This window comes from Euphorbia lathyris, chromosome 5, assembly GCF_963576675.1.
Source record: "Euphorbia lathyris chromosome 5, ddEupLath1.1, whole genome shotgun sequence".
In the NCBI taxonomy this organism is placed as follows: Eukaryota; Viridiplantae; Streptophyta; class Magnoliopsida; order Malpighiales; family Euphorbiaceae; genus Euphorbia; species Euphorbia lathyris.
This window is the reverse complement of record NC_088914.1, coordinates 71,759,485-71,831,573: the sequence shown is the minus strand read 5'-3', so window position 1 is coordinate 71,831,573 and position 72,089 is coordinate 71,759,485. Positions and strand designations below refer to the sequence as shown.

General features: G+C 38.5%; 1 protein-coding gene and 1 long non-coding RNA gene across 2 annotated transcripts; both read left to right on the top strand.

Annotated features, from left to right (window-relative positions):
- Positions 1-24,489: 24,489 nt before the first annotated feature.
- On the top strand, positions 24,490-27,227 carry LOC136229152 (uncharacterized). Its single transcript, XR_010688998.1, has 3 exons — positions 24,490-24,613; positions 24,709-24,799; positions 27,014-27,227. It is a non-coding gene; the product is annotated as an uncharacterized lncRNA (long non-coding RNA).
- Positions 27,228-36,028: 8,801 nt separating this feature from the next.
- On the top strand, positions 36,029-37,194 carry LOC136228947 (zinc finger protein 7-like). Its single transcript, XM_066017448.1, has one exon. The coding sequence runs from the start codon at positions 36,509-36,511 to the stop codon at positions 37,079-37,081; it is 573 nt and encodes a 190-aa protein (XP_065873520.1). The 5' UTR covers positions 36,029-36,508; the 3' UTR covers positions 37,082-37,194.
- The last annotated feature ends 34,895 nt before the right edge of the window (positions 37,195-72,089 follow it).

Sequence of the window (72,089 nt, the reverse complement as noted above, 5' to 3'; positions counted from 1 at the left end):
TTCTGGCATAAGTTCATTAAGCAACTTCAATCCGCATATCATTGCTTCATACTCTGCAGCATTGTTAGTAGTTTTGAATGTTAACTTTGCTGCATAGTATAGGCGAATAACGTCCGGACCCTTGATGACGACTCCCAGTCCAGCTCCATCGGTGGATAACGCCCCATCTGTGAACATACTCCACTCTTCTTTTTGTGCTTTTGGACATTCGTCTTCATCCCACGTGAACTTATTCACGAAATCGGCAAGTACTTGACTTTTCAAAGCTGTTCTTCCTTCATAACGAATGTCGAACTCTCCCAAGCGAATTGACCATTCCATTAATCGCCCGGATGCGTCAGGTTTCTGCAATACCTTTCGCATTGGGATTCCAGTTCTCACAATGATAGTATGTGCCTGGAAGTATGGCTTCAACCTAGCCGCCGTGGTTATCACCGCGAGGGCCATTTTATCTAACCTCGAATATCGAAGCTCTGCATCCTTTAAGACTTTACTCACGTAGTACACCGGATATTTTTGCCCTTCTTCTTCCCGCACCATTACAGTGCATATCGCCGTGCTGGTGACGGATACATAAAGAAATAAATCTTCTCCATCCTCTGGCCTGCTCATTAAGGGCGGATAACATAGTAATCGCTTTATTCCCTCGAATGCCTCTTGACATTCCGGCGTCCACTCAAAGGACTTAGATTTTTTGATGGCATTGTAGAAAGGTAGACATCTTCTAGACGAGCATGATATGAACCGCCCTAATGCCACCAACCGCCCATTGAGTTGCTGTACTTCTCTTATGTTCCTTGGAGTCTTCATCTCCATCACTGCTTTAACCTTCTCAGGATTCGCCTCAACTCTTTTGCCACTAACAATGAAACCCAAGAACTTCCCTGCTCTCGCTCCAAACGTGCATTTCTCCGGGTTCAATTTGAGGCCATATTTGATCAGCACTTCCAGGATTTCTTTAATATCCTGCGGGTGGTCTTGCATCTTCTTGCTTTTAATGATCATGTCATCTACATAGATCGAGAAGTTCTCGCCTGATTTGTCTGAAAATATTTTGTTCATCATCCGTTGATAGGTTGCTCCCGCGTTTTTCAGTCCAAAGGGCATCACCTTGAAGCAATAAGTTGCCTGATGAGTTATGAATGACGTCTTGATCTCATCCGCCTTCTCCATTGGTATTTGGTGGTAACTGGATTTCACATCGGTGAATGATAAAGCTTCAAATCCCGCAGTCCCATCTACCAATATATCAATGTTAGGTAGCGGATACATATCCTTCGGACAAGCTTTATTTAAATCTTTGAAGTCTACGCACATTCTGTACGTTCCATTCGGCTTTTTGACTAGCACCACATTGGCTAGCCATTCCGGATAAGTGACCTCTCGAATTGCATCTGATTTTAGCAAATCCGCCACTGCTTTTTCAATCGCCTTCTGCCGCTCTGGAGCATGTCCTCTCTTTTTCTGTCGCACTAGGGTTGCACTTTTGTCCACATTCAAACGATGTGTTTCTATTTCTGGACTTATCCCCTTCAGCACTTCATCTGGAGCGGCGAATGCCGACTCGCATTGGATCAACACCTCGGTAATGGCTTTCTTCGTTTCCTCTGGAAGTCCTGCCGCTATCCTTACTTTCTTGTCATTTGAAATGGCGAATAGTTCTGTTTCTCCTAACGCTTCAGCCGGCAACTTCTCATCAACTTTATCTTCTTCATCTGGCTTTGTTTTAAGTGACAATGTATAAGCTTGTTGAGATATAAGTTGATCACCCTCAACAATGACTCGCCCTTGGTGTGTTGGCAAATGCAATGTCAAATGCTTCATTGAAATGAGCGACTCCGTTTCCGACAGGAACGGACGCCCCAGAATTATATTATAGGCCAATGGGAGATCAAAAATTGCGAATTCTAGATCACCTCTCCATTTTACATTCTTATCGCCCATTTCTGTCTCCAACACCACCTGTCCACTTGTTTGAGATGATTGACCTCCAAAACCAGTTACATCCATGAACGTATGTTCTACTCGCTCGTCGTTAATTCCCAACTGGTTGAATGCAGTTCGAGTAATAACATTGCAAGAACTGCCTGTATCAATAAGGACCCGCTTGACGTCCCATCCTTCAATGGCCACCGTAATCACCAACGCATCCGCATGCAGCTTCATGATTCGCGCAAATGAATAATTGAGGGCATCCCCCCTACTCGTGTTGCTTTTTCGCTGTTCACGGCGAGCCCTTTTCGTTGGAGGCTCATAGATCCCGCCTGCTATTACGTTAATCACTCCTTTTTTCTGCTTCTTTTCTGGTCTTGCTTCTATCTCACGTGGGAGTGTTGCTTTTTCATCAATCGTTTCTTTTCTAACGAATTGACTCAGTTTTCCTCTCTCAATCAGCTTTTCAATCTCCCTCTTCAATTCGTAGCAATCATTCGTGTCATGGCCGTTCAATCTGTGGAACCTGCAGTATTTGTTAGGATATCTCCCCAAACTGGTTCGACCTTTCGCCTCAGGAAACTGCACATCCTTCTTCAGGGGGTTTTTTTCAATCCAAAGTAACACCTCATGGCGAGTCGTGTTCAATGGTGTTTGATATCCCCCCTTTGAAAGGAGCGATCGCCTTTCCGAACAAAATTACCCTTAGATTGGGTTTGATTTTGATGGCGCCGATTGTCCGAAGTGGATCTAGCCGCATCTCTTTCTCGCCGGGTCTGAGCTCTATGTTCCCTGTTAACATCATCCACTTCCATGAATTCCTTTGCTATCTTCATGAGTTCTGCCACTGTGCGTGGCTTGTTGCGGATGATTTCCTCCCGCATGCTCCAATCTGTGGTTCCATCCGCCATTATGTTGCGAATGCTCACGATATCTGGGTTCTGCAACCGCACCAGAATATCATTGAATGCTACAACAAATTCCCTTAGGGAATTATAATTTCTCTGTTTGATCTCTTTCAGCTGCCTATCCGTCACATCTGCCGCTTTACAGCCCACGAACTTTGCACAGAAATCACGACTGTACTGAGTCCAGTTGTGAATGGATTCGGTTGGTAGAGATCGGAACCAATCGGATGCTGCTCCACCCAAAGTGGTCGAGAACAATCGACAAATTATGCTTTCGCTTGCTCCTGCAACATCCATTAACTCTCTATAGTTCCTGACATGCGCCTCAGGGTCAGAATTTGGATCCCCATAGTATTTAGGTATCGCCGGTGCTTTTATTCTATGATCTGGAATAAATTCCCGCAACGATGGGGCAAAAGGCGAATCACTCTGCACCACTGCTCTCGCCCTAGGGGCGTACCCCATTCGCTCCATCATGCTTCGCAGTTGATCTTTCAATTCAGTATTGGGTTCCCACCGAACTTCTTCCATCCGCTGCTGGTGAATTCTGGGTGATATCCACCTGCCATACTGTGTCGACACTTGTTCTCGCTGTGGGTCTAACCGCTGTCCAGTTATAGGATCAAAATTCCAAGTGTGCTCTCGTCCAGACACATTCGCTCCAGATGTCATCAACTCTGAATGTCTGTGGACAAAGGGCTCCGTTTGTTGTAGCGGAAAAATTCCTTGCATTCCTGACATCGGTTGGGATGTTTGCCAGGTCGGATGGACCGTCATATTAGGATCTTGGTGCGAGTAGTTGTCTGGATGGCTATGTGGTGTCATGCGACTACTCTGACCCACCCGATTCGTCTCTCGAGATGACTGCGGAAGCGTAGATACGGTAGGAATAGTCGATGGTTGTGTCGAAGTGACAACGGGTTCTTGTGGGGCAGCCGCTACAGCAGTATTGTGATCTGCGATTGCAGTTAATAAACTAATCATTCGATCTCCAGCCGCTTGGCTCATATTCGTAGCCAAGACCTGTCCTGCCATTTGCACAAACTCACTATTCGACATCTCCATCTCAGTTTGCACTTGGACCTCCAATAATGGACTCAACTGTCCTGAAGGATTCATCGAGCTGGGTATCACAGGCTGTGTACTCACAGGCTGCGAACTCACAGTCCGTGGACCTCTTGAGTTCATACTAGTTGATCTGGTTGTAACTCCGGTTGTTCGTGATGGCTCTGACATGTTCTTGGTGTACCTTTAACCAGATGTTGGTAAAAAGGTCCACGCTCACCGCACCAATGATAACTTGCCGGATTTGATTTGATGATCCTCGTCGTAGTTACCTGCAAAACAAAACCGGAGACAGGATCTCCGGGAAAACTCTCCGACGATCAAGTCAGTTTTATGTGGAATTCTAGTAGATTGATAATCGTATTGAGGAAAAATGTGAACTTACCCCTCCCTTGGCTTTCTTATTTCTTTTATAAGCCTTTCTGGGTAACCGCCGAGGGCGGTTACTCTTTCTGTTCCACGTCCTCCACGTAGTCACAAACGTGGTCCCGTTTCTCTGAGTGGGTGGTTTAGTGCCTTGTTGGGATTTCGGGGTGGTTAGCCCTTTCCCTTATTAGGAGCCCATTTAATCTTGAACCGTGGGCTTAAGTTTGGGATGGGCCCGTACTTATGATTCAGCTCAGTTGGTCTCACGAATCATCAATGTGTTTGAGGTAAGCATGAAATTGAAAATGAATTACAATTGAAGAACTTCTATACTAAACATATAGCTAATTCAATTGAACTGGAAGAACAAATCAAATACAAGGAATTGAAATGCAATTAAAATAAATTGGAATTCAACAACAAACTCGGAGCCACAATAGCTATCTCGGATTGATGTTGAATTTTGGTTTCGGTGCGAGGTCCTTGGAGAGCTGCAACCGGTCGGGCCCGTACGGTATGTGATCTTGGCAATGGCAAAACGTTGGTAGGCAAATGGGGCAGATTTAACCCTCAACTTCGGGAGGCTCGTTTGGATGCTTAAGAACACGGAATTGGACGAGTAAATAGGCTAACTTTAACTTCAGGAGGTCAGGAACAAACTTCTATAAGGGATCGAAGGCTAAAACAGATGCTAAGTAGACAAAATTGGGAGTTGAAAATAACTGGACGAATCTGGAAAATTCTGGAAACAGAATGTCTAAAAGGATTTGGGCTGGACAGACCGGCTTGTAAATAGAGTTTCTGGGCACGGAATTGGGCAAATAAATATACTAGATTGAACTTCAAGACGTCAGGAACAACTTTGTCGAAGGGATTGAAAGCAAAAAATGTATTTAAATAGACGCAATCAGGCTTTGAAAGTAATTGGACGAATCTGGAAAATCGATTTGAAAACAGAGCTCTAGCTAGGAATTGAGCAAATTAAAGACTTGGAATACTAAATTGAATTAGAAAAACTTGGAAAGAGGCTATTGGAACTTTAATTGGAGCTAAAGAAGAGCTAAAAGAGGAATCGAAGCTAAGAAAAAACGAAGAACGAAAGAAAGAACTTGAAGAACTAAGAACAAAGGGACTTAAGAACTAAGAACTAGAACTAAGAACTAGAGAGCATTGGAAGGGACCTTAGGAAGGGGTTTTGTTGTGTTGGATTGAGTGTGTTTTTTTTTATGAAGGGGAGGGGGTCTATTTATAGTATTTTGGAGTGGCATTTTGGTAATTATTCAGTGGCATTTTGGTAATTATTCACCAACTACCCCTTGAAATTCTCTCCCACTAACTTGCCACATCACCAACTAACTTAACTTCTTCAACTCCCACTAACTGCTGTTGACTGCTTCCAACTGCTGCCGGAAGAGAGGATACGTCCCGCGTAATGTCGGTTACGCCCTGCGTATCAGGGCTTCTAAAGCTTGCGCGTTCTGTTGATGACGTTTACGCGTGGCGTATGGAAGGGTACGTCCCGTGTAAACGAGTCTCTGAAGTGGAACGTCTTCGGATGCGCGGTATACGCCCTACGTATGAAAATGCACGCCCCGCGTAAACGTGCTCCTGATCCTGAAACGCCTTTGGATGTGTGGAGTACGCCCCGCGTATGAAGATGTACGCCTCGCGTATTTGGGATGAATTTACGAATGTATTTATTATTTTTATTTTATCATTCTTATTTTCTAGATACAATGAAAACTATATCCTAAAATTGACAAACAAGCATTATATATATATAAAATAAAATTTATTCATTTTGGGCCAACAATTGCCCCCCTCTTTTGTGCATAAATGAATTAACAAAAATAAAATTTATGCATAAAAGAAGTTTTATTAAATATCTTTTTCTCTTTTTTTTTATATATATTATCAAGATAATAGAGAGAGAATCCTGCAGGATTTTTAGAATTTGAATTGCCTAGGAACTCTCTCCATCTTAATCAATCTACAACTCTTCTTCCTCTTTTGTTATTTTTGTTTCTACCATTTTCTTTCCCCAAAGCTCAAGAAGCATTCGGAATCAAGCTCTCAATCTTTTCAAACATGGGTATGCAAGCTATTTTCCTTCTATATTTTCTTTCTCTGTTTCTTTTGCTTTTGTAATTGTAGAATTATATTCATTGAAAAGCTGATAAATTGAATTGAAATTTAATGTGAGAATTTTTAGAACTACCATGTGTGAATGGGATTGTATTGCTGAAATTTCGTGTCTGTCTGTCTCAGCTGCGTGTTCCTATTCTGACACCATTCGCGCTGATTCTCGCTTAGGCATAACACTTGGCTTGCAGGAGGTAATTTTCAATGAACTTTGCAATTTTCTGATCATGTGTTTGAAGGTAGCATCGATAGGCTTTAATTGATCGTGTTTATACTTTAATTTCAGGATAGTGCCTTTACTATTAGCCATGTTGCTGCGAATAATTCCCCTTTGCCCCCATATCCCATGAGCAGTTCTACAGAATTGGCCCTCCATAGAAAAACTTATCAATTCCCTGCAAGTAAGAAAGGGCTGATATTTCCTCGCTGTTACATTGGATGGAATGACCTTGTAGATCGCCTAGAGCCGAGATATGCGAGTGTTTGGAACCAAGTTGGCATTAGGGATTTTATTCGTCTGACCCGTCATGAAATTACTCCTTGTGCGAATGTACTGGAGGGGGTGCTGAATTATTGGTCGCCGGTGTGTAATTCGTTGATCCTTCCGCTGGGTCCCATGTCTATCACCTTACGTGATGTAGTGGCTTTGATAGGGTTGCCTATTATCAGAGAGGAGGTCTCGAGTTGTGTTGAGACGAATGCGTTTCCTGAAGTGAAGGCTATCTTATCCAAAGAGGCCGGGACGTATGTCCAAATGATCAAAAGGAAATTGGACAAGAGGGAATTGGATGATGAGGATCATGTGCATTTTCTGTGGATGATGCTTAGCAATTATATCTTTGAGCCGTTAGGCCTCAGGCCTACTGCAGAAATATTGATCATTGCTAAGGCTCTGGCTTCGAGCCGTCGTTTAGCTCTTGGCACCATGTTGTTGGCCTCAACATTCCATCGCCTGGCTCTCACTGTTGAGGATAGGCCATTCATAAAACCTAGAGGTGGTTTGTGGCTGTTGCAGCTGTGGCTTTTTATCTATTTTCCTCATTTGGCCACCGCATCATCGATGGAGACTTCGGGGCGTCTTGGCGTGGACCTTTGCTACAGCTCTTCGAGTTTGGCTGTCAGTGTAGTTGTGAGATTTCTTCGTACTTTGGTGCCATCTACTCATAACACGCTGTTTCTTTTTTGGGAAAAGAATAACCCGTGTCTACCATCTTGGGCTCGCTCTTATTTGTCTGCTGCCCCCCATGAAGGTGCTGAATGGTGGATGACGGTATGTGCGACACGTTGGTTACACCATGGGGTGAACCGAAACAGAATCTCTCGCTCATCAAACCCTGGCTTGACCTTGTATGCACCATGTCTTTGGGCACGTCAGTTAGGCTTTTTCCAATCTATCCCAGGGCAACTCCCATTTCCTACCCCTTCTCAGCGGTGTGGGGCTAGTGATGAAGATATAGCGGCTGCGGTTCTGGATGCGGGATACGATCAGGGACCACTTCTGCTTGGATCGGATCAACCTTCGTTTGATCTTGGTGGGAAACCATTTTCCAACATTGTATCCCACCTGTTGGTAAGTTCTTTTGTTTTATTTAGATATATATATATATATATATATATATATTTTTTTTTTTTATTTATATATCTTTGTTTTTATTTTTTTATTTTTTTATTTTTTTTTTAGATTCAAGCGGTAGCTCAGGGTAAGACAACAATCCGACTCTCCTAGCCCCGAATGTGCTTGACATTAACGACAAGGGAAAAGGAAAAGCACTCATGATGGATGAGGGAGAGAGGGCGGCTGCTGCAGCAGGGCCTTCTGTGAGACAAAGGGAAGAAGAAGAGGACTCCGACGAAGGCCTATACTTCGATTTTGAGGATGAGACACTGGATCAACTGGGGGCACGTTGGAACTTGACGTCTTCGCTTGGCACCTTGTCCCTTGATGAGGACTCGACTGAGGTAGCTATGACTCCATTACAACTTCCAGCACGAACCCATCTTCCTTCTGCGTCTTCCCTGAACCGATTGGTTCTTGCACCATTGTCTCAGGTTTGTGTGATCTTGCTAATCTGTTATCTATGAGCTTTGCTTGAGATGAATTGTTTAGATTGATTGATTGAATTGCTGAAATATGGCAGGAATCAGCTCTTGTGCGTCCTTTGTTGGTCCCTGTCAGTCTTAAAGCTGATAATCCTTTTGCCGGCTTGGATTTTTCATTTTTGAAAGGACCGTCTACTATTGCAGCTGATTCATCCATGCCTAGTGATGACTCGTTGAGTGACGCTCGTGCCAATCTTAGTAAGCTCGTCGCTTCTCCTCTTGACTCCTAGACTCCCACCCGTATTGAAAGGGCAATGACTGATTTTGATCTCATGATGGGTGCGTGTGCTCATCCTTTCAAGACTGAGCCATTGAAATCCGCCAAGAACCATGTGTTATTTTGTTATCAGTCCTACGTTACTGAGAAAAACGTGGCAGCGGGCCTTGCAGCTCGGGTTAGATCAAACATGGCGGAGCTCGAGTCCTATAGCAAGAAATTTAATGCTTTGGTTGATGCTGAAGAAGTGGATAGGCAGCGGTTAGCCAAGATTGCAGCTGTAGAGGAGCGCCTTTTGGTCTTAGAGAAGGAGGTGGCTGAAGCTCGAGCGTCTAAAGCGGAAATGGTTAGAGCCAATTCCGGGTTTAGAGCTTGTTTCCCGCGGATGGAGGAAGAGCTGGGCCGTGAGAAAGATCGATTGGCCAAGCATTATGACGAGATGTTAGAATGGCACCGACAGAGCGAGCAACACAAAGAGGCTGCTTCCAAACTTTGTGAATCTTGGGCGAAATACCCAAAGCCTGATTTTTGTTTGTTTTCGTGAGGTACGTTCATGGGTTGCTTGTGCTTTCCCTTTTGTTTTGTGTTTGCGACTATGTATGCTCATTCTTTCATTCGTTTATGTATGTAGCACAAATGGACATTATTTTACGAGCTGATTGCCGCTTGAATATTTGCTAGTTTATCTATTTTCTTGTTTGTGTCGAGAAGAATGGTACGCCCCGCGTAGGTCCAGATACACCCCGCGTGTAGGAGCCTTTGATCCTGGGGCGTCTCATTGATGATGACTACGCGTGGCGTAACTTACGTTACGCCGCGTGTAGTTGAGCCTCTGGAGTATAACTTTCATGCGTTCTTGGTTTACGCCCCGCGTAGGTCCAGCTACGCTCCGCGTATTGGAGCCTCTGACCCTGAAGCGTCTTATTGATGATGACTACGCGGGGCGTTTCTGGTGTTACGCCGCGCGTAGTTGAGCTTCTGGAGTATGACTTTCACGCGTGCTTGGTTTACGCCCCGCGTAGGTCCAGTTACGCTCCGCGTATTGGAGCCTTTGACCCTGAAGCGTCTTATCGATGATGACTACGCGGGGCGTTTCTGGTGTTACGCCGCGCGTATTTGTGCTTCTTCTACATCTCGCGGGCTGGTTGCTCCGTGCGGTGCAAGACGCTTTCGTTGGTTCCTATGCTAATTACGTCCCACATACTTTGAAAATATTTCTTCAAATATTTGCCGTTGATGTATCTCCTATGTGGTTCTCCGCCCAAGCTCTTCAACCAATATGCGTTCCCAGAAAGCACCTTGTGGATTTGAAATGGTCCTTCCCAGTTGGGTGACCATTTCCCAAGCTCACGGTCTTTCGTCCCGATTGGTAGGATTAGTTTCCATACTAGCTCGCCCTCCTTGAAGCTTTTCTTCTTTACTCTCTTGTTGTACACGTCCTCTACCTTTTTCTTTTGGACCATCATACAATCGAGCGCTTTCTACCTTTCGTAGTCCAAATCTTCTAGTTCCATGGTCATGGCTTGCACATAATTGTCCGGCTCCAAGTCATTCTGACGCATTACTCGTACTGAAGGCACGATGACTTCTAAGGGTATCACTGCATCATGACCAAACGTTAGGAAAAATGGACTCACTCCAGTTGCTCGTGTCTTAGACGTTCGCATAGCCCAAAGTGTTTCTGAGAGAACTTTATGCCACTCCCTAGGATTGTCTTCTAGCATCTTCTCCAAGATTTGGATCAGGATCTTGTTGGACGCCTCAGCTTGACCATTCGCTTGTGCATAAAATGGAGTGGAATGAATCAACTTAATCCCGTATTCTTCCACGAACTCATTCATATCTTCACCTGTGAACATGGTTCCTTGATCCGTGGTAATGGATTCTGGAATTCCGAATCTATGAATTAAGTTCTCTTTGATGAACTGGATTACTTGTGCTTGGCCGACTTGCTTCATTGGTGCTGCTTCTACCCACTTGGAAAAGTAATCGGTGGCAACTATGATGAAACAATGGCCTTTTGATGAGGCTGGAAATATTTTCCCAATTAGATCGATAGCCCATCCTCTAAAAGGCCATGGTTTCACAACTGAGTGTAATTCTTCTGAGGGCACCCGTTGGACTTGGCCATACAATTGGCACTTCTTGCAACCCTTCGCATATGTGATGCAATCTCGTAGGATCGTGGGCCAGAAATACCCATGACGATTAATAAGCCACCGCATTCTCCTTCCCGACTGATGAGCTCCGCATATGCCTTCATGGACTTGCTTCATGACCTCCATTGCTTTTGGGAAGCCGAGGCATTTAAGTAGCATTCCGTCGTAGCTCTTACGGTACAAATCACCTGCCATCAACATGTAATTTCGAGATTGAATGCTTAGTGAATATTTTACTTTTTTGGATGGGTCATTGAGGTACTCGATGAATGGTTTCCTCCAATCCTGAGCTAAGTTGATATCGATGTCGAATGATTCGAACTGGACACCTCTATCCACCACGGAGGGATGACCCTGTCTTCTGATGATGACGACTTTGTATGCTGTCTCTTTAGAGATTTTCATTCCAGAAGCGATTTGGGCTAACTCGCCAGCCTCCCAATTGTCATTTCTTGGAATATGCTCCAAACTGACCTCGTCAAACATTTCCAGAAGTTGGATTGCAAATGCGAAATAAGGTAACAGAGATAAACTTGAGCATTTGTATTCTCCTGTTAGGTGCCGGATGACCAATTGTGAATCTTCGAAAATCTTGACTTCTTTTGCTCCTAGGTCGATTAGGATTTCCAAACCAATGATTAGAGCTTCATACTCAGCTTGATTGTTCGTGCATTCGAAGTCTAAGTTTACAGCTAATATCATCTTAGTCCCGGATGGGGCTGTGATGATTACTCCTGCTCCGTTGGAGCTGTCTGTGCTTGAACCATCGAACTTTAACTGCCAAGGCTCCTTATGTGTCAGATAGATTGGAAGTTCTGCCTCTTCGGGATATTGGAAACTGGTCGGGTGATCAGCTACAAAATCTGCGATTGCTTTTCCCTTTACTGAGGACTGCGGGAGATATGTCAAGGTGAACTCGGCCAATGCTAGTGACCATTTCCCTATTCTTCCCGAGAGGATGGGCTGGTTTAGCATGTACTTGATCAAGTCTGTGCTGGCGATCACGTAAACTCTTGCTTTGAGCAAGTAATGCCTCAACTTCGTGCAAGCGAAATAGAGGGCTAAGCACGTTTTCTCAACTGGACTATATCTTGTCTCTGCTGATAACAATGTTCGGCTTAGGTAGTAGATGGCTTGTTCATGGCGGTTTGCATTATCTTGGGCGAGTAGACACCCAATCGACTCGTCGGTTGCTGATATATAGAGCTTGAGTGGGGTGCCCTCTCTTGGTGGCATCAAGACAGGTGGATTACTCAAGTAAGTTTTTATTTCCTCGAACGCCGCTTGATGCTTGTCATCCCACTTGAAACTTTCTTCGTCTTTGAGCCTCAACAGATTTGAGAATGCTCTGGATTTCCCAGCCAAGTTGGATATGAATCGTCTCAAATAGTTTACTTGGCCCAAAAATCGTTGTAACTCTTTTTTATTCTTCAGAGGTTGTGCTTCTTTGATTGCTTTTGCCTTATGGTCGTCGATCTCGATCCCTCTTTGATGGACCAAGAATCCGAGGAAGTTTCCCGCTTTGACTCCGAAGGCGCACTTTAGAGGATTGAGCTTCAAGTTATACTTCCGCATTCGTTCGAAGCTTTTCCTCAAATGACCGACATGTTCTGCTTCTCGCTTGGATTTGATAACGATGTCGTCCACGTATACTTCCATAGAGGTGCCGAGTAAATCGTGAAAAATGGCATTCATTGCTCTTTGGTATGTGGCACCGGCATTCTTTAAACCGAATGGCATGACGACCCATTCGAACGTGCCGATTGACCCTAGGCATCGAAATGCCGTTTTTGCAATGTCTTCTTCGGCAATGGGGATTTGGTTATATCCCGCATAGCAATCACACAGAGATATTAATTCATTCTTAGACACAACATCTACTAACATGTCGGCTATAGGCATTACATAGATGTCTTTTAGCGTGGCCAAATTTAGATCGCGGAAATCTACGCATACGCGTAGTTTACCGTTCTTTTTCACTACAGGCACGACGTTAGATAGCCATACAGCGTACTTTGCTGGTCTGATGAATTTAGCTTTGAAAAGTTTTTCTATCTCCTCCTTCACCTTGCCTTCCACTTCTTTACTCATTCTCCTTGTTGGTTGCTTGAAGGGTTTGAATTCCGGTTTGATTGGCAATCTATGTTCCACAACGTCTTTGCTCAACCCGGGCATTTCATCATAATTCCAAGCGAAACAGTCTTTGAACTCCTGAAGCAAACTGATAATGGCCTCTTTCAACGTTGGGCGTAGTAGGTTACTGACAAATGTAACCCGAGGTTCCTCTTCGGTTCCTAGATTTACTTCGTCCAAAGGATCGACTGCCATGGAACCTTCATCTTCTAACTTTGGGTTTGCCCTCTTCAGATCTTGTAGTTGGATTTCTTCTCCTTGAGGATTCAGTTCTGTTATTCCTTCGGGGGTTTCGACTTCTGAGACCCTCATGTCGTTTTCTTGGTACAGTTTCTCCACTAGTTGTTGTGCATTCAGTTTTGATATAGCGGCTGAAGCTACCGCTTCTTTTCTCGATGTTGTCTTAATCATGGAATTTCTTCAATTACTGGTTCGTTATGGAATGGCCTTCGATGAGGCATAATTGCCGTTGGTTTCAGGATATTCTTAATCTCTTCGCCACATGATTGTTCCTTGTGGTTGGCCCCAATTCGGATTGGGCCAACAGATTCCTCGTAGAGTCTGGCTTCGACCACATCGGAGTAAGTTTCGAACGGCTTCTCGTTTGCCCGAACAATTTCCACATCGTCTCCCTTCTAAAATAGAAGGAGTTGATGTAATGATGAGGGGATGCACGAGTTGGAATGAATCCAATCTCTCCCCAAAAGCGCCTGATAGCTTGCAGTTGAATTTACTATGAAGAAAGCAGCCATGGCGGTGTGAGAACCAATAGTGAGCTCCAAAGGTAGGACACCGTAAGTCTTCGCAATTTCTCCTGTGAAAGCTGAAACCGACACTTCTGATGAGATTATGTCTTCCTCCGATTTTCCTAAGGCTAGGACCATCTTCATAGGCATGATGTTAACGGCCGATCCATTGTCGATGAGCACTCTGGAGATCAGTTTGCCATCTACATGAGCCTTGACGTATAGAGGTTTAATATGGCGAGTCATCCTTGGAGTGGGCTTGTCAAAGTAAACCCTCTTCATGCCCTCTTCACCTGATGCCTTCGGTACTGTGTCTTCTTGCTTTTTGTGCTCGAGTTTGGGGACTTCTTTCTTGGTGTCTTCACCTCTAAAATCCGAAGGTAAGATTAAAGAGGTAGCGGCACAATCTATTCGTATGATGAAATCTCCAACCCGGATCTAGAGGTTTTTCTCTTGGTTTTTTCCTCCTCCTTTCGCGTCATTAGAGTTAACGCTGGATGATTCCTTTCGATCATTCCTCTTTTCTGCCTCTCTTTTCCTTAATTTTCTTTTCGCATTTTTGGAGAGAGGTCTTGGGAACTTCTTGTGGCTATTCAATTGCCATTGATTGACGGGCGACATGCTTGAAGGTGTCACGAAACGTGGTCGTCGTTGTTGCACGTCTCTTTTCTTTGTATTTTGCGATTGCCTTGAGCTTTCCTCCAACTTAGATGGCGTCGCTTTTGGTACCCATATCTGTCGGGTTTTTAGGTCGCAACGTTGCTTTCCTTTGCCCCCCCACACTAGTGAAGTGGAATTGATCATGTTGGCTATTGGGAATGGGTCCTCATCAATCAGCATGCTTTCCTTCTTTTCCGGGAATTGGAGTATCCCGCGGTTAATCCTATCCTGCACGGAGTTTCTAAAACCAAAACAAGCTTGAGTGTTATGGCTCCAGTTGTCGTGATACTTACAGTAATCTCGTCCGCGTATTTCATCTTTGGATGGGATCACATGTCTAGGAGGCAATGTGATGAACTGCTCTTTTAGCAAGTAATCGAAGATCTCTTCCGTCTTTGAGACGTCGAAAGTATATTGGGTGGTTGGAACCCTTTTGACTACCTCTGGGGTTTTGGGATTTTTTAACAACACGGGACATGTTCGAGATCCGGTGTTTGTTAAATCGGCGATGGCTACCTCATGTGTTTGTACATCCCCTTGATAGCTTCCCATCGAGTTCTTCTTGCGTCGATGATCTTTTCTCATTAGTTCCTCATACTCCAAAACTTTGGCCACCATCTCATAGTAATCATGAATATCAATCCCCTGAAATTTCTTCCGGTTCTCGAATTCTAGTCCGCGTTGGGCAATCTTTACGCATTCGACCTCGGGGATATTGATTCGACATCGATGTCGCATCTTTTTGAATCGGTTGATAAAATTTTCAACCGGTTCCCCATGTCGCTGTGTCATTCGGGACAGTTCCGCCATGCAAACTTCGAGCTCCGTCCGGTAGAATTGGTTGTGGAAAAGCCTTTCCATTTGCTCCCATACGTGAATGGACCCTGATGGCAGAGTGGCATACCAAGAGAACGCTGGTCCCGTTAGTGATCCTGGGAATAGTCGCAAGCGCAACATGTCAAAGTTTGTATCCATGCTCAAACCACTGTACTGAAAGGTGAAGCGTGCCACATGTTCTACGGTGGATTGCCCTTCCTCTCCTGAAAATAAAGTGAAATCAGGGACTCTAAAATTGTGAGGTAAGGGATAGAGTTGGTCATACTGCCGTGGGTACGGTTTTTGGAATTCGAGCCGGTACACCTCCCTCACGGCTAGCCCATAAATCTCTTGGACGATGTTCTTTATGCGTTGGGCCTCCCCTACGTTATTGGTGGGTTCCACGCGTGTATGCATCGTCCGTTGTGGGTGAAAGTTGCTTCCTCTCCCATTGCCCCCCCGAGTTACGAGTATAGCTCTCCTCGTAATGTTCGGCATGGTTACTAAGCCCGGTATGAGATCTAAACTGTTGTTGAGGTGGTGGGACTTGGACGTGTTCTGGGCTGATCCTATCGCCGCGCTCATTGAACCTGAGGTTTTCTTCCCGGATTGGTGGAGGGGTATATCTTTCACTGGCACCTGAGATCGGCGTTCCTTTTCCATTTCTTGCCGGTCCTTGGGATCTTGACTTTTGTGAGAAAAGCTCGGCACATTTCTCTGGGATTTTGCCGATTTCTCCGGTTAAATCGACAATCCTCTCCTCGAGGGCCGGAACCTTATTGGAATCATTTATCGCCTCGCTGTTAGCTTTGAACATGGCCTCATTGCTAGCTTGCATTGCGCTATATATAGCTTCATTATTCTCTCTCATGGTTTGTGAAAACCCATGTAGAAATTGGTTGATTTGCTTCTCCATATTTGCTATAAATGGTGCCAAGTCGAATATGGGCGGGCCTTGAGGTGGTTGTTAGTTTGTATCGCGACTATGGCTCACAGTCTCGGCCACAAAGCCTTCGGGCATTCTGGGCTCATTGTTACGGTCTTGGTTCTGATTTTGACTCTCTTCGGAGTCCGATGGAATTGGATCTTTCCTGGTGTTCTTCCTAGGCGGCATCCTTCGTGAGTACTTATAGGTAAAAATGATGAAATCAAGTTAGTAATCTAGTATTGAAAAAGAAAGAACAAGAAAATAAATAAATACTTATTAATGGAATAAAAACAAAGCATGAAAAACAAGTGGTTTAAAACTGAATGAAAAATAAATATGATATGAAAAAGGGTTATGGAAGAAAATAGGCACAAAAACGAGTTCTAAAATTTTTGGTGAAGCCTAAAGAAAAGGTCCCACTGGGCGTGCCAAAAATTGTTAGCGTTAGCTAATAAATTTTGGTAAGGTAAAGTGGGGCGAGAAAAAAAAAATGAGTCGTGTTTATATGCAAAAGGGTATTGAAATTTTTGGCAAAGCTTAAATAAATGTCCCACTGGGCGTGCCAAAAATTGTTAGTAATATTTTGCGAATATGCTAATTTTCAACCTTGTCACGTGTGGTTAGGGTGCGGGCGTGCCAGAGAAGATTACCTCTCAATTAAAATGGTTAAGTTTATGGAATTTGCGCGCCAAAACTTGAATTCTAAACGAAACGATTGGCAAGGGACGCAAGGATTGAAAAAGTCCCTATTGGGTCTCTCGCGCCGTTATAGAAACTTTGCGAGATAAATTGTTTTTATTTAAGCTAAGCGTATAGATTGAAGACGGGAAAAGTAAAGAAATTGAAGGTGCGAAATTAACACGAGATTTGGTGAAAAATCGGTATTTTATTGATGTAAATCAAGGTTTGAATACATGTGTTTGAGGTAAGCATGAAATTGAAAATGAATTACAATTGAAGAACTTCTATACTAAACATATAGCTAATTCAATTGAACTGGAAGAACAAATCAAATACAAGGAATTGAAATGCAATTAAAATAAATTGGAATTCAACAACAAACTCGGAGCTACAATAGCTATCTCGGATTGATGTTGAATTTTGGTGTCGGTGCGAGGTCCTTGGAGAGCTGCAACCGGTCGGGCCCGTACGGTATGTGATCTTGGCAATGGCAAAACGTTGGTAGGCAAATGGGGCAGATTTAACCCTCACTTCGGGAGGCTCGTTTGGATGCTTAAGAATACGGAATTGGACGAGTAAATAGGCTAAATTTAACTTCAGGAGGTCAGGAACAAACTTATATAAGGGATCGAAGGCTAAAACGGATGCTAAGTAGACAAAATTGGGAGTTGAAAATAACTGGACGAATCTGGAAAATTCTGGAAACAGAATGTCTAAAAGGATTTGGGCTGGACAGATCGGCTTGTAAATAGAGATTCTGGGAACGGAATTGGGCAAATAAATATACTAGATTGAACTTCAAGACGTCAGGAACAACTTTGTCGAAGGGATTGAAAGCAAAAAATGTATTTAAATAGACGCAATCAGGCTTTGAAAGTAATTGGACGAATCTGGAAAATCGATTTGAAAACAGAGCTCTAGCTAGGAATTGAGCAAATTAAAGACTTGGAATACTAAATTGAATTAGAAAAACTTGGAAAGAGGCTATTGGAACTTTAATTGGAGCTAAAGAAGAGCTAAAAGAGGAATCGAAGCTAAGAAAAAACGAAGAACGAAAGAAAGAACTTGAAGAACTAAGAACAAATGGACTTAAGAACTAAGAACTAGAGAGCATTGGAAGGGACCTTAGGAAGGGGTTTTGTTGTGTTGGATTGAGTTTGTTTTTTTTATGAAGGGGAGGGGGTATATTTATAGTCTTTTGGAGTGGCATTTTGGTAATTATTCAGTGGCATTTTGGTAATTATTCACCAACTACCCCTTGAAATTCTCTCCCACTAACTTGCCACATCACCAACTAACTTAACTTCTTCAACTCCCACTAACTGCTGTTGACTGCTTCCAACTGCTGCCAGAAGAGAGGATACGCCCCGCGTAATGTCGGTTACGCCCTGCGTATCAGGGCTTCTAAAGCTTGCGCGTTCTGTTGATGACGTTTACGCGTGGCGTATGGAAGGGTACGTCCCGCGTAAATGAGTCTCTGAAGTGGAACGTCTTCGGATGCGCGGTATACGCCCTACGTATGGAAATGCACGCCCCGCGTAAACGTGCTCCTGATCCTGAAACGCCTTTGGATATGTGGAGTACGCCCCGCGTATGAAGATGTACGCCTCGCGTATTTGGGATGAATTTACGAATGTATTTATTATTTTTATTTTATCATTCTTATTTTCTAGATACAATGAAAACTATATCCTAAAATTGACAAACAAGCATTATATATATATAAAATAAAATTTATTCATTTTGGGCCAACAATGTTTTTTAAAATAGAAAGCCTAAACAGTGTGTTATGTAGAAATGTGGGACTAAGCAAGTGTTTATAATTTAGGGGTCAAAGTTCAAATTTCATTTTTGTTAAAATTTAACATTTTTTTTAAAGTAAAGGTGCTTGAAGTTTGATTGGACCAAACCGACATTGGTTAATTGGTTCACAGTTCAACTGGCCGGGTTGGACAGTTCTCACTAGTCGAAGTTGTGATCGATTCCAGTGGAACCGGATTGAACCGATCGGTCTGGTTAGATTCTTTTTTTTATGAAAGAATAATTAGATTAATCAAACCAAAGATTCGGCAAGCTCATGTGCAACACGGTTACCCTTCCTGTGTACAATTGAGAATGAGATAGAACCAAAAATCGAACTCCAAGCCATAACATCCTGATATAAGAAAAATAGCCGTGATTGTGGGAGAATTCCTGAATCCAGAGCTTCCACGACCGTTTTCGCATCCGACTCAACAATAATATTGTTGAAACCACAGTCCCTCGCAAGGTATACTCCTTCGAGTATGGCTTGTAGTTCAGCCTCTTCCACAGTACTGCAGCTTTGGATCGGGATGCCAGCCGACGCCATGACCAACCCCTCGGAATTACGTGCCACCAAGCCCACCCTACACACTTGGCCTTAACCCCCATATTTGGCGTCGCTATTGATTTTAACCACATCAGTTGAGGGGAAGAACCAGGCTTTTGTAGAGTCACGACCTAGCAGAACAGAAGTGACCGGAGAGGAAGGTTGATTCGTGGGCATTCGATAATCCGCCAGCAAGTCCCGCGCTTGACGATATAGTTCGTCGTCTGGGATCTATATTGCTTCATGCACCAATTTATTTCTCCTATACCATAATTTCCAACAGAGGACAACCCATAATCGTAAATCCGCCTCCGCTAGGATCTCACTGCAGAAGTTCAGCCAGGTCTGTATGTCTGGTGCATCAATTTTGTCCACCCGTTTCACCAGGCCTGCCGATTTCCAAAAGCTGCGAGCCCACCTGCAATGTAAAAAACATGACACATAGATTCATTAGTTGAGAAGCACATCGGGCATGCTTGTGAAACCTGTATCCTGCGATTTGCGAGGTTCATGAAGCACGATAAGATGCTTTTGGATAGTCTTCACATGAAGTGCAGAATTTTCAGCGGCACTTTCCACTTCCATATCTTTTTCTGTACCGATGAATTATCCGATGACTGCTCGGGGATATCCGTTATTCTCCTGCGCTGTGCTTCAGCAATGTGATAGGCGCTCTTAATAGTGAATTTTCCATTCTTCGTTGCTCCCTAGTACTGTTCGACAGCCGGCTGGCAGAAGCTAATTCTTATCCTGCGAATTTCCGCAGTTTCATCCGGGGTAAAACACAGGTTCAACAATTCTTCATCCCACTGTTTCGTTTCTGGGTTGATAAGCTCCTGTATCATAATCAGTTTTGGGCTAACAAGGCTAACAAGTGGTCGTTTAGCATTAGTTGTCGGTAACCAGAAGTCGTTCCAGATGTGAACCGATGCCCCATTACCAATTCGCCACATCAGCCCTTCCCGAATGATATCTTTGGCCTTAACTACACCTCTCTAGAAATAGCTCGGGTTCGGTCGGTTTACCTCATCCAGGATGTCAGAACCAGCGAGGTATTTGGCTTGAAGAACCCGTGAGCACAAGAAGTTAGGACGTGTCATGATCCGCCAGCATTGTTTAGCTATCAGTGCCAGATTGAAGGACCGAATCCATCTGAAGCCTAAATTGCCTCTCTCCTTCGTATGACAGACAGCTTCCCATATCAGCTAGTGTATAGCCCTCTTCCCTTCTTTTCCACCCCACGAAAACTTGCTAATTAATTATTAAATTTTAGTGCATAAGGTCTTGGGTAGGAGGAAACACGACATGATGTACTGTGATATAGCCTGAACAACTGCTTTGATTAGCACCTCCCTTCCCCCAGTTGACAGAAATTTCTCCTTCCATCCCTGCACCCTTCTTATCACCCGGTCCTTGATATTTGAAAAAATCTCTTTTTTTGATGTACCGATAAGAGTGGGTAGCCCGAGGTACTTTGGGAAAGCTCCTGTTTCACCAACCCTGAGGGAGTTGCATATAGCTGTTCGTTTTTCACTAGGGACCCCTACGCTAAAAAATACCTCCGACTTCGTATAATTTACCATCTGTCCTGATGCATTCTCATAATTCTGGAGCAGCACTTTCACCTTAACAATTTCAGTCTTATTTGCACGCCCAAAAATCAGTGAATCATTTGCGAAAAAATAGATGGGAGATGCAGGGGCCACTTCTGCTAGCCTTAATTCCGTGAAGAGAACCGATTTCCACCTCTTTTCTGATATTAGCTGACAGTGCCTCAGCACAAATTAGGAAGAGATATGGGGATATCGGGTCACCCTGCTGTAGACCCCTCTATGGAAATAGAAGACCCTGCGGCTGTCCGTTTATAAAAAACGACATAGAGACTGATGAGATGCACATCATAATGAGATTCACAAAATGGTTCAGAAATTTCATTCTCTGCATAGCTAATCTCAGGAACTCTCATTCAATTCTGTCATATGCTTTGCTGATGTCGATTTTGAGAGTGAAATTACCTTTGATACCCTTCATTCTTGTTTCAATGCTGTGAAAAATCTCAAAAGCAATAATAGCATTATCAGTTATAAGCCTTCCAAGGACAAAGGCCGACTGAGTATCATGAATTAGATCGGGCAGGACTGTTTTCATCCTATTTGCAAGGACCTTTGAGACCAATTTATACAGCACGTTACACATGGCAATTGGTCTAAGGTCCTTCATCTTTCCAGGATTCTTACTTTTAGGGATCAAAGCACTAAAAGTGTGGTTCAGATTCTCAGGCATAATACTAGAATTAAGAATATTAAGCAAATAACTAACAATGTCAGTCCCAAGGATATCCCAGTATTTTTGGTAAATTAAAGAGGTCATACCGTCCGGCTCGGGGGCCTTTGTAGGGTTGATCTGAGTAAGGGCATCATAAATCTCCTCTTTGTTGTACTCCCCTAATAATTGCGCTGCCTGTTCTTCTGACAAAGAGGAATCAATTGCCTCAACAAACTCTCTTCCTCCCTCACCTCCCGAGCTTGTGAATAGTTCAGTGAAATACTCAATGACTACCTGTGATATATCAGCTGCACCATTAACCCATATTCCCGCTGAGTTCTTAAGCCTGCGCAAAGAATTGTTCCATTTTCGTGCATTGCAATGCGCGTGGAAGTAGGCAGTATTTCTATCGCCCTGATTCAGCCAATCAAGCCAAGCGCGTTGCTTCCACATCGTCTCTTCCACGAGAAGTATCTCATTGATCTGACGGGCTATTAGACTTTCTTCCTCCTTTGCTGTTGGGTCGACTTTGGCCTGAAGCAGCTTCAGTTTTGAGTTAAGCTCCCTAAGGCGAGCTGTAGGTTACTGAAGGTTTCCTTGTTCCACTGCTGTAGATCCTTCGCTGTATCCCTTAATTGGTCAGGCACAGACGCTTCAGCGGCGTTTCTAAGCCAGGCCGATGTTATCGCTTTCTTACAGTCGGTGTGTTGAGTCCAAAACTCCTCAAACCAGAACACACGTTTCTTGTTTCGTGTTTCTGTCACCATGTTTGAGAAAATTAATAGTAACGGATTATGGTCAGAAGAAATTCGTGGTAAGTACTTTACCTCGTGGATTGGGAATGCCTGAGACCAGTCAAGAGTCGCGCAGAACCTGTCAAGACGTTCCTAAATGGCCGCCATCCCTTCCCTTTTGTTATACTATATGAACCCCAGACCCTCCGACCCTAAATCCAGTAAATTACACTCCTGTAACACACGTGCGAAATGGTTCCATATCTTTCTCCTCTTTGCTTCTACCTCCCTGCTTTCCCGAGGACCACAGAATTTCATTAAAGTCTCCAAAACAAAGTAACGGATGTTGGTCCAGGCGACTCAGGTAATTTATCAAGTCCCATGTTAGAAATTTCCTTTGTTCTTTAGGCCACCCATATATCCCAGCCCCTCTCCATGTAATCATTGAATCCTGGACTACAGTAAAATAGACACAGTGTCTAGAATATCTATTAATACTTAAATCCAGTTCTTTTCTCCAGCCCAAAATTAATCCTCCACTTTTACCAACAACATCAATAACAAACCAATTGTATATGTTCAGGGCTTGACTCAGATAGTTTGCATTGCTTTTCTTTATCCGAGTCTCCATCAGGAAAAGAACGTCTGAGCTTTGTTCCCTCAAAATCTGCTTGAAGGTTCGGAATGTCCAAGGATTACCCATTCCTTGAACATTCCAACTTAGGAGCTTCATAATTCTGGGTGGGGCCCTTGTCTGGCCACCACCCATATCGTCTCAAGGGTTGTCATACATTGCTTCTTCATTTCCCCCACCTCATGCATTTCTACATCATCCATGTTCCTCTTTTTAGCTTTCACTGATTCCATCTTCCCCTCGTTGTTCTTCCCTTTGCATTGGCTACTCTCGCCTTTCTACTTACGGTCCCATCGGATGTGTACTCTTTTTTGAGGTTTCTCCCCCTGTACTTGGTTTGGATTAAGGGTATTACCTTCCTTGCTCGGTATCTGACTGCTGTGTGTCTCCTGTGCCGTGGCCGGGGGCTCTGTTTCTGTTTCGCCCACCTGTTCTGCGCCCTCAGCAGTGTTGTCAACTATCAGTTGCCGCTTTGTTCTGGAGTTTACCTCCCTACAAACTGACCCCTGACTTGTAGAGACGGCGGTATTCGTTGCTTGGGATCACGTAACACTACGGTGGCCTACACGGTGGCCTGTGGATGCTTGTAGTTTCACTGGAGAAGCTTTTAGGATTGGACTGTGGGGCCATTCTGTGACCTGTATATCTTCTGGCATGACCTTACAGGCCTCATAATTATGACCCAGGATCCCGCACCAGTAACAATAGTTAGATAGTTTCTCATACCGAAAGAAAATCCATCCAGGTTCTCCTAAGTTGTTTCGTACTCTTATTTTGCGCAGCAGTGGTTTAGTGACATCAATATTGACCCGGATCCGGGCGTATTTTTCAATTGCTCGCACTTCTTCTTCCCCACATTGTACCACTGAACCAATTCTGGCTCCAATCGCTTGTAACATAGCCATGTTTCTTTGGATCAAAGGGAGATCATATATCCTTACCCAGAACGGACAAGTATTTAATGGGATTTCAGAAGGTTTTGCGTGACCACTTACCTTAGCTAGCAGCACCATATTTCTTTCAAACACCCATGGCCCGTCCCGTAGAACCCTATCCCGTTCCCTTTTACTCTGAAATTCACAGACAAAACGACCATCCTCTCCTTCCTCAATCGTGAATCTGTTCATCCTCCACTGTCCGCTCAAGGCCGAGAATAAGAAACGGACGTTGAGAGGCTTCTGTGTTAGGATTCTGCCTATGATACACCAGCGTTCCGGTTCTTCTGCAGCGTCGACATTCTCAATGATGACTTCCTCTTCCTTATTAATTTTAGGAGGTTATTCGTCGAAGCTCAGTTGCCGATTCCGGCAGCATATGACCCAGAAACGGCGAAAAGGACGGATCGACCTAGAAGGGCTAGGAGGACAGCGACGGTGGTCCACAAGGGCCGATCCTCAGATTTTGTTTTCTGTCTGGTTAGATTCTTAAAGCCATGATGAAAATTCAATTTAATGTCCTCATAAAAAAACGATCATTATTAATAAAGAGAGTATAAAGTTTTCCAAAATAAAAGAACAAAATTTTAAGGAAACTTTTCTTTTCAACAAAAAAAAAGAAGAGGAAACTTGTATGAGAATTGGAAACGGCGTCGTAGATTGACGATGTAAAAGGCTAACCATTAATTTCATTCGCATGAACCCTGGCTTTCTCGTAGCTCTCTGTCATAAACAAAAATGGCTTGGCGCTATAGGCCATATCACTCCTCTCCACGGCGATACCATACCAATTCGAACGTCTGTCCTCCCCTTCGAGCCCCTCGTGACGCTCTCTTTACTAGGTTAGTACTTCAAACTCTTGGACTCACGCATGTATAATGTGCATAGGCTCTTTAACGTAGTTGTTCTAATTTTGACTCTCTAATTATTGGAACAGGACTATGGTTTGATCTCTAGATTCTGCGCAACCGTAACCAGTAATGCTGCTGCACAGGGTGATGGTCGCCTCACGCCTCACTTCTTATAATGTGAGAACAATTAGATTAATAGTGTGTTTGTATGGCTTAGAACAATTAGAATTTAAACTCTTTATCCTACTTGAATCTTCAAAATCAATGAGCTTGCGTATTTAAGAACGTTTTTCCTTTGATAATTTTGGAGTTTCATTTATTTAAATATCTTTAACCATCGTCCATCGAAATATTACAACTTCATGAGACTTTTCTTTTTGGTTGTTCCTTGTTTAGTTGTTCTTTTGTGCTTTTGTGTTACTCTGATGCTTGTGTGTGTGTGTAAATTATGCTGCTGCTGCTGCTGCTGCATGTTCTTGGCAGGCTGTGATCTCTGTTCTAGATTGGATTTTCTTGGATTTGAGTGCCTTACATTTCACTAACCATGTCATATTTAGTTAAGAAATTGACCTTAGGAGATTGGGGCATAAACAAACCAAAGGGATTGAAACATTTTATTGAAGTATTTGTCAAAATCTTTCTAATTTCTATTCCATAGTCCTTTTGGAATCTTGACGAAGAAAGGCTGTTCATGTGGTGAATCATGGTTTGCAGTCAATGTTTAATAGATGCCATAGCTTATTTTGGTGCTATCTTCAGTATGTGAGCCCCTTAAAAAGAGGTGAAATTATAAAGAATGATTCTTCCAGGAATAAAGTTCTTCCAGGAATGATTTAGAACTAGAATGTTTAAAAAAAAAAGTTATAGAGCAACTGAGGTTTACAATTGAAAGGAAAAAAAAATTGGTAATTACTAGCAAACAAAGTAGGAAAAGGGACAAATGTATTCAATTTTAGAAGAGTAAGTTAACGAGAATATCAGTTACCAACTGAGATTGGATTGGTATGTATATTTGTTTCACAGTATCATCACAACTGCAAAGCAATTGTGAACTCCTCCAATTTGAAAGAGAGATTATTGCCCCCGTATAAATTGTAGTAGATGCATCTCAAGCTATGAAGCACTGATACTTGTAAGAGGTTGACATACGCGTATCGGATACTCCAGGGATATGGATACGTGGGGATACGTACGTGATATGGAAAAACAAGTATGCCATTTTTTATTTTTTATTTTTTATTTTAATTATGGGGATACATGGGATACTTCGGGGATATGTTTCAGAGTTAATTAGGTAAAACTCAAGATTTTTTGTAAATAACTTTACAAAAATAAGGACTAATATATATATATAAAAATTAAATATAAATCCCTAATATAAATAATTAACTAAACCAGCCCAGACCTGCCTTTTCATTGCCAAAAAATAAATAAAAAACTACTCCCTCCGTTTTTTATTATATGACGTTTTGGACTTTTGAATTTGTTCATTTTTATATGTCGTTTTGTATTACCAATGCACTTTTTACAATACTTTCTCTAATTTGCCCCTATTTATTGTAAGAGAGAGATATAATTATTAATGCAAATTATCTTAATTAAGTCATAAAAATTAATAAGAGAGAGAAATTTTGCATAGAAAGTAGAGATCCAGGAGAAAAGTATTAAGGGTACATTAGTCATTTTAATAGTCTCATTAATATTGCATTGGTCTTGATGAAAAACCTTAAACGACATATAAAAAAGAATGGAGGGAGTAAAAGCTAATCCGTATTAAATATTTGTAGATGAAGATCATGAAAATGATTATAATGACTTACCCGTGCCCGTATGCGTACCCGTATCGGTGCCTCATAGATCTCGAGAGATTGCTTAACCTCTCACTAAGCAACTAACATAAATGTGCTTAAGTTGTAATCTTCAGGAACACTTATATCACATATTAAAGAAACTACTGGATGAATTTGAAACTGAGCATGAACAAAATCATAAGTTTAACCACAACAAAAATGGAAAAACGAACTATTATCCTACTGAATTAATTCTGGACTTCTGGTTAATCAAGCTGAGAGAGGTCCTGAAGGAGCTACAATTTTCAGCACATCTGACAGATGTTTTCTTTTCTTGTGTAATTTTATGAAGTTCACTGGTTTCCTTGTGCGAGTAAACGTTTGTGAATGCTTGGAAATGAGCTGTTAAGAATTGAGAAAGATATAGCTTGGAAATAAGATATAGCTTATTTCTGTGGATGTTTCATTCATTTACAATTCGTCACCTAATGGGTTATGATATTTACTAGAAAAATTCTTTTGTTCATGTGTTAGGAATTGAAAGAGAGAGAGCTTATTTCTGTTAGGAAATTTCATTTTGTTGATTTTATTTGTTCTGTAGGTACTCGAAATAACCATTGGATTGGTGCACTAAGCAATATGCTTTATCAAGTTTGAAGTAGATCAGTGTGGATTGCTTTGATGATGGAGGCACGTAAGTTGCAAATTATATTTTTGTTGCATTTGTACTTCTCCTTTTGATAGAGATCATATTAAGTGATTTCAAGTAGGTTCAGTATTTTGTACTATCATTTTTAGGAATTGGCTTGTCTGAATTTTGTTTTTTGGCCAGAAATCATGAGTTCTTTGTTCTATTATGTTATGCCAAAAAGTACAAATTGACCTTGAACATTTAGTTGATAGAGGAACTGACCCAATTTAGCTTTTTTGGCCAATCCGTCAATTGAGACCAACTTTTAAGTTAATTTTCACCCCAAATCAAAGTAATTTACAAGTGTCGAGTTGGATGAATCAACTTGATAGGCGCAAAAATTCAGGTCAGTGCATTCTATCACACAACCTCACATGCTTTGGGGAGTCAAGGACCAACAACTGCTGAAATCTCATGACCTTATGTTCTTGAGACAAGATGATAAGAGAAAGCAAGTACGGAAATATATTAAGATGATATAAAGACAAATTAAAAAGAACTCAAAAAAGAAGAAAAAATCTATGGATTTACCTAGAGCTTATGGTTTAACTTGCATTAAATGCATATCTTTACTTAGAAAACAAACACAGATAGTATAAATAGCCCATATACTTAAGGTCAATACTCCCTGTTGATGCATTAATCTTCAAACTTTGCATTTTTTTCATATGGTTTTGCTCTCCTATGCTCAAATATATTTCAAAAGTGGAGGCTAGTTCAAGAACGTCTCTTATGACAGCTAAACAATCTTTTTATAGGGTAAAAACCATTTACTTAAATAACAAGTCTAAGAGATAGCATGTTACGCCACTTGTGCGAAAAGACAACACAAAATGATAAATAAGACACTTGTGTCTTATGCAATATAGACTGAAGGTTGAATTTGCTTCAGAGAACCATGTCTTATCCTAGTTTGCTTGAAATCATTGCTTTGAAATAGATAGTCGTTTTCAACAGATAATAAAATAAGCAAATGAGCAATAGATGGTTGTAAATCAAGCAAAATAAACTCAAATCAACAAAGTGATGTGATAGGTTTATAATGTATTCATGTAATACGATACCACTAAAATATTTTTTCGAGCGTCAATTTGGGTGACCCAACGTTTGGTCAAGCTTAGGACAAAAATTGCAAGTTGAGTGTACTAAATTTAACTTTTTAGTAGAAATAGATTTTCCAACTACCCATATCAGGATGAGTTGCACCAAGTTAGAACTTTTTTTTTTTTTTTTAACTCAGTACGACTTGTCTGAAGCTGAATAGTTCAAGAATCCAGATGGCCTAAATAGTTAATTTGAATCATTTGTACAGGAAAAATTTGAATCCAATTTGTAATTATTCTTTCTATATCCTTTGAAGCTTGTTATTATCCATGAGAAAATTAGCGAGTGACACTGTTTATAAAGAAATATAAGGTATGCCTTTCTTTCTTTGTAGAACTTCTCTTGTTGCCGAGCTAAACCTCCTGAATGGGTTGGGTGGTGAATCTATGAATGTGGCATAGCATATCATAAGAATTTCAATTGCTTTCTGAAATTTATATTTTAGTATCTTCATGGTGTAGGAAAACCTCAACCTGGAATGGATGGTCCTTAGAGTATTAGTTATCTTAGGTTAAATGACCTTGTCCTATATCTGCGCAGGTTTATGAGGTTAAATCTCTCTTTTGAAACTTAAATCTTCAATCCTTGTGTATTTGCTCAAACATTCTTCAAAGATGGAGGCTAGGATGAGACCCTCTTTTATGGCTGCTAAAACATCTTTGTTATAGGGTAAAAATGGTGCCCTTGAACAGCAAGTCTGATATGTGATGTGGCCATCTCACTTGCACTAGTCTAGGAGGGTAACATGAAATGATAGATAAGATAAAAGTATGTCTTATGCAATGTAGACTTGGACATGAGTTTGCTTCATAATGACAACCACGTCTTATCCTAATTTGCTTCAAATCACTTTTTTTTTTCTAATAGATCATCATCAGTCTTAACCTACGACAGGATAAGCAATAGATGGTTTAAAATCAAGCAAAAATAAACTCAAAAGAACACAGCAAAAGGCTTAAATTACATTCATAAAATGCAACTACCACTTGAGTATTTTACAAATGTCGTATTGGATGAGTCAATTGAGGGTCATTTTGTACAGCTAGAATTACGAAAAGGATATTGAACTCGAATTGACTACATGAGTAGGCTTTTACTAATTCTTTTAGGATAGCCTTTGACCTATCCAATTTGGGATGAGTCACGCCAACTAAAATAAATGGAAGCAGTTGTTGATGTTTTTTTTTGGTAGACAAAAAGTTTAGGTGTGAAGTCCATCCATTCATAAGGCCAGGACAACACAGATCTTGATAAGGATTAGTTTATAGATTATCTATCAATAGATGCTAAATTTTAATGAAATGAAGACTGGAATCTCAAACCTATCAAGTAAAGGTACGATACGAGTGCCTTACCACTTGGACCCACTCTTATTGGTAGGAAAATGTTGTTCATATTCATATGGACATAAATCCGTCTAATCCTTTCTAAGAGAACCAAGTGAGTATTCGAGGTGTTCCAGAGGATTAGGGAGGATACGAGGTGTTTGGGTTGCATCAGCTAAGCGTTGAGGAGCAAAGCGCGTGGGGAAAGGCCATTTCAGGGGGCCAGGTAGCCTATCAAGGTTGGGATCGGCGACCCGAGCCCATTAAAATCTGGGCAGTAGCGACTGAGGTCCCTTTGGGCGTGAAAACGCCCAACAATCTATCCGCCAATTGCTCTTCCTTTGAGCAGAGACCTCAGTCTGGGTTGGGCGTGAAAACGCCCAGTAATCTACCCGCAAATTGCTCTTCCTTTGAGCAGAGATCTTCAAACCTGGCGAGCCCCACCTCCTTTAATGATTCTAATTTTACAAATTTGCCATTTCAATTATTTACTATTATGCCCTGTGCTTTTCCTTATTCCTTTTGTGCCCCTTAAGTTATGTTTTAGTTGTTTAATGTTAAGGTTTTTATGTAATTTTTTTCCTATGATTTCTAAGGGCATTTAAACCCTTTTATGATTTGTAGTGAAATCTTTTCATTAATAAAAAATCTAAAACTTCTATAAAAAATCTAAAAACTTCAATGGAAGCTAGTGTTCATCTCTTTTGTCATTTAGAGATTTTCGAGATTCCTAAACTTGTAAATTTTTTCCTTTGATTTTTTAATAGTCAAAATCAACACTTTTTTTCTCAATCCCTTTCTGCATCACAAGGGGTGGCAATTTCAAGTTTCGTGTCAAAATTGTGTTATGTATATATGATATAAATTCCAGAAAAAAGATAATCGTATCAATCTTATCTTATCGGGTTTTTGTGTCAAAAATTGCCACCCTACCCGTGCCTTTCTCTTATATATATATTTGGGGAAATTCATCCTATGTAGATAGTTCAAGAGCCTATATGTCCTTAAAAGCTAAAAAATGCATCTATTTATCGAGATGATATAAATCCAATGTTGATTATGTACTTCTAGTCATTATTGTTGGGATTTTTGAGAAGAATACAGAAGAAAAGAAGAAAATGGTGCTAACAATTTTATTGGATATGTCTGTGTTCTGCACAATTGAAAGATACAGACCTATGGCCCTTTTATAGGCTATAATGCAACCATAAAGGAGATTTTAAAGCAAACAATAAAATCTCCACCAATTATTTCACTACCAAATAAAGACTTGGTAAAACTAGACCTAGTCAAATAACAAACTTTGAATCACAAGATCATAATCTCAACATTCCCTCCTGATTCAAAGTTTTTTTTTTTTTTTTTGAAATATGATGTACTTTCCATCATCATCTTCTAATTGGAGCACTTCTCTCCACTAATGGCTTCTCGGTGCACTTCTCACCGTAAATGTCTTCTCGGTGCACTTCTCACCGACCTTCATTTATTAATTGGAGCACTTCTCGCCAACATCAAGATACTAATTCTTCATCAACATGTCAAATTGACATTTTCTTCTGTGACTTTTTCTTTTGCATTTGAAACGCTGAGGCTTCTCCTTGTGTCAACCTTCTTTTTCTTCTTGATCATGTTTCTCACAATCACCATGCCGAGTAATTTTCAATTTTCAAGAAAATTCCCTCAATCATTCCATGGTTGAGTTCTGCTTCAAATACTCACAGATCCCTTAAAGATCACTGAGGCTCTGATACCAATTGTTGGGATTTTTGAGAAGAATACAGAAGAAAAGAAGAAAATGGTGCTAACAATTTTATTGGATATGTCTGTTTTCTGCACAATTGAAAGATACAGACCTATGGCCCTCTTATAGGCTTATAATGCAACTATAAAGGAGATTTTAAAGCAAACAATAAAATCTCCACCAATTATTTCACTAACAAATAAAGACTTGGTAAAACTAGACCTAGTCAAATAACAAACTTTGAATCACAAGATCATAATTTCAACAATTATATCCTGTGTAAATAATTTATTAGTCATTGAATTTATGCATGTCATCGAGTTAATGCCTTCATCCATAATTCTACTAGTCTAAGGTTAAGTTTTGTGAAAAATGATAAGTTTAACCTTTTATCACAAGTTTTTTTTTTTTTAAGAAGAAATCTAATTGTTTCATTCATAGGAAAAATAGTACATCTCGAAATAAGTAATTAAAAAATTACAATCCAGAAGTACATCAGAAAAGTTTTCAATATCATAAATCGTGATAGAGCAACAGTAGATATTGCTTGAAACTGTTTTTGGCACAACAACGAGAAACATTTTAACCAGAATCGATTTCATAGTCTTTTTCCCTAGAAAATGATTTTATGATGTTCAATGAGCTAGATCTATATAATGATAGACAAAACTCTTTTGTTTTTCCACGAAGGAAAATATGATTATACCTATATAGATACAACTATCCATATAGGAGACATACCACCTATAAAGAAGAAATTACCAAATATATCATAGTAGATAAATAAATCAAATGATTAGGTTACAAATAAAATAAATTATTAGTTAATTGTATTTTCTTTAATCGATTATTAATCAGTGAATTAGAAATTTAATATTATTTTTCATACTTGCATTAATATAATAGTAAAAAAAATTCTATAATATCTAATTAAATAACATAAATTTAAATTAATTAATGATAGAAAAGTAAACTTATCATTTTGCATAAAATTTAACCGTTAACATACAAAATTATGGATGAAAGACTAAGCAGTTGATTTTAACAAAACTTAAGGACCCTATAATCTATTTATGAAAATAGAAGGATCAAATATGTACAAATTTGGAGATAAATAAATTATTTACCCTTATATTTATATCCTTCGTGGATGTTTAGTACTTTCGGAAAAAGGACACTGTTGAACTGTTTATAGAAAAAAAAAACAAGGTTCTTCTGTGAAGGAAAAGAACGGTTTATAGAAAAAAATTGCATGCCTTATGAACTATTTTAGTTGAGCCTGAGTGAGGTTGAACTTGATTGCTTTCTGGATATAGTGAGAAAATGTTCATTAAATCCAAAAGAGGCAAAACATGGGTGTAAACTATATAAGCCAATGTGCAGAAAGGCTTTGTGTTTTTTTAGCACATGGTGATGTTAATATTATGAGAGGCACTTTGTCCCACATAACTGGAACTCTGATAACTTTTTGTCTCCATCTCTGACCCATAATGCAATAAAATAAAATGTGGTTTTCTCTGGCCGAATCATTTTATGTATCATAGGTAGGCAGTTATGGTTTCTAGCATGTCATTATTGGAATGTGGAAGCTACTTTTGATTGTATACCTAATTTGGTGGTGGTTATCAACTTCCAGGAATGCCAGGTTGGTTCTGATGTTTTACTACATTATTTTATTCAATATAACTTGTAAGATACTCGTGGAGAAAGATTAGGCACTAGTGAAATTTTGATATGACTGTCTGGTGTTATCTACTAGTTTTGGAGGACCCATAGTTATTAAAGGCACAAATCACACTAGGGGTCTAGGGTCTAGGGGGTAATTCCTTATTCAATATAAGGCAAGTGCCCTTTGTCAAAGGGCACTCAGCAATCAGACATTTCTAAAATGGAATAATAGTTATCAAATCATATCCAATTATCCATAATCTTAATTATAAATTCTAAATTAACTATTAACTCTTCCATAATCCTAACTCATAATAATAAATTCTAAATGTAAAACTAAAGTTTTACCAAATTCTACTTCTCATCAAGACTAACGTCTCCATAGATCACTAGTCAAAGTCATCACCACCACTATCATTTCCAACATCAAGATATTGCTTTAGATTTCTCCTTTTACCTAGGCCTAGCAGTTGAAGTAGTGATATTCAGGGACGGATACAGAGGGGGTTTGGAGGGCTTGAGCACCCACTAGTCACCAGAAAACGCTAAAAATTCTATGAAAATTGTGTACGGGTTTTTAATTTTTTTTTTACGTAAAAACACCAAAAATATCAATTTAACACCTATAAATCACGAGAGGCCGTGAATCCTGGATCTGTCACTGGAGGTATTCATGATACTTTTTCTACCCTAACATGATAAATACTTTCTTCAGCTGTAGATAATATAGATAGAGAAAGGTTGATATTGAAATTGCGCCTAGGCGTGCCTCCAACAATGCTCACAAAAGGCATGCGCCTCATTAACAGAGCCTGCTTTTTGGCTTTTCAAGCGACATGCCTGGAGCCTAGCGCCTTTTGAGGAGCTTGAGGCGTGCTTTTGATAACTATAGGAAGTCCTGTAGAATCACCTGGGAAGTGAAATGGGTAGAAAGTAGGGTAAATTGTTGTAGGAAGGATTCCCATAATTGTGTATTGATTGGGGCTAAACTCCTGTGCACCCACTTGTAAACTATAGCTTTCACAAAGTTAGCTAAAAGTATATATTGGAGGATTTCTAGATGTGGTACCAGATCCATGGCTAAAGTTATGTCGGGTCTTTGTCTTGATGACGGATATCATGTGCAACTCTCAATATTCTCTCCTCCAACAATCAGTTGAACTGAAGCATCCCTGAAGGATGAATGAGATATGAGAATGATCACAATGAATATTATGTTGAAACACCATAAAATTGGGAGCCACGTAACTCAAACTTACTGCTTTATAGCCAAACTTTTTGAAAGGGATAAGCACTAGTAATATGATAGGATAGGTTTGCATCATCTTTAGCTCATTCATTACCTAGTTGACAAGCATATCTCATCTTCCTTCTTTTTCTCCTTGTTGCATCCTGTTTCATCTTTGTCAACAACTGCTTCAATCTTCAATCTTGATTCCATGATGATAAGATTATGTCTGCTTTGGCTCAAGTTCCATTCTTTGAGAATCTCACGACTTTAGTACGAGTCTATTATGTATTGGAAGTCCATCTTACTAACTAATATAGTGCAGTCTCTCTCTCTTCATTTCTGACGTAGGATGCTTTACTCTCAGGATGGGGTCGTCACACTAGTATAGTCGCGGACACGCCTAAAAAACATTGTTTTGGGGTAAACATGGACCGGAAGTCTAAAGTTTGGCCAGGTAGGAGATGACAGCAAAGAAAAGGTAAGAGGTACAGTTTCTTCACAAATTGAATTATTGACAATGCTTATTGTCTAACTAGACAAAGGTTACTGATCATTCAACATTATTATTTAAATGTTATTGGTTAGTCTTTAGTTTATTTCACTAGTGTTGATGTTAGAAATATCTGACTCAGCATTCCAACACCACAATTATTTTATCTCAAGGAACCTTTAGGCATGAAAGCTGCGTTCGTTACACGCTCTCAAGTATATCTTCCGCACCTGAACTTATTAAAAAGAACTTCTATTGACTCTTCGAATTTTTAAGTGTCCCGATAGTCTCCTTAATTTGCTTAAAATGTATCCTCAGTTGCAAAAAAATTAAATTGCATGTGAAAATATATTGCGCGCGTCTTGGAAAAATCAAGTGAATTGACATATAAGCGACATGTTGGACTTAGACTAACATGCACAAAAAAAAGGGAGCTAATTAATTTTTTATTGCGAAACCTAATATCTCCTGTTACTTGAGTAGAATTGCTCCAACTGTAACAACTTTTCCTCTCTGTGTAACTGATTTTTAAAACAAAGGCAAAAGTGAAAAATGTTAAAACATAATTAACAAAGTTAGGCTTTTTACAGTGAAAAATAAATAAATTAACCCCATGTTAGTGCAAGTCCGATGTGTCGCTTATGTGAATTTGTTTGATTTTTTAAGGCTCGTGCATCATACCTTTAACATGTAATTTACTTCTTTGCAACTGAGAGATTAATTGGTTGAGATGACTATCGGAACATTTTAAAAGGAAGGTATCAGAACATTTTAAGCAAGTTAAGAAAGCTATCGATACATTTTGAAAATTAGGAGCCCGATAAAGTTTTTTTTCTTTTTCTTTTGTGGACAAGTTGAGGTGAGGATGATGTGTTATATATATATATAGATAATTATTAGAACATCAAAGATTCTGAGAATAAACATAAGTGGTTCTGAATGCTCTTCCACTGTAGATATACATTGCCCACTACATGGAGACACCCACATAGATCAGATCCTTTTTTATAATTTTAGTATCAAAACCCAATTAGAAATGGACATCCCACCACTCTTCTTTCTTCATTATCACCATCATCATGGACCCCTCAATCCCTAATATAGTCTTTTTCTTATAATTTAACTTAACCAATCACTTACCTTTTGGATAATGCTGCTATAAAAGTAAATGTAAATGCTCCCCTCCTTATCCCCCTTTTCTTATTTTGGGTACAAGTTAGAAGTTGACTGTTCTCAACTCAAGTTCAACTCACCCATGAAGATAATGAGTAAAAAACATACCTTTATTACTAGTTCCAGTTATGTCTGTCACTTTTCCTTTGAATCTCTACTTACTTAATGGACTTTGATAGGACAAATTTTCTATCTAAATTATTCTGTTACAAGCCAAGTTTAACCTGTACGGCATGGGTCCTCAGTACTTTCCTGATAACCCAGAAGACTTCCATTTGACCATGTGATACATATATATAAAATCACATGAAATTTTCATAAGGGTTAAAAAAAAGAATTGTTTTTAATTAACTAAACCTTAGAATTAGAAGATAAAGACTCGTCGGTGGACAACTAGATGCAATCAGGATTTGACTACTGATAACATTATAAACAACTTAGCTTCTGTTTTAATAGGATCTCTTTTGTAGTATTATAAGAGATTAATAAAAAAGTTGAAAGCGAGCTCTAAACATCTCTTTTTGTGGGATCACCAATTAAATAATAATACTTTTTTTTAATAATGTCCTCTTCCACTTATTTCTCCATTAAATTCTCTAATATATCCCATGTTTTATATAACCACAAGGCTCTCCTCCCTTTACTCTCTACATAACAAAACCTTGAGCTTACCATGTTTTTCCAGAGTGACCATAAAGAAGATGCTGAATCAAAATTTACTCATAACGAAGATAAACAAGATGATAACATGAAGGAATGGTTGAGTTTAGGCGGCCGGAGCCGAAACGAGGTTGTGACAGCTACAGAATGTGATCCTGAATCATCTTCATCTTCAAAACCTGCTGCTGCTGCTCCTCCTGCAGGAAACAAGGTGTTTTCGTGTAATTTCTGCATGAGAAAATTTTATAGCTCACAGGCATTAGGAGGGCATCAGAATGCACACAAAAGAGAAAGAGGAGCTGTTAAAAGATTTCAGTCTCATCATAGAATGATGATGGCAAATACAGCACTAGCCTTTCCTTTCAATCCCGTCCCAGTTCGATCACTTGGTGTTCAAGCTCATTCTCTTGTGCACAAGCCTAGCAGTGACCGGTCTAGTTTAGTTGCTCGGTTTGAGGGTTCGGGGTATGGTTTCACACCATTTATGCTCGATGAATCAGTGGATTTGGCCTGGCCTGGAAGTTTTCGTGTCGTTAAAGAACAAACTCCAGAATTGAATAAACTGGACTTAGACCTTAGGTTGTGATTATGCTCATTTGTTTATTTTGCTCTTCCTAATCTTGTATGTATGTATATGTATGAATGTGTAACATGAAATAAAATACTAATTGTAAGTTAGGTTTATGCATATACTAATAACTGTTCTTAACTAACATAAGTTTGACTTTAGTAAGAATTTTGTCAAATGATAAATTTGATACATAGAAATGGTTTCTGTTGGAAATTCCCAGAAAATAATAGAAAAAGAGAAATGAAACACATAATTGATAGAGTTTTATTTCCAATTTAGCAGTTGGTGACTGGTGAGTATGTCAATCAGATAAGATAGTAGAGCCCATGGAGACAGACATGGATGGTTGATGGGCCTACTTGTTCCATAGAGGAAAAAATAATACTTTGTTGGAATATGATGAGAAAATTAGGCTGAAAACATGATGAGACCTACTGAACTTAATTTAAAAAATTGATTGCCCTTCTTAAGGATGTTTGATTAATCTCTTTGAATTTAAAGATGTTTAATTAGCTTATTAAACTTCTTTAATGTGAAATGATTAACTCTTTATTACTATATGATATTGCACGGAATAAAAGGAAATGAGGGACATGTGTACCAATCGGAAGCTTTAGCATAGAGCACAACTAACCGGACACGTGGACTAATAAGCATTCCGGACTCCAAGGATGCGTTCCTAATCCCAATAACACGATGTATCTTACAAAAAAAAATGTGAAAAAGGGAATGGTGTATGAGCCAATCAACCACTTAGACATGAAAAGGTATTCTATCACAAGTATGCTTGTGAATGTCTATAAATAGCTCATTAGCAAACATCATAAGGTGCACAATTATTCTCTAAATACATTATGCTTTCAAGTTATCTTCAAGTACATCATTGACTTAAGCATCAGAGAGGGGATAACTGATTCCGACCCTTCCCTGACTGTTTGTTTATTGTATCTAGGTCCGTTCAAGGCCTTCTGCAGATTGAGAGACATTAAGTGGTGTGGTGAACATGAAAGAACTTCGTACAAATGGCTTACCTAAATAACTTTGTGGTTCAGCCATTTTTTCAGCCAGTTTTTGATGTTCCTAGTACTTTGACTGCACCTAATTGTGACATAGTATATGCTGGTAATAATATGTTGGAGCCTCTGCATATCTCACCAGCTTTGGATCAAAAAATTGATGCATGTTTGGGATATTCGGATCATGAACAACATCGACTTATGGATGGTCAAACAAAGCAATTGATATACAATATAGCTCTGTTTAAGAGTCTATGAATATCCTAAGGGCAGAACATGCGATGCAGATGGAGGTGATGAGGGCGGAGCTTAAAGAAGCAAGAAAGGCGAATAAGTATGTTGATAGACATGGTTTAACAGCTTGTTCTACAGGGCATCACATCTTTCAAACCTATCCAAGGAAAAGAGGTTCCTCAAAGGAATCTCATCTTGGGGTTATTAGAGGAAGATCGAAAGAGAAGAATATTAGTCCATCATACCGAAGACATTATCATTCACCTACACCTCCTAAACAAGTTCCAAAGCTTGAAGGATACAGATCCTTAAAGGAGTAGAGGTGCTCGTCATGATTCCACTGAATTAACAGCTCGAAGGCTGAAAACATTCTTAGACCTTATAAGGAGAGCATGTGATTTCATCAAATGGACTGGTCACCGATTAAATTCATTATTAAAGGATCGGTTTGGACTAATCCATCATCCGAATGAGTCTAAAAGTCACATGTGCTGGGATGAGCATACGAGATCCAAAGAACAAACTGATAAAAAATTATGCTCCTTTTAACGCTACTAGAAAGGAAATTTTATATTGGGTGGAGTCAAACATATAGCACATTCAGTACCCACCGAAGCTAAAAGCATTAGATCAAAGGCACAATGGTCTATATTGTGAGTTTCACAAGTGTGAAGGTCATGATACCGAAGACTGCAGACAGTTGGCAGTTGAGATCAACAAAATGGCTAAGGCTAGGAAGCTAGACAAATTTCTTAAGAATGCAATTAAATAAAGGGAGCCTAAAGATAAACATCAGTTGGAGCATGCCCCTGGAGGCATAATCAATGTAATTGCAGGTAGACCGAAGGAAGATCGGTCAGTAAAAAAAGTGAGTATTTAAAGATAAAAAATGAATAACCGAGTCTAGATATGAGTTTCCTTTTGGAAATTTCTCTCGTGAGGCACACAATGATGCCTTAGTAATTGAGATTTTTTTGGAAGAGTATAAGGCCCGAAGGGTTTTATTGATATATGAAGTTCAGTCAATATCATAACTCGAAAGTGTTTTGAAGCATTGCGCCTCAGTCTAGAGAAGTTATCTCCTACTTTGTCACTTCTTGTGGGGATTTCTGGTCATTTAGTACCTTTATTGGGTAGCACAAAAGTGAAGGTAGCAATTAGCGATGGTCCCGTCAAATGGAACACAATGGTCGAATTCTTGGTTATTGATTCGGTTTTACCTTATAATGTGATTATTGGTAGATCGCTCTTGTTAGAGTCTGCATGAGCTATCTCCATCCATTATCTAGCATGGAAAATTCCAACTTAGAGGGGCATAGCGGTTGCACAGAATAATCAAATTATTGCTCAAGAAACCTTTATAGCTTCTTTGTTTATGAAACCATTGCAAGATAATATGGAGGAGGAGAAAGAAAGAGTGGAACCAATAGGTGCTATAGAAACAGTTTAGCTTATCGAAGGAAAATCTGTCCACATCTCTGCAGAAATTTTAGAGCAACTTAAGGCAACCGTGGTGGAAACTTTGAAGGCTAATATTGACGCTTTTGTTTGGTGCCTTGAAGATATAACATGGGTTCTCCAGATCTTATGATGCACTCTTTAAATATTAATTCGGATGCTACTCCGGTCATCTATATAAAAAAAGAAACCATGGGATGGAAAAGCAAAAAATTATTCAAGCAGAGATAAAAAAAAAGCTAAAAGATTGTGGTCACATAAATGAGGTCTACGATCCATAATGGATATCCAATGTTGTTCTAGTGAAAGAAGTTAACCGCAAATGGCGTTTGTGTGTTGATTTTATAGATTTGAATAAGGTTTGCCCAAAGGATTCGTATCCATTGCCTTGCATATGTTGGATGATTCAATGACATGTTATGCAATTAATTCACTTCTTAATGCAGCAGATGGATATCATTAAATCCATATGGATCCGGAGGATTTACTATGGACATGTTTTCTAAGAGACGAAGGTACTTATGGTTACCACATATTGTCGTTCAGTTTGAAAAATTACAGGGACTACATACCAAAGACTGACAAACAAAATATTCAAAGATGTAATTGGTGAAAAGGTGGAAATATATGTTATGATATGATTGTCAAAAGCCAAACTGTTGAGGATCATGCATCTGATTTAGCTATGGTCTTCGCTACTTGAAGGAGCACAATTTCAAGTTGAATCCCAAAAAAATGTACATTCAGCATATTTTCCGCTAAGTTTTTAGGCTTTATGATCTCTCACTGAGGTATTGAAGCCAATCTAGACAAAATTCAAGCTATCATTGACATGGAGCCACCGAAAAAGCTAAATGATGTACGTAAATTAAATGGGAAAATAAATGCATTAGGGCGTTTTATTTTCTGTTCGGCCAAGCGATGCATGTCGTTCTAGAAAAGCCTTAAAGGAGCTAAAAATTTCAACTGGATGGTTGAATGCCAGACATCATGACCAGTTAAAAAATTTCCTTGCTTCACCTCTATTGCTGAAGAGAACTTTGCCTGGTGAAACTTTATACTTATATATAAGTGTAGCCGAAGATTATGTAGGAATGATTTTGATTCGGGAGGAGGGTGCAGTTTATTATGTAACCAGATTCTTATGAGACACTAGAGTAAGGTATCCAAAGCTCAAAAAGCTAGCATTTGGAGTGGTGATTAGCAGTGCAGAAACTTCGGCATTACTTTCAGAGCCATTCCATTTTGGTTCGGACTGACATGCCTTTGAGGAAAATTTCACGAAGTCTTGAAAGTTCAAAGAGATTGGAAGAATATGCATTGAAATTGATAGAGTTTGACATCCGGTTTGAGCCACGAAGAGCTTTTAAGGCGCATGCGCTTTTTTGATAGAAGTGAGAGAGGAAGCCGATGAGTCCTCAAAAGCTTCCGAAACATGGGAGATCTTTGTCGATGGAAGCTCAAATAAGGATGAAGTTGGGATTCAGGTCTTTATGCAGGGTCCTTATGGGCTTAAGCTCAGGTATGTGGCTATTTTAGAATTTTTAGTATCTAACAATGACCATAATGTGACAATGACCAAATTTAAAGGGTTAATATACATTTATGCTCTTGTATTTGTCTATTTTGTCACATATTCCTATATATCAAATAAACAGTCAAATATGTTCTTGTAATTGTTAACGATAGATAAATATACTACTATTTGAACGGTAAGCTTATTGGCATAATTCTGTTAGTCTAGTCATCACACCAATAAAAGTATATTTGTCTGTTTTAATAATTACGATGACATATTTGATTGTTTATTTGATATATATAGGGTGATAGGTGAGGTGGAGACAATTTTTGGTATTATTTGAAAAATATAAACACATTTGACTGTTTATTTATACTGAGCCATATGTGAAACAATGAAATTCAGAAAGCTAGCTTAAATAAGTTTAAAAATCAATTATAACTTTAAATAAGAAATTAATAATATATATTCACGAGGGTCAATCGATTTTCTTTTGCAACAAATTAAAAAGGAGCCCCCATATATTTAACCATTTGTTTATATTGGGGTTATGCCGACAAACTCAGCATCATTAAGCATCATTATCATGCGCCTTGACAAAAAAACACCAATGAATTTGAAGATAATTTATTCTGTTTACTCCATTTCAAATTCAATTTCAAAATATGTTGAATTTCGAAATCAAATAAGTGCAGTTCTGTAAGGAAAAAGTATAAAAATAAACAGTACGGTTTGACTAATTTGTAAAAATTGTTTGTAGTTAAAAACATTTTAAATTAAGATTTGTGGTCTGCGCAGTTTATAAATTTAGACATTCCCGATATTATAGGGAGACTTTATTTCAAAAGTGAATGATTTGAAGCAATGAAAAAAAAAAACGACTTTTGCAAATTAATTTGTATATAAAGTCTGATTTTATAAATTAACTAAGTCACATAAATATATATTTTTTTTGAGTTAAGTCACATAAATATTTTTTTCACATAAAAATTGACCCATATATTATTTAATTACATATTCCACAAGTTTCAAGACACATGTTTATAAACTTTTAACTATTTATAAAAAATATAAACTTTTAAACCACAAAATTGTTTTTGTAAATTGACCATATTGTTTGTTTTTGTATTTTTTTTTATCAGTTGAATCGAATGACGGACACATAATTTAATTATTGGAGGCGCTCCATATTTTCATGAACAAACTCCTATCATGTTTCAACCTTTTATCAGTTGGATCGAATAAAACTTTCTACAGTGGTTCAAAACTAAATTGGTCATGAACTATTCAGATCATGCAATATCAACAGTGATGTTGTTGTGACATTATTTAAAAAGTCTCGTACCAGTTTGTAAGGATGTTTATAAGTCAATTTAATAGTTATTAGATGAAAAAACCAATCCAATCAATTAATGGATTCATGGATTGGTTCCAACCCATGAATACTCTATATAGTTGGATTGAATTGGTTATCAACAACCAATCCATTAATTAATTTCACATAAATCTATACCTATTATTATTTTAATTAAATTCAATAATTAAGTTTATTTTATTCAAATCAATCCAAATAAAATACAAATTTTTTAACATACCAAATTTTAATAATTCACTAATTAAATATCAATGGGTTGACCTAACCCATTTAAGAAAATGGTTGATCTAACCCATTTAATAAATGGATTGAGACGGTCTATTTATAAATGGGTTGAATAGGGTCAACCCTTTTATAAATGGATTGACTGTTTAACCTAATTAACTAACTATAAATAAAAATTAGAAAAAAATATATAAATACTAGAATTTTAGAAAATACTGAAATTCCAGAAATCTAGAATTCAAGATTATGGAATTTTAAATTCTAGAAAATACTGGAATTTCAGAAATTTGAAATTTCAAAAAATAATGGAATTCCATAAAATACTAGAATTTCATAAATATGGAATTCCATAAAACACTGAAATTCTAGAAATCTGGAATTTTAGAAATTTGAAATTCTAGAAAATACTGGAATTCCAGAAAATAATTGAATTCTAAAAATCTGTAATTTCATAAATCTAGAATTCCAAAAAATAATTGAATTTTAAAAATATGAAATTCCATAAATCTAGAATTCCAAAATATATTGGATTCCATAAAATACTGGAATTACATAAATATGGAATTCGTGGAAATACTAGAATTTTAGAAGTCTTGAATTCTAGAAGATACTGGAATTTCAGAAATCTATAATTCCGTAAAATACTGAAATTTTAGAAACCCGAACTTCTAGAAAATACTGGAATTCTAATTCTAGAATTCCAAAAATCTGAAATTTTAGAAAATAATTGGATTCCAGATTCTAGAATTACAGAAATATAAAATTTTAGAAAATACCAGAATTCCAGAAATTTATTGAAGAAGGTAGATAATTGACTCACGAATCGACCATGTGGAAAATTTTGGGTGAAGGCGTAAAATAGGATATATATGTGAAGGTTTTGGTCCTTTAAGGTTTGATGATTGTAAAAATTAGGAAGTTTAACTGATCTAGTTCTATGTTTAACAAATATTAGGTTTTTTTTTTTTTAATGGATTGGTTAATTAACTAGTTAAATAATTAGTATAATACCCATTTGGCTCCCTAAACTAAGATGTTAAAATCAATTAAGATCTTAAACTATCAAAATCATCAATCATGTTCATGAACTAACCAAAAATCAACAATTGAGTCCCCATTATTTTATTTATACATTTTTCGGAATTAGCAAGAGCGAAAAAAAATTATTTTATACATGGATCAATAGATCTATGTGGTTGCAACAAAAGAAAGGACTCTGATCCGAATATTCAAAAGAGCCTAAATGATGAAGATCGGATTGCAGTTGCTCTTTTGCGGATTTGGATTTCCAAGAAGTATATGTTTCATTGTTTTTATTTTGTGTTTTTTTTATACATTTTATGGTTTTTTCTTGCTCTTTGTAGTTTTTTTTCATCCCTATATGGATTTTGTAAGGTTTTATTCCTTGTGATTTTTTTTATTGTATTTGAACTTTTTTTCATCTAATGAATATACTTGAAGCATTTTTATCGGAGAAAAAACTTAATTCATAAATTTTATATATACAATCAATAATGATAATATAATTATAAACCATTAAAATATGAAATTGCTTACATGTAATCCCAAATTTCAGTTTAAATTAGAAATATAACAAAAAGAAATTAAAACATATGATTAATATATTTTTCAATATATAAATAATCAATTAAATTAAACCTCAGTTTTATTTTCTACAAAACACAACCAAAAAGAGATTGATGACACTTCAAATTCCACACATTTAAAGAAGGTTTAGTAATGATTTGGAAAGATATAAGAAATTAAACCATTTAAGCGTTAGTTTTCTCTGTGTTTTTCTCTAACGTAAAATGGAACTGCACGTTCCATATTGTCTATTTGTTTTTATTTTTCAAAAATGTTTTCTTCCTTTTAATTTTAAACCGGAAATAAAAAAAAAATGTTTGGTAAAATCCTGAAATTTTAAACAGAAGATAAAAAAAATATTTGATAAAATTCTGAAACAACGGCTTTTAACAAAAAAAAATAACTAATATCTAATATCTACGAACAACAATAAACAGTAGATAACATTAAAATAAAATGCACAAAATAATTCAATTTCTACAACAAAAATCACAAACCAATCCTAACACAGTAACCTTAGACATAAAACTTAAAATTCCTCTATTGCCCATGGTTTAATTTTCTTTCTTCATAATAGGCCCTCTCTATACTTTATGAGAGTTAGAATATAAAAATTTTAGTGTGTTTTTTCAGAATAAAAAGTAACCTTCGGTTCTCATTAAAAAAAAAAAAAAAACCTTCGGCAGTAGTGAATTTCTTAAATGTCAAGTACATAAAAATTAAAGCGGTTTGGTTTCAAAAAAAAAATAAAAAAATAAAGCGGTTTTAGTATTAAATGAAAATCTATTTTTTTTTAAAACCCAATAAAATAAGTATATAAAGTAGAATAAAAATTTGAAATGATAAAAAAAATTTATATAATATTAAATTATATATGTGGTGTACAACTTTTACCCTAAATCACACTTTGATGTACAACCAAAATTTTGTCACACTAAACCGTACGAACTTCAAGCGATCTCTCACTAAAGTGTACATCCGGTTTTTATGACCGGTCAACGCTGGTCAAAGTTGCCACATCATCATTTTTCATTATAACATTTAAAAAAGTGGGACCCACTCTTTACAGAATTACTAAAATAGCCTTATCACTTATAAAATTACTAAATTACACTCATCTTCTTCCTTCAACTCCTCTCTCTCTACCATTTCTCTCACACTCCTCTCTCTTTCTCTACCATTTCTCTCTCACTCCTCTTTTTCTCTCTCACTCCTAAAAGTCTCTCTACATCTATAACTATTAATTTTTCTCTCTAACTTTCTTTCTTTCTATATCTAATTTTCTCTCACTAAAAACATTATTTTAGTAAAGTTGGGCCACTCCAATACCTCAATTTTAACCTAAACTTGAAAAAAATTATAAAATTGACATGGAGTAAATGACAGACTTTTGCAACTCAAGTGATTCTCCATAGAGCTGTAAATGACAAATCAGAAGAATCAGGAATCAATTCCACCATCAACCTTTGCCTAGCCTCAGAATACCACCCAACAATGGAATTCATATGTGGAAAAAACAAATCTTTCCACAATTCAGGAGTGAAATCAATCCTCGAGAAGAATGGATCAACAATAAACATCTTAAGCACATGAAGAACTGAATTATGGACATTGTTACGCAATTTCCAGAGATATGAAAGGTTAAGATGTGCCCAAGCAGGGAGGTAGAAATTAGGGACTCCAGCTATTCTCTGATCAGAATTCAACATTGCACATACTTGCAGCATTTTCTCCGCATGGTCTAGCCGGGCTAGTTTTGTTTCGGTGTTGGAAGTGTTCATAGCTTCTTCTAGGGCTTCGATTCCCCAATCTAAATTCGCTAATACTGCTTGATCAGAATACCTAATGTTGATGTTTTTGTCACGGCTCCCATCTCCAGCTGCTAATCTCTCAGCACAATGTTCTTTGTGCTGTGTTCTTTGCTCTTTATTGATCAACCGATCTTGCACAAAACTATCCACAGTTGTGAACAAGAATCTCATAATTTCCTTTTGCTCCATCATGAACAATACTCTCAATTTTAACGCTAATTTTCGTTAAACATAATTTTTTTCAAGTTTATGTTAAAATTGAGGTATTGGTGTAGCCCAGTTTTACTAAAATAATGTTTTTGGTGAGAGAAAATTAGATATAGAAAGAAAGAAAGAGTTAGAGAGAGAAATTAATAGTTGTAGATTTAGAGAGAATTTTAGGAGTGAGAGAGAAATGGTAGAGAGAGAGAGAGAGGAGTGAGAGAGAAATGATATGGAGAGAGAAGAGTTGAAAGAAGAAGATGAGGGTAATTTAGTAATTTTATATGGGATAAGGCTATTTTAGTAATTCTGTAAAGAGTGGGTCCCACTTTTTTAAATGTTATAATGAAAAATGATGATGTGACAACTTTGACCAGCGTTGACCGGTCATAAAAATCGGATGTACACTTTAGTGGGAGGTCGCTTGAAGTTCGTACGGTTTAGTGTGACAAAATTTTGGTTGTACACCAAAGTGTGATTTAGGGTAAATGTTGTACACCACGTATATAATTTACCCATTTTATATATGATTTATGTTTTTTAAAGCAAAACCACATGGTTTTGCTTCAAGGCTTTTAAATTTGGACAACATAGATATATATTGTTTTATTAAAAATATATGGGCTTCTCTTTTTTTTTAACATGGGCTTCTCTATTCTAAAATTAAATATATTTGAAGCCCACTAATTGTTATTCAACCCAATATCTTTGGGTTTTTAATAATTAAAACTACTTCAGTATTTTATTGTCCCCAATTTCAATTTCCTTATTGACCCACTTCAATAATTCCAAATTTTAAATGAGGAATTTACGCAGCTGGAACGTGGAGGTTATAGAAAATCTAGCTAATGCTAAGCTAATGTGATTCACATGAAAGAAGAGAAAACCATTCTAGCTTTCTTTCCAAAAACCTAAAAGAGCTTACTCGTAGGACAGGTAAGAATAACCTAAAATGGATTAATATTGGTGCGATCTGATCCATTATTAGAGATCGGTCCTGAACCTGATGGATCATTCCTTTTTCTAGTTCTACTGCTGATATATGAAATTTTTGATTTCAATAGATTGATTCTTAGAAAATCATGAATCAGACCATTTGTGCTTACTTCAACAAAAGAAGCGCGAGCCTCCTCGATAGAAGAACTTTTTTGTCTTGGTCCCAATTCAACACTAAACAAGTACGAACTAATTGAATACTTGTGTCAGAAATTCCCCCAATTGGTTTACTATTTCCATAAAGAATATAATTGACAACTCGAAGTTTCAGATATCCATTTCCTGCAATAGATCTTGGGGGAAAAGTGTTTTTAAATTGATACCGTTCGCTATCTCATATATGTCGAACCAAAACAAAATATTTTTTTTTGGTAGGTGTGATTTGTTGAATATAGATCCAATTTTTCACTTTTTTTTATTCCTTAGAATTTGTTTTTACCGTTTCTGGTGGTATCAAGATACCACTATGTCGGGATATCTTATCTGTCTCTCCTGGAAAATGGATATCTCTAGAAAAGATTTTAAGTTCTATTTTTTTTTCTCTCCACCCGGACCAATCCGCCCCCTCGACTTCTTGTATTTAAAGCGAATTCAGGGTAAAAGCCAGTGTTCATACCGTAAAAATATACAGTAGTAATATCGTGAAAATTGACAAAGTTCAGCTACCAAATATAATCATCTAACCAATAATATAATCATCTAACCGCTGAACTCTATTGGCAAAACAGTGTCCAAATATCAAATCTTAATGCATGTAATTATATTTAATAGATAAATTAACCTGAAAGATTCAAAATTTAAGGAGGATTCATCTAAACACAAAAACAACATCTTAATTCCAAAAATCTAAGCACACAAATTATTTGAAAAATAGCATGAAATCAAAATTAAAATACTATTTTTAAATATTCTTAAAACTCTACAACTTAGGTGTTGTTTGATAAAACTGAAAATTAAGTACTGAAAAAATAAGTACTGAATTTTAAGTGCTGAATATTGTAAGTGCTGAAAATATTGAATGATTTAATTTTTATTAAAATATTAGTTGATAATGTTTAACTTAAACTGATAAGTTAAATATTTTGACTTATCAAAATAAGTGATTTTTCACTTAATTAACTAATTTAAGTGGTGGAGAAACAACCGTTATCAAACGCACTTAATTTAAATAAGTGCTTATCATTTTAATTTAAACAATTAAGTGGTTTATCAAACAAGGGCTTAGAGAAGGCTATCTGTTTTCTATGTTGATTATCAATATTAGTACAAGAAATATTAATTTTCTTAGATAAGGATTGGATTCAAAAGAAGAAATATATTTAGCACGAAACACAAACTTCATCATGCTACTATGCCAAGTGCTTGTTCGAAGTCTAGTTGAAACAGCCAAAGTGTCACGGGCGAGAGATTTGGCTCTAGGCAAATCTCAGCCTGTGGCCTGCGCTTTGGCCTTCCACAGTTCTGCCGCAAGTTTTTCCATTTGTCTTTTCCACGCCAACGCCAACGCCAACACCTAGGCCCAGGCCACAAGCTGAGAATTGCCTACAGCCAATTGACTTTGTCTACGGTCAAATCTCCGCCCGTAACACAAAGTACTGATACGAATACAGTTCTAGTTAGCAATGATGGGGTAAATTGTGGAATATCTTGCCCATTAGGAAATTTACGTCAGCTATCTCTATTAAGTGTTTTTTTTTTGTTGTTATTGTTGTTATTGGTTGTAATTGTAAATAACATGATAATGATGTGACACATATTAAGCTTCTCATTTTCTAATAATTCATTTAATTTCATCATCAACTTGTATGTAACATACAAATTGTCAGCATAGAGAATATGAATTCGATGAAACTCAACCAAAACCAAATAACATATAAACAATATAATACATCACTGAAAGTATCGAAAAAGTGATGGAAATTGACGTAAATTTGGGTAAAATTGACTGAAATTTAATAAAATTTATTGAAACAAAGGAAATGGAAAATCGAGGAGTGCAAGAGCAATTTGATATAATTAAATGAATAAAAAAGTGTAGAAAAATAACAACAGTGAACAAACTGAAACCGTTTGAAATTATCCTGAAATACAAATTTTAGTGTTTCATAAAATTATATTTCAACACATTTAAATGCATTTTTACATTAAATTCATCCAATTTAGCCTCATGTGAAATTGGACAAAACAATAAAAATAATGAAAAAATGTAAAACATGAACAAAAAAGTGTAAAAAAGAGCAACAATAGTGAAAAAATGAAAATGAATTAAATTATTTTGAAATATTAGCTCCAACTTTTCATAAAGCTACATCAAAAAAATTTTAAATGCAGTTTCATATAAATTTCATCCAATTTAATTTCATGTGATTTTTTTTTTTTTTTAAAATTGACTGGACTTGGATTAAATTGACTGAAACAAACAAAAAAGAAAAAAAAAGCAACGTATGAGACAGTTGATTTAATCAAAAGAAGAAAAAATGAAAATAAAATTGATTAAAATTATTCTGAAATATTAACTTCAAAGTTTTATAAAATTATATTGAAACATATTTAAATACAATTGCATACTAATTTCACCCACTTTAATTAATTGTCTAAAATTGGGTGAAAATTTATAAAAATTGAATAAATTGGCTGAATTCCCTAGAATTATTAGTGATTAAGCAATGTAATAAACATAATAATTTGTTTTTATTAATTTCATAAAAGAACACACTTTTGAAAATAGTGTAAATATATCCTAGAAATCCATTTCAAAAAGTGGGTTATTGGTAACTTCCTCCAAAAACATTTAATGAAAAAACAAAATAAATTTTAGGATTGATGATAATATAATTAAAATTATTTTAATGATAAAATATAAAAAATCACATACTAATTATAAAATTACTGTGCAGCATGATGTTTTTTTCATGTTATTTCCTAAAAATAATAAAAAAAAGAGGTAGGCTGGTATATATGTTAGTGATCCAACATATATTACACAAATTGCCAAAACACCATATGCAGCCTCTATGAGGCCTTTTCTTCCCACAGTCCAGCCCATATGTCTTTCAATTTCTATTTATTTTTCTCTTTAGAAATGGGCTTAATACATCAAGAGGACCCAAAACTTGTCAGAAAAAACTTGATCGGGCTCCTGAACTTATATAGTATTTATAAGAGGAAATTACATATAAAATCAAATTTGAAATTTTTATTAGACTTTTCTCAAGTATACAGTTTTTTTTTTTTGAGTTTGAAAAAAATAAAAAACTACCACTTTTCAGGTTTGAAAACGTGGTAAGCCACAATTTAAAAAAAAAACATATGCTAAAACCATTTTTATTATTCAACTACTTGACATTTTAAGAAATTCTTTATAAATATAAGATAATTGTAAATAGTTGGATTAATAATGATTAATATGTAACTTACCCTATTTATAAAGTGTCATTATTAACTCTCTAAATTTATAAAAATACTATAAAAGTGTAAAAAGTAGAAAGTTAATTTATTTTAAAGATTTAGAATCATAAATTAGACTTTTATTTTTTAAGTTTTGAATTTTTTTTACCAATTTAAATAAATTGAAATGCATATAATTTATGAGACAAATAAATTACCGTAGCAACTTCAAGAACTAATAGTTTACTTTAAATAAATTCAAATAGTAATTAGATTATTTTAAATAAGTTTAGAGGCTAATAGGACATTCTGTGAATTCACGAGGAAATCAAACTTTTTGGAACTCTAAATAACGTAAATGGTGGAGTAATTTCTATCAATAAACTAAATATGGTAATTAAGGTGCACTTTTATGTTGCTTTTGGCTTTTATTTTGCATTAATTCCTTATATGCATGCATTGTATTTGACTTTATGAATTATATAAGGAAAAAAACACCATAGGCCCTTGATTTTTTATTTTGGCTGTCGTCAGCTCGTGTCTTGAGATGTTTGTTCAAGTCCTATAACAAGTGATTCATCCTTCCTGATCGCAGCATAAAATTCCTCGTTGTACTACGCTCTGGCATATTGGAAACCATTTGGAAAGTCAAGGGACCTTGAAATCTGCCCCCGCCCAAGGAAAAGAAAGAGGCACCGTAGATCGTGAACTCTCAGAGGGAAAGGGAAGAACGTCTTAGACCAGACAGTAACCTCGAAGGTGGTTGGGCGCGTAGCAAGACCTCTTCTCGCTAAAACATAAACTTTGAGGCTCAATCGACATGAATTGGTTGGTAGGGAACAATACTCTTGGAGTACTCTAAAATTTTCCATCAGAATATGAGAGCAGTATGATATATCATCACTACTCAAAGTTTATAAAAGTCAGCATGCGACATCCATTCAAAGGGATCTCTCTTTAAGTTGTTTCATTACTCCCTTTCTAACTTGACCGTCGATGTGTATGCAGAGAAGTGTTTTCGGCGCAGGTTTGAAGATTTCAACAAGCCATTCTAGATAGATAATATCGATTCTCCATCATTTGGCGTGATGGACGCGATACTACTACAAATGCTTCATCATCAAACAGTCATCAACAATAAGAAAATCGTAGATACTTCCTTAACTAAACCTATCCACATCAAGCAAGTCAGTGAGACTAGTGGGCAAGCAAAAGACAAGGAAAAAGAGTTGCCCCCTAAGAAACTTATAAGAACAAACTCTGAAGACGAATCCTGAGATCCCACCACGAAGCTTATGAACACTCTTTATAGCTTTCAGCCCACACAAGCATATTATGTCGACACTCAACAGTAGACGATAAAAAGGAGAGAAAGCGATCTAAGAGTTATCCGTAAGATATGGGAATTCCTCAAGATCCACAACTCAGGCGAATAAGAGAAGATGCCTGTAAACGTCACTCAAAGCGACGAGCTTCCAATGGGAGCCCAACCCTCACACAGGAATGTTATCCTAGACGCTCCACGAGCATCAAAATTTTATAGAAGTATCTTCCAAAATAGAGCGAACCATGGAAAGTCAAGTTTCAAAGGCTCCTCGAATAAAGGCTTTGGCGACACGATTGGAGGAAATGTCACCCCACCAAAACACGACTAGTTTACCAAATCATTGAATCCAAATTTCTTAAAAACTGGAAGACACCGAGACCGCCATCCAATATCTGCACTGAGGTCTCCAACAAGCATGTGCGACCTTTATGAGCAAGATATACCTCTACTCCAAAGACGACAACACGTGCAATGTTTTTCTAACCACCTTAGTTAGGGTTATCAAAACTTGATGCTTAGAAGACATAATGTCATTCTTAGTGAGCAAGTGACTTTTTAATTTTTATTTTTAACAGTTGGAAATAGTTTTTAATATGTATAATGTGGTTATAGAAAAACTGTAAAAGTCTTATTTCGAACGGTAAAAAATATAATTTCAAACATAGATGAAATTAATAACCCTTTTTTAATTTTATTAGATATTTGACAAATAATGACTTAATGTGATAGAAAATAAAAGATTATGGGTTCTCAAAATTCCTTCGGACAGAAAGATCGTTCCGTTAGTGCAGCTGCTCGCTCAGATGTAAGACTCCCGCTGCTGACAGAAGCGGCAATGGAAAATTCCTTTTTTGGTTCACCATATCCTACGCTTTTAAATTAAGTTCCGAATTAGTGGATGCATCCCAACTCCCTTGATGGCATGAAAATAGCTCGAGTCTCATCCTTTATGGCATCGGCTCATGATTCAATTTTACATTGATCGCATGAAAATAGCTCGAGTCTCATCCTTTATGGCATCGGCTCATGATTCAATTTTACATCAATCATCTTGGTAAAACGATTTTCATTGGTCGGATGTATTACTCGCGGAGTATCGTAAAATTTCTCCATTCCGATCCGCTTTGAAGATCGAAAGACCAAGTATACCAGCTAATAAGTGGGCTTAGATGGGCCTTATATGTGCCTTGACCTTATATGCGGTATCACCACCTATATAACGTTTATTGTTTTAATTGTGATTCATCTGTTTTCCTTTAGTTCAAGTATCAACTAGTTTTGTTTTCCTATTATGATGATATACTTCAATTTGATACGTAAATAAATACAAGTATAGATGAGGATGAATTTAGTACAACATGCTGTTCGACTGTTACTAGAACGCACGTTGGGTACAATGTATGTGTCTTTCTTTTCATTAACTTTCTAGAGACAAAGATATATACTTTATGTGCTGCCCACATTTTTTTTAAAAGAGCCACACTTTTTAGTTATTGGGAAAAAGTTTTTTTTTTTTTTTAATCAATTGAATCCTTATTTTATTTTATTTTTTGTTTGCCTACGGTTAGGGATAGAGAAAAACCGTTCAATCATTATCAAAATCGAAAAATTAAATTGGGAGAATTGGTTAATCGAACCAATGATTACGGTTTAGATTTATATAAATGGATGCTTTTTATTTTTTTATTTCAGTTTAATTTTTTAATTTACAAAAATACACGAACGGTTTATATTAATTATATATATTATTTTAATATTTATATGTATTAAAATGCATATATAATATTCAATGACATTCGATTTGGTAGGGATTAAAGTGTTGTTCATTCGAGAGAAGTTTATGGAGTGTTTTTAACAATCTACATACTAATTCTCTCGCCTCGAAGCAAGTTATATGGGTTAGTTGGAAGCCGCCGAATTCGGGGTGGGTTAAGCTTAACTAGGATGGAGTGTGTAAATGGAATTCTGCCAGAGTATGTACAGGGGGCTTGATCCGAGATGAGAGAGGGCGATTGATTACATGTTTTTCAGTGAATATTGATATATGTACTGTGACTGTTGCAGAGCTTTGGGGGCTATATTTTGGCTTGAAAGTTGCATGGAGCAAAGGGTTTCATCGTATCATAGTGGAGTTGGATTCTAAGGTTGTCTTAAACTTTGTACTGAGTGCAGTCCCTATTCACCATCCATGTTATTGGCTTATTGGAAAGTGTCAAAAATTACGTGATAGAGATTGGGTCTTGTCTTTTGTCCACACCTACAGAGAGGGGAATCATGCTGCTGACTAGTTGTCGAACTTCCCAGGGACTGTCTTTGGGTAATCATGAGTTGATGCACCTTTTGCAGGCTTTCGGAACACCATGTTTGATGATCAAATAGGAATTGCTCTGAGCCGGGTTGTGTAACTTATTTTTTCTCTTTCTCATTTTTGAGTTTCTGCCCTCTATCTCACCAAAAAAAAATATGCATATATAATAATCGAAATTAAAAAAAAAAAAAATGAAATCAATAGCTAAAGAAAACCAAAGAATAACCTAACACTCAAAAAATCAACCAACAGAAAAGAAATGTAAAACAACGGACAATCAATAAAGTTGCAGGATAAAAGTGCAACAAAAGAAGAAAATAATTTAAGAAATACAAATTGAAAAAAAAGTGCAAAAAAAATGAAGGTAATTACACACTGGAACCTCCAAAAAAGATATTTTTAGTAATTTATCCTACTTTTCATACACCTATTTTGATTCAAACATATTTGTTTACGATTTAGATAATTTGTAGGCCCAATTCAAATTGGGTACCCAAAAATACCCATAACAACTTAAAAAAAAAAAAAATCCTACAATTATTTTAAGAAGGATAAGGTGTACGAACACCCCTTACGTTTATGTTCAGAATTAATTTTCCTTTAAGTCTAAAATAGTACAATCTTAGTCCTAAAGTTGGTATCCAAGAGCAATTTTATTCAAAACATTGATAAGTTAGGTCAATTTGAGAAATAATGCACCAAACTGTCTTCCCGATCATGAATCTTAGTCATCTACCTTTTACATTTGCGTTATTTTATCACTTATTAGTAACAGAATACAAATATATGATTAGATGTGATTTTTTTAAAACAAAATTAAACAAATATACTGTTTTTTTACGAGTTGGATAGAAAAAGTCAAACTTTTCACCGAATTTATAAATATTAACCTACAATTATATTATTAAATCACAAAAGATATGAATTTTTTTTGTTAGAACCAACTGATATGAATTTGATGCAGAATAAGAAGTAAAATATTTAAATTTTATAATAATGTCTGAAATTGATCCAATTTATCAACGTTAGCGATAAAATTGCTATTATCTCCTAGCTGTAAACATTAGTGGTATTTTTGCACGTCATCCCTTATAAGAAAAAAGATAAGATATCAAAACAGGGTTAGTTTTGGGGGAAGTATCAATTTAGGCTCCATCTATGAAATAACATCAATATAGGTTTAACGTTTAAAAAAAAGACTATCAATTTAGGTCTCGATAACGAAACTTGACACGTACTTCAGAACCTAACGGAGTGATATGAATGACATGTGGAGTTCCATTATTAGTACTCTTATATTTTAAATGTTAAACCTACATCAGTCCTATTTTGTAGCGCCTAAGTTTACTTTCCAATAAACTTTAAACCTATTTTATTATCTTATCCTAATAAAAAATAAATTAGAATTGAGTCGAAAAATGATTGCAGAATAATTGGAAAATCAATTAGTTAGAGTAGAATGAGGAAATTAATTAATTACAGTGGCAACTAGTTACTGCGGTGACAAATTGCAGTAGAATCTTTCTGATATTAGAACAGAACAGATAAGATAATCATGAAAGTATGAAAAAAGAGACTGAATTTGTTCAGAAAAATGACTTTTTCATTTATCTTTTATGTTTTCTGGTTGCAGTTTGCAGAGACAGCTGCAGAAGCTACATAATTCTGTGTTGTTTTACTTTTTACCTTTTTTTGTTGGTTAAAAGTTAATTTTATTCATTCTGCTGTCTCTTTTTATTGTTACTGTTTATACACTATTTTGTGAATGTTTTTTCTGCCATTCAAGCTTTTCTTAATAATTGCTCTGTTCTGCTTGCTTTATTATCAAAAAATGATTACAAAATGAAGATATTGCATTGATTAGACTCTTAACTTTATTTACTTTTTCTCATATAACCATCTAGTTCCGAGATAGTTGTATATTAGGCATAAAGTTCGAGCAAAGTTCACTCTTATAGGATGAACAAAATGTCATAATTAAATTATTAGAGAGGGAATCATTTCGCTAAGGTGTATTTATACTAATATATAATTTATCTGATTATTCGATTCTGAATCCGGTTGGATATATGTTTTAGGTGGATCCTATTAACAACCAATTAAAGTTTGTTAGAAACTGATATCATCTAAATATTATTAGGATACATATGTCTCCATCTTAAGCTAATAGGGACGTAGAAGTAAGAGGATCTTCATATTCGATTGTATTGGGAAAAAAAAACTTTTAGGACACGTAGACTAGTGAGACACATTCTGAATCCTATTCGGATCAGGATTCTGATTCATAACTATGATTAAGGATCTCAATTCAAGTATATTACTAACTACCTAAAATATGTCCACCACTCGGAAGCCAACACTTGTCCTCCAAGGAAATTAGGGCGAACATATTTATTAACTACCAGATTTTCCTCAGACACCCTATAAATAGAAGGCAACTTCATAATAAATGTATATACACATATCTATAATTATTACTCATGTTGCTTAGTGATCTCATCCTAAACTTGCTAACTTATAGCATTAGAGTATGTTCGCCAATCAAGGACACTGCTAAAAGTCAAATCCCCCACCAACTACTTATGAAAAAAAAGTAATAAGTAAAACGCTTTCCAAAACTAATGTTTTCTAATCCGAAAGAACGATAAATTAGACCGAGGGGGGACATCTAATGCCAGGAAAATATAACTTTGCTATGTGGAACTGCAGAAGCTCGAACTTACTCTATAAACATAGAATATGTAGCGTCTTCTCATTTGAAGTACAATAAAACGATTCCGTACTAGAAGCTTGACTGGGAAAGTCTCGCTAGACGCAGTCAAGGATCCAGCCGTTACCACAATCACACCTCGAAAATCTCAGACCAAGTGGCCTTGAGAGATATCAGATCCCGATATTTCGACTCACTCCACTATCAACAGAAGACACGTGGTCCGCCTTGCTCCACAATCTGTAACCGTCTTCTACATCTCAACATCAGTATAATTATAATAAGCTTAGCTCAAAGTAGACAAATTCATTCATTTTTGCATTAAACTTACATTACAACTTTAGTTTAATAACTGCGATCATCCTCCAGTCTTCTCCACGAATTGACTTAGACATCATAGTGGATTCATTGTACAAACGATTTTCCTTTGATCTTACAGATTGACACACGAACTTTCAAGATTTAACCACGTTAAATATGATTATTATGAAATTTAAATACAAGATAATAATTATTTATGAAACAATTTAACAATTGAGATCATATCATTATCCTAGACCGGTGAGTAGGGGAATCTCCTAGAACCGGCTATGGAAATGAGTGTTGTACCAAAACATGGTACTTGTAGGCTAGGTTGCTCAGCTATAGCTTCTTAGTTCCACGTTAAAGCTAGACAAACCCTAAACTTAAATTATAAACAAAGAAAAGAAAGAATTACGATATACATATCCACAGAAATATTGAAGTAGGAAGAACATGGTAAAACCTAGCTCTAATTAATTAATCACTAATAAAAATTATAATTATCAGCTCGGGCTTTTAATTCAATCGGTTTCATGACAGTTAACACCCTAATTAGCTACAATAGCCATCTGAAAATTAATAAATTGGACATCATTATGTTTTGTAATTTGTATCAGTAACGATTTGATATAAAAGTTTAAAGTTGATTAAAAAGGTTAAGTCCTACAGGTCCGACTGTCATCCCGAGAATGAAACTCCCAAACTAATGAGTTCATTAACCTAAAATTGAAAATATTTGACAATACAGTAAAACCTCTATAAATTAATAATGTTGGGACCATAAATTTTTATTAATTTATATTGTGTGTTACAAGCATGACTTATTAGCATTTTCATTTTTTGTCAACGTGTTACAGCTTACAATAATGTAATAAAATTAATTATACAAATATGATTAAAGGGTGCCTTCTATGCTTACTTTGTTTTTGACAAAGTAAGTTTTACTTTGTTTTTTTTACCATTGGATGAACTTACATTGTCAAAGTTCATCACCATCCAATGGTAAAGTAAGCATATGATTAAAGAATTTGTGTAAAAAAAAAAAAACTAGAGGAATAAATTTTATATATAAAAATACTTGAATTTTTTTTTAATATGTATAATTTTCAAAAAGATCTAAAATTAAACAATTTGCTTTAGACATCTCCACACTTAGAGCCGTTTTTGCATAAAAGGTATTTTGAAATTTAATTAATTAAACAATGTGATATCTAATTGACATTTCATTAGGTCTAAAATCGTTTGGAGTGTGAAGAATATTGATGAGTTATCCAATATTTTTTTCTTTGAAAATGAGTTATCCAATATTGAATATAAACATGTCAACTATTAAGGAATCATTTCATTCTGAAAGTTAAATGGATAGTTAAGACTCAATAATAGTTAGTATCTGTTAGCCCAGAAAAATAAAATAATTATTTTTATGTATATAAAAACTTAGGTTATGTTTTTAAGATATAGTTTATATTTTCTGGAAATAATATACGTATAAACTAAGCTTCGACCTGTGGAAAATCCGACACCACGCGGGGCGTGTCCTCAAGTACGCAGCGCGTAAACAAGGCGTCCGGAGAAATCAACGTCAAAACGCAAACACGCGGGGCGTACCCACCAAGACGCGGGGCGTAACCTCTCACGCGGAACGTATTTGCCAATACGCCGTGCGTAAGAGGCATTCACGGAGCATGCCAAGATCAGAGACCCCAAGACACGGGGCGTATCTATAAGACGCGGGGCGTAATCCAACACGCGGGACGCGACACCAGAGACGCCACGCGTGAAGACCATCAACGAAACGCACTAGGCCCTATGTCCGCCAACACGCAGGGCGTCGCAGAGCATACGCGGGGCGTGTCGTCTCGTCCAGAAGCAGTTAACGGCAGTTTGAGGAGGTTAAGTTAGTTAATTAGAGTTAGTTGGGTTTGGTTAAGTTAGTTGGTGACTATTTACCAAAATGCCACTCTAAAAAACTATAAATAGACCCCCTCCCCTTCATTAAAAATCACACTCAACACAAACACAAACCCTCTCTAAAGGTCCCTTTCAATGCTCTCTCTTTTCTAGTTCTAAGTTTTAAGTTCTTAGCTTCTAGTTCTTCAAGTTCTTCAAGTTCTTCAAGTTTTTCCTTTTCGTTCTTCGCTTTTTCTTAGCTTTGATCCCTTTTTTAAGCTCTTTTTAGCTCCAATTCAAGTTCCAATAATCTTTCTTTCAAGTTTCTCAATTCAATTTAGCATTCCTAAGCTGTTACTCTGCTCAATTTTCAATTAGAATTTCATTTCCAAATCAATTTTCCAGATTCGTCCAATCATTTTCAAAGCCAAATTCCGTCCATTTAAAATCATTTTTTGCTTTCAATCTCTTCGACAAAGTTGTTCCTAACGTCTTGAATTTCAATCTAGTGTTTTTAATTTCCCAATTCCGTGCCCAGAAACTATAGTTACACGCTGATCTTTCCAGCTCAAATTCTTTTAGTTACTCTGCCTAGATTTTTCCAGATTCGTCCAGTCATTTTCAACTCTCAATTTCGTCCATTTCCAATTCGTTTTAGCTTTCGAGCCCTTATACAAAGTTGTTCCTGACATTCTGAAGTTCAATTTACACTACTTACAAGCCCAATTCCGTATTCTTAAGCACTCAAACCAAGCTCCCGAAGTTAAGGTCTAAATCTGCCCCATTTGCCTACCAATGTTTTGCCATTGCACCAAGCACATACCGTACGGGCCCGACCGATTGCAGCTCTCCAAGGACCTCACGCCGACGCCAAAATTCAACATCAATCCGAGATAGCTATTGTGGCTCCGAGTTTGTTATTGAATTGCAAGTTTTATTTAATTGCATTTCAATTCCTCGTATTTGATTTGTTATTCCATTTCAATTGAATTAGCTATATGTTTAGTATAGAAGTTCTTCAATTGTAATTCATTTCCAATTTCATGTTTCAAACGCTTATTCAATCAATAAAATACCAATTTTTCACTAAATCTTGTGTCAATTTCGCACTTTAAATTCCTTTATTTTCTCGTCTTCAATTTACCCGCATTAGCTTAAATAAAACAATTTATCTAGCAAAGTTTCTATAACGGCGCTAGAGACCCAAGAGGGACTTTTTCAATCCTTGCGTCCCTCGCCAATCGCTTCGTTTAAGATTTCAAGTTTTGGCGCGCAATTACATAAACTTAACCGTCTTTAATATTTTGAGAAATAATTTCTCTGGCACGCCCGCACCCTAACCACACGTGACAAGGTTGAAATTAGCATATTCGCAAAATATCGCTAACAATTTTTGGCACGCCCAGTGGGACATTTTTTTTTAGGCTTTCGCCAAAAATTGTGTCTATACTCGTTTGTTTTACTTTCTTAATTTTTTTCACACTCATCATCCCACTTTACTATACCAAAATTTATTAGCTAACGCTAATAATTTTTGGCACGCCCAGTGGGACCTTTTCTTTAGGCTTTGCCAAAAATTGAAAACCCATCACACACATTTTTTCTCTTCACACTCTTTATCCCACTTCCACTTTACCAAAATTTATTAGCTAACGGTAACAATTTTTGGCACGCCCAGTGGGACCTTGTTTTAGGCTTTCGCCAAAAATTTCAATACATTTTTCTTATAACCCGATTCACATTTATTTTATTTATTTATTTATTTTCCACTTATCCTTTATGCTTTGCTTTTATTTCATTTATTTTCCTGTTCTTTCTTTGTTCATTTAGTTTACTAACTTGATTTCATCATTTTTACCTATAAGTATTCACGAAGAATGCCTCCTAGAAAGAACACGGGGAAAGATCCCATCCCATCGGACTCCGAAGAGAGTCAAAATCAGAACCGGGACCAGAGCAATGAACCTGGTATGCCCGAAGGCGGTGCGGCTGAGACCATGAACAATAGCGGAGGTGCAAACCAACAACCACCTCAAGGCTCACCCTCATTCGACCTAACACCCTTTTTTACGAAATTAGAAAACCAAATCAACCAATTCCTACGCGGGTTTTCACAATCCATGAAGGAAAGTCATGAGGACATATGCAAGGCAATGCAAGCCAACAACGAGGTGGCAAACAATTCCAATAAGGGATCGGCTCTCGAGGAAAGGATCGTTGATTTAACCGGAGAGATCAGTAAAATCCCGGAAAAGTGCGCCGAGTTGTTCACACAAAGGTCGACATCTCAAGGACCGGGAGATTGCGGGAAGAAAACACTGACATCAGGGGCTGGGGAAAGGTATACCCCGCCACCAGCTCGAGAAGAGAATCTCAGGTTCAATGAGCACGGGGACAGGATCAGCCCAGAACCTACTCAAGTCCCGCCACCTCAACAACAATTTAGATCTCACACAGGACCTAGCAACCATGCGAACATTACGAGGAAAGCTATGCTCGTAATGTGGGGGGCAATGTGAGACAAGCCAACTTTCACCCACAACGGACGACGAATACACGCATGGAGCCCACCACCGCCAACAACTTGGGAGAGACCCAACGCATAAGAAACATCGTCCAAGAGATCTATGGGCCAGCCGTGAGGGAAGTATACCGACCCGAATTCCAGAAACCCTATCCACGACACTATGATCAGTTATACCCGTTTCCCCACAATTTTAGAGTGCCTGATTTCACTTTATTTTCAGGAGAAGAAGGGCAATCCACCATGGAGCATGTGGCACGTTTCACCTTTCAATGCAGTGGTTTAAGCATGGACACGAACTTCGACATGTTACGCTTACGGTTATTCTCAGGTTCACTAACGGGACCAGCTTTCTCTTGGTACACCACCTTACCATCCGGATCCATTCTTGGATGGGAACAAATGGAAAGACTGTTCCACAACCAGTTCTATCGGATAGAGCCCGAGGTCTGTGTTGCGGAGCTGTCCCGAATGACGCAACGGCATGGAGAACCGGTTGAAAATTTCATCAACCGATTCAAAAAGATGCAACATCGATGTCGAATCAACATTCCCGAGGTCGAGTTCGTGAAGATTGCCCAACGTGGGTTGGAATTCGAAAATCGGAAGAAGTTTCAGGGGATAGATTTCCGCGATTACTACAAGTTGGTGGCCAAGGTTTCCGAGTAAGAGGAGTTGATGAGGGAAGATCATCGACGCAAGAAGAACTCTGTGGGAAGCTACCAAGGGGAGGTACAAACGCATGAGGTAGCCATCGCCGACTTAACAAACACCGGGTCTCGAACGTGTCCTGTGTTGTTAAAGAATCCCAAAGCACCGGAGGTGGTCAAGAGGATCCCAACCACCCTGTATACGTTTGACGTCTCGAAGACAGAAGAGATCTTCGACTACCTGCTAAAGGAACAATTCATCACGCTGCCTCCTAGACATGTGATCCCATCCAAAGAGGAAATACGCGGACGAGACTACTGTAAGTATCATGACAACTGGAGCCACAACACTCAAGCATGTTTTGGTTTTAGAAATGCAGTGCAGGATAGGATTAACCGCGGGATACTCCAATTCCCGGAAAAGAAGGAAAGCATGCTAATCGACGAGGACCCATTCCCAATAGCCAACATGGTCAATGCCACTTCACTAGTGTGGGGGGGGCAAAGGAAAGCAACAAGGCGACGTGAAAATTCGACAAATATGGGTACCAAAAGCGACGCCATCTAAGTCGGAGGACAGCTCAAAGCAGTCGCGAAACGCAAAGAAAAGAGACGTGCAACAACAACGGCCACGTTTTGTAACACCCTCGAGCACGTCACCCCTCAATCAATGGCAATTAAATAGCCACAAGAAATTCCCAAGGCCTCTCTCCAGGAATGCAAAGAGAAGATTAAGGAAAAGAGAGGCAGAAAAAAGAAATAGTCAAAAGGAGTCATCCAGCGTCAACTCCAACGATGCAAAAAGAGGAGGAAAAAACCAAGAGAAGAACCTCCAGATCCGGGTTGGAGATTTCATCATACAGGTAGATTGTGCAGCTACCTCTTTAATCTTACCTTCAGACTTTAGAAGCGACGACATTAAGAAGGAAATCCCCAAGCCTAAGTACAAGGAACAAGAAGACGCAACACCAAAGGAATCAGGTGAAGAGGGCATGAAGAGGATTTACTTTGACAAACCCACTCCGAGGATGACTCGCCATATCAAACCTCTATACGTCAAGGCTCATGTAGATGGCAAACCAATTTCCAGGGTGCTCATCGACAATGGATCAGCCGTTAACATCATGCCAATGAAGATGGTCCTAGCCTTAGGGAAATCCGAGGAAGATATAATCTCATCAGAGGTGTCAGTTTCAGCCTTCACGGGAGAAATTGCAAAGACATACGGCGTCCTACCATTGGAACTCACCGTTGGCTCTCATACCGCCATGGCCGCTTTCTTCGTGGTAAATTCAACCGCGAGTTATCAGGCACTATTAGGGAGAGATTGGATTCACTCTAACTCATGCATCCCATCGTCTTTGCACCAACTTCTTCTGTTTTGGAAGGGAGACGAGGTGGAAGTCATCCGGGCAAACGAGAAGCCATTCGAAACCTACTCAGATGTGGTCGAGGCGAGACTATACGAGGAATCTGTAGGCCCAATCTGAGTGGGAACCAAGTACAAAGAACAATCATGTGGCGAAGAAATTAAGAACATCCTAAGGCCAACGACAATCGTGCCCCGCCGAAGGCCATTCCGTGATGAACCACTAATTGAAGAAATTCCATGATCAAGACAACATCCGGAAAAGAAGCGGTGGCTTCAGCCGCTATATCAAAACTGAATGCACAACAACTAGCGGAGAAACTATACCAGGAGAACGACATGAGGGTCTCAGAAATCAAAGTACCCAAAGGAGTAGCAGAACTAGATCCTCAAGGAGAAGAAATCCAGTTACAAGATCTGAAAAGGGCGAACCCGAAGTTAGAAGATGAAGGTTCCATGGCAGTCGATCCTCTAGACGAAGTGAACCTAGGGACAGAAGAGAAACCACGGGTTACATTTGTCAGCAGCTTGCTACGCCCAACGTTAAAGGAAGCTATCATCGTTGTGCTACGGGAGTTCAAAGACTGTTTCGCTTGGAATTACGATGAAATGCCCGGATTAAGCAAAGACGTGGTGGAACATAGGTTGCCAATCAAACCGGAGTTCAAACCCTTCAAGCAACCAACAAGAAGGATGAGCAAAGAGGTTGAAGGCAAGGTGAAGGAAGAAATAGAAAAGTTGTTCAAAGCCAAGTTCATCAGACCGGCAAAATACGCGGAGTCGCTATCGAACGTCGTGCCCGTAGTAAAAAAGAACGGTAAATTACGCGTATGCGTAGATTTCCGCGATCTAAATCTAGCTACGCCAAAAGACATCTACGTGATGCCTATCGCCGATATGCTAGTAGACGCTGTGTCTAAAAATGAATTAATATCTCTTTGCGATTGTTATGCGGGGTATAACCAAATTGCCATCGCCGAAGAAGACATTGCAAAAACTGCGTTTCGATGCCCAGGGTCAATCGGCACGTTTGAATGGGTCATCATGCCATTCGGATTAAAGAATGCCGGCGCCACATACCAAAGAGCAATGAATGCCATCTTTCACGATTTACTCGGCACCTCTATGGAGGTATACGTGGACGACATCGTTATCAAATCCAAGCGAGAGGCCGAACACGTCGGCCATTTGAGGAAGAGTTTCGAGCGGATGCGTAAATACAATTTGAAACTCAATCCTCTAAAGTGCGCCTTCGGGGTCAAAGCAGGAAACTTCCTCGGATTTCTGGTCCATCAAAGAGGGATCGAGATTGACGACAATAAGGCGAAAGCAATCAAAGAAGCGCAACCTCCGAAGAACAAGAAGGAGTTGCAACGGTTCTTGGGCCAAGTAAACTACTTGAGACGATTCATATCAAACTTGGCTGGAAAGTCCAGAGCATTCTCAGATCTGTTAAGACTCAAAGACGAAGAAAGCTTCAAGTGGGACGGCAAGCATCAAACGGCATTCGAAGAGATCAAAACCTACTTGAGTAATCCACCTGTGTTGATGCCACCAAGGGAGGATACTCCACTCAAGCTCTATATATCAGCGACCGACGAGTCAATTGGATGCTTGCTTGCCCAAGACAACGCAAACCATCATGAGCAAGCCATCTACTATCTAAGTCGAACCTTGCTATCGGCGGAGACAAGATACAGCCCAGTCGAGAAGACATGCTTGGCCCTTTACTTCGCTTGCACAAAGTTGAGGCATTACTTGCTCAAAGCGAGAGTTTATGTGATTGCCAGCACCGACTTGATCAAGTACATGCTGAACCAGCCTATCCTCTCAGGAAGAATAGGAAAATGGTCACTAGCATTGGCCGAGTTCACTTTGGTGTATCTCCCGCAGTCCTCGATAAAAGGGAAGGCAATCGCAGATTTTATGGCCGACCACCCAACCAACTTTCAATATCCTGAGGAAGCAGAACAGCCAATTTACATGACGCACAAAGAACCATAGCAGTTGAAGTTCGATGGTTCAAGCATAGACAGTTCCAACGAAGCAGGAGTAATCATCACAGCCCCATCCGGAACTAAGACAATATTAGCGGTAAACTTGGATTTTGAGTGCACGAACAACCAGGCTGAGTATGAAGCTCTAATCATCGGCTTAGAGATCTTGAAAGACCTAGGAGCGAAAGAGGTCAAGATTTTCGGCGATTCACAGTTAGTCATACGGCACCTGACAGGAGAATATAAATGCTCAAGTTTATCCTTGCTACCTTATTTCGCGTTTGCGATTCAACTTCTGGAAATGTTTGATGAGGTTAGTTTGGAGCATATTCCAAGAAATGACAATTGGGAAGCTGACGAGTTAGCCCAAATCGCTTCTGGAATGAAGATCTCCAAAGAAACAGCGTATAAGGTCGTCATCATTAGAAGACAAGGGCATCCATCCGTAGCAGACAGAGGTATCCAGTTGGAATCATTCGACATCGACATCAACTTAGCTCAGGATTGGAGGAAACCCTTTACCGACTACATCAATGACCCATCCAAAAAAGTAAAATATTCATTGAGCATTCAATCTCGAAATTACATGTTGATGGCAGGTGATTTATACCGTAAGAGCTACGACGGAATGCTACTCAAATGTCTCGGCTTCCCAAAAGCAATGGAAGTCATGAAGCAAGTCCATGAAGGCATATGCGGAACTCACCAATCCGGAAGGAGAATGCGATGGCTTATCAATCGCCATGGATACTTCTGGCCAACGATCCTGCGCGATTGCATCGCATATGCGAAGGGTTGCAAAAAGTGTCAAATGTATGGCCAAATCCAACGAGTCCCGTCAGAAGAATTGCACTCAGTAGTGAAGCCGTGGCCATTTAGAGGATGGGCTATTGATCTAATAGGGAAAATATTCCCAGCTTCATCAAAAGGTCATTGTTTCATCATAGTGGCCACAGATTACTTTTCCAAATGGGTGGAAGCAGCGCCAATGAAACAAGTCGGCCAAACACAAGTGATACGGTTCATCAAAGAGAACTTGATTCATAGATTCGGAATCCCAGAATCCATCACCACGGATTAGGGGACCATGTTCACAGGCGAAGATATGAACGAGTTCGTAGAAGAGTACGGGATTAAGTTGATTCACTCTACCCCATTTTATGCACAAGCGAATGGTCAAGCTGAGGCGTCCAACAAGATCCTGATCCAAATCTTGGAAAAGATGCTAGAAGACAATCCTAGAGAATGGCACAAAGTTCTCTCAGAAACACTGTGGGCCATGCGAACATCTAAGACATGAGCGACCGGAGTTAGTCCATTTTTTCTAACATTCGGTCATGATGCAGTAATACCATTAGAAGTCATCGTGCCTTCATTACGAGTAATGCGTCAGAATGACTTGGAGCCAGACAATTACGTACAAGCCATGACCATGGAACTAGAAGATTTGGACTACGAAAGGCAGAAAGCGCTCGATTGTATGATAATCCAAAAGAAGAAAGTGGAAGACGTGTACAACAGGAAAGTCAAAAAGAAAAGCTTCAGAGAAGGCGAACTAGTGTGGAAGTTAATCCTACCAATTGGGACGAAAGACTGTGAGCTTGGAAAATGGTCGCCCAACTGGGAATGACCATTCCAAATCCACAAAGTGCTTCCCGGGAACGCGTATTGGTTAAAGAGCTTGGGCGGAGAACCACACAGGAGATACATCAACGGCAAATACTTGAAGAAATATTTCCAAAGTATGTGGGACGTAATTGATGTAGCAACCAGCCCGCAAGACGTAAAAGAGGCTCGACTACGCGGGGCGTGACACCAAAGACGCCACGCGTGAAATACACCGATAAAACATTTCAAGTTCAGAAGCACCAATACGCGGGGCGTATTCGAAAGTACGCGGGGCGTACCTCCCTACGCAAGGCGTGACACCGAAGACGCCACGCATGAAACGCATCAATAAGACGCTTCAGGGTCAGGAACACAAATACGCGGGGCGTACTTACTTCACGCGCGGCGTAAACCAATCATGTATAAAAGACAGATCCAGGAGCATGCATACGCGGGGCGTGTACTCCTATACGCGGGGCGTATGCCAAACACGCAGGACGTGTACGAAGACATACATAGAAGATACACTCCAGGGGCTCGACTACACGGGGCGTAACACTAAAGACGCCACGCGTAGTCATCAACGACGATACACACCAGAGCCAGGAACATGAATACGCGGGGCGTGACCAGGTACACGCAGGGCGTAAGCACTCTTTTTCTGGGCATTTACAATTTTTCTGGTCATTCGTACATTGTCTTTTCAAGTACTATAAAGGGTCGTTAATAAAAGAATAAATATGCCATAACCAAAAAAGAATATATGGAGGACTTAGCAAATGTTCAAATGGCAATCAACTCACAAAACAATGCCCATTCGTTCTACACAAATGAATGAAAGAATCAAAACAAAGATGGAAAGTACGGGCAACCCATGAACATGCCTCGCGGAAACAAACAAAAGTCAGGCTTCGGGTATTTTGCCCAAGATTCGCAAAGTTTGGAGGCAGCCTCTTTGTGTTGCTCACTCTGCCGGTGCCATGCCAACATTTCATCGTAATGATTGTCCAATCGATCTTTCTCACGTCCCAGCTCTTCCTCCATCCGCGGGAAACAAGCCCTAAACCCGGAGCTAGCTCTAACCATATCCTCCTTAAATGCTCGAGCCTCAGCCACCTCCTTCTCCAATACCACAAGCCGCTCCTCTACAGCTGAAATTTTGACTAACCGTTGCCGATCCGCTTCTTCAGCATCAACCAAAGCATTAAACTTCTTGCTGTAGGCCTCTAACTCTGCCATATTCGATCTAACTCGAGCTGCGAGACCTGCTGCCACGTTTTTCTCAGTGACATAGGACTGATAGCAAAATAATACGTGGTTCTTGGCGGATTTTAACGGCTCAGTTTTGAAGGGATGAACACACACACCCATCATGAGGTCAAAATCAATCATAGCCCTTTCAACACGGGTCGGAGTCCAAGAGTCAAGAGGAGAGGCGACAAGCTTACTGAGATTGGCACGAGCATCACTCAAAGAATCGTCGATAGGCAGGGATGACTCAGCTACGGTGTTAGACGGTCCTTTCAGAAACGAAAAATCCAAACCAGCAAAAGGATTATCAGCCTTAAGGCCAACAGGAACTAATGGAGGGCGCACTAGAGCTGATTCCTATCATTTTCACAAAGGACATTTCAATCAATCAATCAATATGACTCAAGCATCCCAAACATAATTCACAAATCATACAAACCTGAGACAATGGTGCAGCAATCAATCGATTTAAAGAAGAGGCAGAAGGAAGATGTGTTCGTGCTGGAAGTTGCAATGGAGTTATGCCCACCTCAGCTGAGCTATCATCAAGAGATAGGGTTCTGATCGAGGAAGTCACGTTCCAATGTGCCCCTAATTGATCCAGTTGATCCAGCGCTCCATCCTCAAAACCAAAGTACAGGTCTTCGTCAGAATCAACTCTCTCTCCTGGTCTCACCGAAGGGCCTGCTGCGGTAGGTACCGGCCCTTCCCCAACCAACATGATTGCTTTGCCTTTGCCTTTTTCGTTTGTCTCAAGAGCATTCGGAACCAGAAGAGTCAGATTGTTATCCTTCCCCGAGCTACCACTCGAATCTAAAAAAAAATGAATAAATGTATATGTATATAAAATATACAAACAAAATAAAAAGAGCTTACCAACGGGTGGAACACACTGCTGAAAAACGGTATCCCACCAAGCATCAAACGAAGGTCGATCCGACCCAAGCAAAAGTGGTCCCTGATCATATCCAGCGTACAAAACCGCAGCGGCTATATCTTCATCACTAGCTCCATATCGCTGAGAGGAGGTAGGAAATGGGAGTGACCCTGGAATAGATTGAAAAAATCCTAATTGACGTGCCCAAAGGCAAGGCGCATACAAAGTCAGACCAGGATTCGATGACCTTGAGGTTCTAGCTCGGTTCACCCCATGGTGTAACCGACGTGTCGCACACACCGTCATCCACCACTCAGTACCTTCATGGGGGGCAGCAGACAAGTAAGAAAGTGCCCAGGATGGTAGACAGGAATTACTCTTATTCCAAAAGAGAAACAGCTCATTGTGAGGAGATGGCACTAAAGTACGAAGAAATCTCACGACCACACCAACGACCAAACTCGAAGAGCTGTAGCAAAGGTCTACACCAAGATGATCGGAAACCCCCACTGATGAAACGGTAGCCAAATGAGGGAAGTAGATGAAGACCCACAGTTGTAATAACCACAAGCCACCCCGAGGTTTTACAAATGGTCTGCCCTCAACCGTAAGAGCCAGACGGTGAAAGGTTGAAGCTAGCAACATGGTGCCAAGAGCTAAACGACGGCCTGAAGCCAAAGCCTTAGCAATAATCAATATTTCAGCGGTAGGCCTAAGACCCAACGGCTCAAAGATGTAATTGCTAAGCATCATCCACAGGAAATGCACGTGATCCTCATCATCCAACTCTGCCTTATCCAATTTCTTCTTAATTATCTTGGCATACGTCCCAGCCCCTTTAGATAAGATGGCTTGCACTCCAGGGAATGCATGGGTATCTACACAACTTGGGACTTCCTCTCCAATGATAGGCAAACCCGTCAAAGCAACCACATCACGTAAAGTGATAGACATCGGACCCAGCGGGAGAATCAATGAGTTGCATGACGGTGACCAATAATTCAAAACTCCTTCAAGCACATTCACACAAGGAGTAATTTCATGACGAGTTAAACGAACGAAATTCCTGATGCCAACCTGATCCCAAACACTTGCATACCTCAGTTCTAAGCGATCTATAAGGTCATTCCACCCAGTGTAGCAACGAGGGAATACCAGACCTTTCCTATTCACAGGGAATTGATAGGTCTCCCTATGGAGGGCCAATTCGGTAGCGCTACTCATGGGATAAGGGGGCAAATGTGAGCTATTCATAGCAACAGGGCTGATGGTAAGGACACTGTCCTGAAAACAAAGTGCAGACACAATCAGTCAAAACCTAGGGATGCTACCTTCAAATACATGATCATGAAATTATGAAAATTACCTCCTGCAAGCCAAGGGTTATGCCTAGGCGAGAATCAGCGCGAATAGTGTCAGAATACGAGTTCGCAGCTGTGACAGACAGATGCAAATTTCAGCAATACAATTCCATCTCCATGTAACAATTCTAAAATTCTTATGTCTTTATTCCAATTCAATCTATTTTCTCATAAAAAAGCAAAAAAAAAAATCAAAAAGAAAAAAAATATAGATTGCATACCCATGCTTGAGAGACTGAGGGCTTGATTCTGAGTGTCCTTGAGCTTGGAGAAAAGAAAATGGCAGAAACAAAGATAGCAAAAAAAAAAGAAAAAGAAGAGTTGTAGATGGTTTAAGATAGAGAGTTCTAAGGAATTCAAAATTCTAAAATCCTGCAGGATTCTTTTATCTATTATCTTCAAAAGAAAAAAAATAGTTAATAAAAACTTCTTTTGTACATAAATTTTACTAATTCATTTATGCACAAAAGAGGGGGGCAATTGTTAGCCCGGAAAAATAAAATAATTATTTTTTATGTATATAAAAGCTTAGGTTATGTTTTTAAGATATATTTTATATTTTCTGGAAATAATATACGTATAAACTAAGCTTCGACCCGTGGAAAATCCGGCACCACGCGGGGCGTGTCCTCAAGTACGCAGCGCGTAAACAAGGCATCCGGAGAAATCAACGTCAAAACGCAAACACGCGGGGCGTACCCACCAAGACGCGGGGCGTAACCTCTCATGCGGAACGTATTTGCCAATACGCCGTGCGTAAGAGGCACTCACGGAGCATGTCAAGATCAGAGACCCCAAGACACGGGGCGTATCTACAAGACGCGGGGCGTAATCCAACACGCGGGACGCGACACCAGAGACGCCACGCGTGAAGACCATCAACGAAACGCACTAGGCCCTATGTCCGCCAACACGCAGGGCGTCGTAGAGCATACGCGGGGCGTGTCGTCTCGTCCAGAAGCAGTTAACGGCAGTTTGAGGAGGTTAAGTTAGTTAATTAGAGTTAGTTGGGTTTGGTTAAGTTAGTTGGTGACTATTT

Excerpts from the sequence above, each read along its gene's own strand:
- LOC136228947 (XM_066017448.1), top strand. The coding sequence starts at position 36,509 with ATGTTTTTCCAGAGTGACCATAAAGAAGATGCTGAATCAAAATTTACT.